Source organism: Quercus lobata, chromosome 7, assembly GCF_001633185.2.
Source record: "Quercus lobata isolate SW786 chromosome 7, ValleyOak3.0 Primary Assembly, whole genome shotgun sequence".
Lineage (NCBI taxonomy): Eukaryota > Viridiplantae > Streptophyta > Magnoliopsida > Fagales > Fagaceae > Quercus > Quercus lobata.
The window spans coordinates 40145661-40217749 of NC_044910.1; the positions used below are offsets into that span (position 1 = coordinate 40145661).

Below are 72089 nucleotides of genomic sequence, written 5' to 3' on the forward strand. Positions count from 1 at the left end.
TGGGTATTGGGGTATGGGTTCAACTGTAATTTGGTATAAGGTACTGGGATTCCTTTACTTGTAACTGCTTGTTTTGATAATAGTGGATTCTCAGGAGTCATGACCTTAAAATCACTTGGTGGAGTTTTTGCCGTGTAGGTTTTCCGCATTCGTAAACAAATCACCGTGTCAATTTAATTTCTGCTGCCGTGTCAATTTAATTTCTGCTGCATACTTTAGTTAATTGGTAATTTGTTTGTACTACCACGTACTTTGCATGTTAATTTGATTAATTAATAAAGTTGGCTTATTAATCAATTAATTTATCACAAGGGGTCAATACGTTTTTGGCCTATCAATTTGAATTGTCAAATGGCTAGGGATGGCAATGGGGCGGGGTGGGGCGGGGTGGGGTAGGGCCGAAGGATGGGGTCTTCGTCCCCACCTTGCATGGTTTTGTCTTGCCCTATCCCATAAAACTCTACTTTTTGTTAATTTTCCCTACAACTAGTAAATTTTTATAATGAAACCTATTTCATAAATAAAAGTATACTTGAAATTACAACCAAATTTATCCCATCAAATCAAATCAAATCAAATTTTAGAAAAAATTGAATAATATATCCAAGTGTTTAACAAAACAATCATAAAAAAAAAAAAAAAATCTCATAGTATAACACATAACAAAATAAAGGCAGAGAACCACTTTGGGTAGAATAAAATAAGTTAATATTAATATGTTTGTTTAAATAGTAAGGTTTTAGGATTTGAAAATTTTACAATTATAAACCTTAGCAACGTGAGGAGGGGCGGGGCGGGGACGGGTGGGTATAAAAAGTCTAAACCCATCCCCGCCTCGTCTCGTGGTGCGGGGCTAAAATCTTGCCCCATCCCCGCCCCACCACCTTTGCGGGGCAGGGAAAACCCGTGTGGGGCGAAGTAGGGAGGGGTGGGTTAAGCGAGGTGGGAAAAAATTGCCATCCCTATCAAATGCCTTTGAAATTTGTGTCCTTTTGATATTAAAAAAAATAGAAAAATCTATTTGAAATTTAAATTGTAGTGTCAGGGCACACTGTCACACCTAACAAAAGGTAAAGTTGCTTAAAGCATTATCATCAAGAATGCTAAATATTTTAGCATTTATCATTTCAAAATCTTACTTTATCAATTTTAACATACCACTTTACAATCCACCAAACATCAAACATTCTATTTTTTTTTTTACAACTTCATTTAAATAATATTATTTTTATTTTACCACTGTGTCTCTCTCTTTCCACCATTTTCTTCTCAGTCCAAGCAACCCCAGTCATAGCCATACCCACGGCTAGCCACCACCACCATAAAAAAAAAAAAAAAAACCACTAGCCAGGCAGCCACCACAATCCCCAACCACCAAAACCACAAACCCAAACCCACAACCTCATCACCACCCAAACCCACATCCTCATACCACCATCAGCCAGAAATCACCTCCAATTTTGATCTCTCTTTACTTTGGTTTTGACTTTGAACCTCTTCTTTGAGATTTTCAATTTCTTCCCTGCAACTTGAAGCGTCACGAAGCCCCAACTTGGAGAAAATCTCAGTGAGCTTAGATTGTTCTGGAACAATCTCGCTCTTGATTGAATCAAGCAAACCCAAAACACCGCGTTTAACCTCGTCGTCTCTAGGATCCATGTAAGGCTTATTGTTGGAGCACTATTTTTTGATCAAAACCACGAGCTCTTTGATGTCGTCGTTCAAATTGAACCACAAAACCCATCACCCACCCACCCCGATCTCAACCCCAACCAAAACCCACCACCACCCACTCACTTCATTCTTAACCCAACCAAAACCCACTACCTCGATCTCAACCCCATCAAAACCGTCGCCGAGCACCACTGATACCCACCAAATCAGACCCATGAAACTCACCAAATCATGACCACAATCGCCGACCACAAACCCTTGAAGCTTAACGGGGAGCAGATGAGTGAGGGAGAACCAGAGAACAAGAACAAGAGAGAGAACCAGCGAATGAGAGGGAGAGTGAGAAAGTAAACCGTGTCTGAGGAGAGAGAGAATTAGAAATCAATAAAATATTATACAATCTTGCTACAGTGCGCTCTAAAAAATGAGAGTGCACTGTAGCAAGATTGCAAATTTTATAGCATATACAAGTTTTGATGGAGGGGTTTTTTGGGTTTTTGATGCTAAAAAATAGCATTTATAGCATTTAGCATTCTTGATGAGAATGCTCTTATTTGACAAAAACAAAAAGCAAAGAAAGTTAAAAGAAACATTAGTTAGTAAGAAGAAAAATAGAAGTGGAGCAAGTTTGGACGAAAGATGAAGAAGAAGAAAAACCAAAGACAAAGAGGAGATGGAGAATGATTGTTGAAGTGGCCTTGCTGCCAGAAAAGTGGAAGTGACTGCAAGGTCTAGGTTTTCTTTTTTTTGGTATTTTTCCCGAAATGACCAGTACGTCTCAATATTTGGAGCGGAACGGAACAACTGTGTTTCTGTTTCGGTCTAAGCACTGGTATGGAAAATTCCGGCTGTACCGGTTGGTACGATATGGAATTGACTTCCTTGGTTTCAACACATAAGAAAATCATGTTCAATGTTTATTTTTTTTGTAAATTTTTGGGGCATGTGTTTGTATTTTTTAAACTTGAGTGATAGATTTATAAGGTTAATGTAAGAAAAGAAAATAAAATTGTTTTTTTTTTAAAAAAAAATTTTCTTAGTTCTTCATGTTCATCTTTTAAAAAAAAATTTGAAACCATTAATATTAATGCTTTCAAATTTCAAAAAATTAAACTTTCAATTTTAAAAAATAAAAAACTTTTGATTACCAAAAATTAATTTTTGGTAATTAATAATTTTTTTGTTGATGGTTATTGGCTATAGTGGCATTTTAAATGCTGCTATATCCATTTTTTTTTTTAAAAAAATATAAAGATCTATTGTAGCGTTTTTAAAACACCACTATAGGGTATGGATCTATAGTGGCATTTTAAAACACTGCTATAGCATTTTAAAAAAAATTAAAAAAATTGGTTGTAGGTATGTTTCGATTGGATTAATTTTTTGAGTGTGATCTTGATCCTTAACCTCTGTTGTCATGAATAATCTTAAGTGTCTTATTGTTGATGCTTGTGAAAATTTAAATAAAAAAGATATCGATGATGAGATTGATTCACTACTACAACTTTAACAAATTGCAAAAAAAGTTGTGTCTCTCTAAATTTATTCATAAATTAAATTCTATAATTTTGGGGCTTTTCAAATTAACCCTATACTTTCATAAGTGCAAATTAAATCCTAAAATTTTAAATCCATCTTAATTCAAGTACTCTATTATTTCTCATTTATATCACTCACGGCATGACTCAGAGTTTGAATTTAAATAGATTTAAGAGTTTAAGATTTAATTTGTAACGTATAAAGTTACTGGGTTTAATATGTAACTTCTGACATTAAAAATAATTTAAAGTATAATTTCTGGTATATAATTAGAAAAAAAAAAAAAAAATTCATCTATCCTTACTTGTTAAATTATCATTAATGACCTTTAGGTCCAATGAATTTTTTTGGTGGTATTTCCAACGGATAATCTAACCTAAGGGAAAGATTGAAGAATTATAAAATAGGGGTTGGAAGCTTCTGTGTGTGTGTGTTGATTTATGCTTTGTTTTTCTCTTGTGATTCACAGACAGGAGATTCGAGCTTGCGCATATATCTTTATTAGTGTTGAATTTGGAGTATTCATAGTCACCACCAAAGACCTTCTCATCAAGCTACGCATTTAGGACATTGTAAGTCCCAAGAAAGATAGCAATTATATATGTCCTTGCATTATTTATTAATTTGGAGTATTCATGTTGATTATTGGGTCATGTTAATGAGTGCCCTTAGGGCACTAGTCAAGAATCTAGTTAAAAAAAGTTTTGACATCACTTTTATGAGAAATGGAAAAAACTGTCAAAACATTAATTATTTTTTTTTCTTTTCCTATAAAAACTTTCTTTAATTGGATTCTTAATCAGTGTCTTAAGGGCACTTATTAATATTTTCCTTGATTATTTATTGATTTATGCTATATGCCCTTGCATGATTTATATCTATTTTCTATAATTATTTATAGCTATGAATCATTAGGATTAATTTTCTCGTGGTCGTCTTGCGCAATATATATAAATATATATATATATATATATATATATGTTTTTTTTTAGAAAGTGCAATATATTTATTAAGAAAAAAATTATTGATTTATCTCTCCAATGTAAAGAATTATATGCTACAAACTTCTTCAACCATTAAAATTGCTTTCACTTTTTTTTTTTTTTTTTTTTTGGAGAGAGTCTTAATCTATAGCGTCCACTCCTGATGATAACTCTTTATCATCAGACTAAGACACCAATCAGTTTTTGGTGTAGGTGGGAATTGAACCCCAGATCTCTTATACTACTATCAGAGATTTTACCAGTTGAACTAACTAGAACCCACTCACTTTTTCTTACTATTGAATCATATAACTTTTACGATTAGGATTATATAGTTTTCAAATGGACACAGTCAAACTTCGGCCCCCATGCATTTTTTTTTTTTGAAACCAAAGCAGCTAAATATCGTCAATGCTTCCAACTATATGATTGAATTAATCTCATATAATTATTTTTTGTTGTCAGGGATAAATTTGGTATAATTAAACACAGATTTCTACATCAGAATTTTTTAAAAAAATAATGGGAACAAAACCCAGCCTTAAGCAAGTGATGGTCTCTTAAAAAACATCCAAAAACCCTAATGTAGTGAGCATGCTACTCTTCCATCACCACTCCCATTCAACTTTCAAGTCTCTCTTCCTTCACTCTCTTCCCCACGATAGCATTAACCTTAACTTCTCTCCCTTGCTTGTACACCACTTCACTTTCCCTTCAAAATATGATATTCGGTTCACTTTGGTTCTATTCGGTCTTATTCGGTCCACTTTGGTTCTATTTGGTCAACTTTGGTCCTATTCTATCCACTTCTGTCCTACTCGGTCCATTTGGCCCTATGCGGTCCACTTCGGTCTTATATGGTCTAGTTTGGTCGTATTCAGTCCATTCTATCCAGCGGTCCTATTCAGTCCATTAGATCCAGTTCAGTCCAATCTGGTCCTATTTGGTCTATTCTGTCAACTTTGGTTCTATTCAGTCCCCTTTGGTCCTATTCGGTCCATTCTGTCTATTTTGGTTTTATTCGGTCCACTTTGGTTCTTTTTATCTACTTTGGTTTAATTTAGTCCACTTCGATCCGATGCATCATGAAGATTAGTGACTAGTAAGTATATATATAGATCCTACACATAGGGCTCAAAACTTTCGCTTGATCGATGGTTGAGCTTGTCAAAGTGGATCCTTTAAAGAGAGTTATGTAAGAAAGAAACTAATAAATGTGGTAGTTTGTTTGTTGATACACCGAAACAGCAAGATGAAAGAAAAAGACAGCAATATGAGGAGAGAGTTGTTGCTAGCACGTTCCCCAACTACCAAACAAATGCAAATAAAAAAAGAAAAATCACTTCCGCCAGCTTATATCCGCAATCAATATAAATTTGTTTCGATGAAATTATAATAAAGACTTCTCATTATTCATAAAAATAAAATAAAATAAAGACTTCTCATTTACTAGCAGAATTTGGTACGGAATTGGGCCCAAAAAACTTATGATTCACTTTTATAAAAAATATAAATAAAAAAATAATGCTTCACGGTTCAATATAAGATCCTATTATGAATTATTATTATTTATTAGTTCCACTTATATAAAAAATCAATTAATACCTTAGCTCAATGATAAATAATACATATCATAAAGTAAATACTATAAGATGAAATTCTATCATATCAATAATAATAAAAAAAAAACAATACTATAAATTACGTCAAAAAAGAAAAGAAAAAAGTGATCATTGTTTGTCTGCATGAAAAAGAAAATTATCAATTACAAATGTGAATTATATTCATCGATGATGTTTTCTACTAGAATGTACACACAAAAAATCACTAAAAGTGAAAAGAAATCTAATATCTTATATAAATGTTAAAGGCATTTTCTTTTAATATATATATATATATATATATATTAAAAGTTTCATCTATAAAAAATCTAATTTGAAATGGCTTGTGAAGGATCTTATAAATTATAATACAATGATATTACTTGGTTTCTTTATAAGAAAAATCAAGGTTTGCTCCTCCACTTGTTGTAGTTATTAAATTATTAGAACGAAAGTGATAAATGGATTAATAGGAGACTATTACTTTTTTTTTTATTTGAAAAAAAAAAAAAAGACAAATAAGACTTATTGAAATATATTTCTAGATCTGTCTATCTTAAAATGAATAGTTTGTCCAAGTTTCTAAGAGAATCATTAACTAAAATAATTTTCAAAGTTTTCTTGATCACATTTTTACTGTGATTGATCTTATCCCAAATTAATTGAACATTATATATATATATATATATGTATTTATTTATTTATTTTTTTGTCATTGTCTTGAGGATGCCAATCAAAACCACCATTCCATCCAAAGTGATAAAGTCTACAATCTATATAATCTTATAATAACTATCATCTATCATTCTGAAGAATACAAAAATCAAAAGCTAGCATAAATAATATATTTGTAACCTATCTCCCTAAGTATTACAAAAAACAAAGAGCATATACATAAATTTTGTATTATATCAAGGTTCGTATCAATGAGGATAGACCTTCTCAATTAAAGTTGCCCAAAATATCAAAACCAAAACCAAATGAAAGAGGAAAAGAAAACTTTTCCCCAGCTGATTTAAATTTTCATCCAACCATCCATTCCTCTCAATTTCTCCTAATACCTAACATGTACCTTTCAGCCACAGACTATTTCCCATCCTCTTCAATCTTCCACCACGCATAGCCAAACCAGTTTTATCTTCACAACCATAATCTTAAAAAACCAAAAATCCACAATGGGAACCAATTCTGTAGAAGGAGAAGCCAATCACATAGTGAGTATTTGGGAGATCAACAAGGATCACCTAGATTCGATGCACGAGAAGATCAGCCAAACCCCAAAGTTACTAAGCAAAGCCGCAGGTAAAAGAGCATGTTGCATTTTCAGAGTTCCCAAGAGCCTAATGGACATCAACGGCAAGTCATATCAACCCCAAATCGTTTCCATCGGCCCCTATCATCGTGGCGAGTCTCACCTACAAATGATTGAGGAGCACAAGTGGAGGTACCTAGGTTCTTTGCTCTCTAGGAACAAAACTATAGGTTTAACCTTGGAGGACTACTTGAAAAGCATACAACCACTTGAAAAAGAAGCTAGAGAGTGTTATTCAGAGACCATACACCTTAGCTCTGATGAGTTCCTTGAAATGATGGTTGTTGATGGTTGTTTTTTGTTAGAGTTGTTTCGAAAGGTTAACAATCTGAAACTTTTTGAGCCTGATGATCCTATCGTCACCATGGCTTGGATAATAGCTTTTTTCTATAGGGACTTTCTTCGACTTGAAAATCAGATTCCATTTTTTGTTTTGGAACGTTTATTTGAGGTTACAAAAATGCCTAACGAGGAGTCTGGTCCATCTTTGTCCTTGCTTGCTTTGCGATTCTTTAACAACATAATTCAGAGACGCGAAGATATCATAGAGAGTCACAAAGATCTCAAGGGCTTGCATTTGCTTGACTTGGTACGCTCAAGTTTTATCCCACCCCATCAAGAATTGCCAAAGAGGGGCAACATACCAACACATATCATCCACTGTGTCTCGAAGCTACGTCGTTCGGGGATTTGTCTCAATCCAGGCAAAGAAGACAGCTTCTTGGTTGTGAAATTCCATCATGGTGTGATCGAGATGCCTACTATAACCATCGACGATTTCATGACATCTTTCTTGGTAAACTGCGTGGCATTCGAACAATGTCACAATAGTTCCTCTAAGCACCTTACTACTTACGCTACATTTTTGGATAGCCTTGTCAACACAGCTAAGGACGTGGAGTACCTTAGTGATTGCAACATAATCGAGAATTTCTTTGGGACCGAGGCCGAGGTTGCTCGGTTCATCAACAATTTGGGTAAGGATGTGGCGTTTGATATTGATTTGTGTTATTTGTCGAAGTTGTTCAATGATGTTCACGACCATTACCAGAATAGTTGGCATGTACAGTGGGCAGGCTTCAAGTATAGGTATTTTGACACCCCTTGGTCGTTTATTTCTGCATTGGCTGCCTTTGTGCTCTTGCTCCTTACAGTTACACAGACTTTTTACACAGTGTTAGCTTATGTGAATCCTCCTAAGAAATAATAATGAGCCTCCTTTTCTCTCCACACATTGATTAAACCATGTTTAATTATAGTCGATCATGATCATACATTTAAGAGGATCATGGATTTGTAATTGTGTGAAAATTTTTGTAATTTGTTGTGTCACTTTTGAGTTCTTGTAATAGACCCATCTTGCCTCAAGGGTTAGCTCTGTGCTTGCGAGGCCAACATGAAGTGAGAATGTGAGACAGATCGTAGACAAAATGCTAATTTGTGTGTATATGTCATTTACTCATTCCTTAAGGATGTTATTGTTATTTCAAAAAATATAGAACGGTCGCTATTATAAAAAAGAAGTAACAAACAGTCAACGGTCCAGCATTGGCCCGTTTGAGGCTAGATCTGCATCGCGCCAAATCGCACTATGATCAATTCTATGATATCCCAATCCCACGCATGCATTAGAGAAAGTAGGTCTAATATATAGTTAAAAGATGTTATTTCTTATACTAGCATCGTGAATCTTAAATTAAAGATTAAATAAATGTTGTACACATTTGCAAAAGGTTGTGTGACTGGCTAAGTTGTGTGACCTGAAAGTCTCAAATAAGAAAACAAACCCTAAAATCGGAATTTATGCAAAAAATAAAATGGGAAAGCACTTTGTTTGAAGAAAAATAATGGCTGCTTATCAGCTGAACAATGACGATTAACAGTTGAACCGAGTGATACTTGACAATGGGCTACTTAAAATCTAGTGAAGGGCAACGGAAAAGTAGCTTAATACCATGTCAATAAATGAAAGATGTAGAGAGAGGAGAAATCGAGAGTTTAAGCAAGGAGATTTACATGATTCAATCTCATGGCATATGTCTAAAATAGAAAGCCCTTAATGACTATATCTTTGTGATTTTGTAATTGTACTCCATTCGTTTTGTTGGCCAGTTTAGAAAATTAAATTTTTTAAGGGAGCATCATGTAATATAATGTCTTTCAAATAAGAAGATACAAAGTTTCCAAAATTACCATACTTAATTTAAACTATAATATAAGAGAGGTATTGTGTTTTTTAGTAAATTAACAGGTAATAATAAAAGAGAGGTATTGTATTTTTTAATAAATTAAAAGGTAAAATAAAAGAGAGATATTGTATTTTTTTAATAAATTAAAAGGTAATAATAAAAGAGAGGTATTTTATTTTTTAATAAATTAAAAGGTAAGTTAGTAAATTTATAAATATTATAAATATTGACTTTTTAAAGAGAACCATAAGACCAAGTTTGGCAATAAACTTGGTTGTAGCTTAAAACTATAACGTCACTCAATATCTTTTTATTGGATGTGAATTTTGACAAATTCACTATTAAATTACATTTTTTTATTATATTCTCTATGTTTACAAAATTTCTAGAAAATAACAAAAATCAATAACTATATCATTAATCAAATATTTAAGTTTCAAGTTTTTATAGTATAAAATTATGCATAAAAAAATACAATAAATGACTAAGAATTTAGGACAAAGGAATATATTATTGCGGGGTAAAAATTAATTACACAATACTTTCGATGAAGTACATTAGATTTTTTTAATTAAATTTAAACATTTAGTTGCATTGACCAATAAAATAAGAATAATGATCACCATGTACCTTTAGCGTGATGGTCATTCAATAAGTATAAGTGCTTATAGGATGTGGAGGCAAGAGTCGTTTAAGTTTTCAAGAGGAAGCTTCACACATATATACATTTAAATTAGGTTAGAGTAGAGTTTCTATCATATATATATATATATATATAAAAGAATAATGTTATCATTTTCAAGGATAATTAAATTAAAAAAAAAAACTAAGATTATGTTTGGTAACAGTTTTTGTTTTCTATTTTCAAAAACTTGTTTTTGAGAATATAAATAAAAAACAATTTTCTTGTATTTTTTAAATTAAAAACATGTTTGATTAGTTGAAATTAAAAATATAATTTTTTGAAGGAAAAAAATAGAAAATACTAAAATATGTTGTTATTAAGATTTGAACTTTAATGCTAACTCATTAAATGAGTTAGATTCATTAAATTAAATACGTGTTTTCATTAATTTTTAAAAATTAGAAACTGAAAACAGTCATTTGCATGTTTTCAGTTTCCTTCACAAATTGAGTTTTGAAAACAGTTTTTGTTTTCTATCCATTTTGGATTATCAAACAAGTTTTTTAGTTTCAAAAATAGAAAATTGTTTTTGAAAACAGAAAATAAGAGGAAAAAATAGTTACCAAACATATCCTAAGTGTTTGAATTCAAATAGAAATAATGTACTGCACCTAAGTTTGACCTATTATTTTGAACCCAAAGTAGGATATGTATGGGTTGTTGATTCTAGAAAATCCCTCAATTGGACTGAAAATTTCAAGAACAATCAAAATTCCTGGATTTTCGTCAACTAAAAATATCAATGTATCTAATTGTGATATACTAACACTATTGTTCAACATTTTTCTTAATAAATAAATGTTTTGGGTGTTCTTCTTTTCCGTCGGTATTCATTTTAGCATCCCTTGTTCTCACTAGATGACACCCACCATTTGCGATAGGTTGCTTCTGAAATATATGCAGATCTTAAAATGATGATCAAATCGCATATATAGCATTAACTTTTTCACCAAATCCAGCAAATTAGGCTATCTAACATTCAAAATCAAACCTTTTCTTTACCAAACAAAAAATAACATTCTAACTTTTCCAACCAACCAAACAAACCTTGTTAATTTCCCAGCAATCCTGCGCTGGACAAACACTGCCGTATGGGACGCGCGCAGGTAAGGGTGATGGTTTCCTTGAATTCGGTGGAGATTTTCCCAGTCATTTCCATTGAATATTCAATGTTTGATCGATCCCTATATCATTCATTCAGGCTAGCTGACCGGCAGTTGTGACTACTTGTGTACAAAAAGGAAATAGAAAGCGTGCATGCATGTGATTATGCAGTTGAAAGGTCATTTATTGTGTTCATAAAAAAATAAAAGAAAGGTCATCCATTGCTTTTGCGAAAAAGAAAGGATTTATTATAGGATATGATTGGGGTGCTGCAGCGGTATTGAGATGGATAGAGTTGGGCCTTCGAGACTTTTTCCAAGAGTGTTGTGCATTAGTATTGGTGGAGGCAAATAGGTAAAATGTTAAATTTAGCAACTAAATATAATAAAAGTGGAACAAATGGCTAATGTATCAGTGGAGCAAAAGCCATATTTTTTTTTGCTGTTGAGCTACAATGCACAGCTAAAGATGGTTGTGCTTTGGCTGTGCACTGTAGATAATGATGGGATTAACGAACTCCTTTGGCCAGACGACCTCACCAAATACCTGCATCTACCCAGCCACGGCATGGACGAGGAAGAGCAAACCATTAATGAGAAGCTTCAATGCCTTGGACCATTACCAATTAGCTGTCAAACCATTGACAGCTTTTCAAAACCTGCATTAACAAGTCTTGAGGCGTTACGGAAGGGGCACTAAAGTCACAATTAAGGCCCTAACGGCTAGAAACTACAAAACTATATATACACCTAAAGTACACAAGTAGAGGTAATTCTAATACTCAAAACTCTCTTATTTTCTCATAAAGCTTTTGTACACTGACTTTGACATCGGAGGCGTTGTGGCAGGCACCACATTGGTGACCACCTAAGGAAAGCCTTTACGCTACATTTGTAGGTATAGTGACGAGGATTCAGCTCCATCTGGACAACAACTGATGATTTCCACCTCATCAGTTTGGTGTTGTCTGTGGGAATGACATTTTTGCACTTAGGTTCGAAAGTCAATTCCCAAATTCAGATGGAGTTCAACCAAGATTCTGCAGCATTAGCCCTGCAAATCCAGACATTTACAGCTAGTGTGGAAGAACTCACCAGACAAAACTAGGAGATGAGGTTGTGGCTTCAACAAGAGGAGAACTGGTCTAGGTCTAATCAGGAGGACGATGGAGACAATCACAGAAAGAGTGACCGTTGAAGACCAGCCACTCCAGATGGACCAAGTTCGGATCTTCTCCAAGAAATGAGAAAGGAGATGGATGAGCTAAGGAACACCATTAAAGGGAAAATGGATCGAAGCCTAGATAGAATGGTTAGGACGACGGATTCACCTTTCACGCATGGTTTTGAAACCCGGATCGTTCAAAGAACCGGACAAAGGGGAGGTTCAAGGTTTTTGAGGTTCGACTGAGGTCGAACCAAGGTTGAATCGCGATGATGTCATAATTAAATTAATAATTATTTAAAATATAAATAAATAATTAAATTAGTAAAACATTGAGAATATATATTATTTTAATTTATATAGATTTAATTATTTAATAAATTTTCCTATAAATTATCAAAAATTCCATATTTTTTTAATTCGCAATTATAAGTTATACATGATCCAATAGGTGGTTAGTTATTATTGGTTCAAATTTGAACCTAAGACTAAGATTACTTTTTTGCTCCAATAATAATAACCAGTAATAACCAGTAACAACCTGCCATTTAAAATTTGTTGCGAAAGTACTATGAAAATACTATGAACATCTCATTTCTCTTTTAAATTTCTTAAACTTTTCAAATTGCCTAAGTACAATCTGTTTTTCCTTTTTCTGTTTCTTTTTTTTTCTTCCCTTATTCTCCACCGTTTGATTGATTGATTTATCTCCTCCACCGTTTATAATTCTACATCTTTATCTCTTTCTTTTTTCTTTCCTTTTTTACTAGTATCTTAAATTTTTCTCATCCACCCATTTAAAAATTTTACCTTCCCAGTGCCTCTTTTACTTTCCCAATGCCTAGTTGCCTACACGTTTCTTCAGTCTTCCCTCTTTCTCTTTCTTGATGAACCCTCTTCTCTCTTTCTTCTTCACAAAATCTCCTCACAAAACTCTTCATCTACCTCCTTCTCAGTCTCACTCATGGAAACAATCATGGTTTTTTTTTTTTTTTGGGTCAAAAACTCTTGCAAAGCATTGTATTGTCACCGTGTAGTGCCTGCTCCTTTCTTCTTCTTCTTCTTCTTCTTTTTGTCAAAAAAAATTTCGCAGAAGCACTCATTGCCGAAAAGAAATTTTTGCTTGAAACTATCTAGAACATTGATGCAAGTTCAACATTTGACAGAATATTATGGTTGAAGCTTCAACAATGGTGATTTGGTGCTGTGAGTCTGTAATGTTTTTATTTTTATTTTTAAAATAAAAATAGCTCTAACTTGAACCGTAAAAACCGTTCATGGTTCTCAAACCGGGTGGTTTAACCATGGTTTGAATGGTTCCCTACTTTTCTTACTTAGAACGGTTTTGAGGGGTAAAAGAACCGTAATAGTGAGAGGTTCGCGGTTTTCCCAGTCAGACTGTATGTTTCGGTCCGGGTTTCAAAACCATGCTTTTATGGCGGTAGTCCTGGAATGCCTAGTGCCGTCAAAATTTCGCCTACCTCAAGTTGAACCGTTTGACAGGCTGAAGGACCCTTTGGACAACCTCAACACTTTCAAGACGACCTTAGGCCTTTAACAGCCTCCTGATGAAATACTATGCTGTTTATTCCCCACTACTCTCAAAGGAGTTGCAAGGGAGTGGTTTACAAAGTTACCAGAATCGTCCATTGATAGCTTTAAGCAGTTGGGCAGTTCCTTCTTACGCCACTTCGTCGGGGGACAACGCCCGAGGAGGCCAATAGACCACTTACTTACCATTAGGCAAGGAGAAAAGGAAACCCTGAGGTCATACGTGAAACATTTCACTCAAGAAATGTTAGAAGTCAACGAAGCTGATGACAAAGTGTAGCTAACAACCTTTAAAGCTAGATTGAAATCTAGGGAGTTCTTGGTCTCACTCTCAAAAAATCCCCCAAAAACGATGGTAGAGATGCTCCTGAAGGTGCAAAAGTACATGAATGCCGAAGACACCTTAGCAACGATAAAAGATGTAGAGAAGACCAATGAGAAAGGAAGGAAGGAAGAGAATCGAAGAGGACGAAAAAGGAAGCGTTTAGATCGTCAAAACAGCAACGGGGGAAAAAGAAAAGACGATAAAGCTCCTCAAACGGTAAAATTCACTCCTTTGGTTATGCCTGTTGACAAAATTTTGGCGCAGATTAAGGATGAGCCCCAATGTACGTGACAAGAAGAAACATTGCCGTTTCCACAAGGATCATGACCACTACACAGAGGATTGTAGGGACCTGAAGGAGCAGATAGAGGAACTCATATGAAAAGGGAAATTGTAGAGGTTTGTAAAGAAGGGAGAACCCAATAGGTCTAGGGATGACAATAAGGACAAGCGCGAAGCCTCACCAAGGGATGAAGACCTCACGTCCCAGTGTTCGCCAAGTGTGATTGGGGAGATAAAGACGATCGCAGGAGGGCCGTCTACAAGTGGGTCGTTCAAATCCCTCAAGAAATCATATCAGAGGTAGGTGAATAGCATTCACAGGATCCCACCCTTGAAGCAAAGATGGACGGACAAGGACATGTTTTTCTCAGAAGAGGACGCCAGAGGAGTGAAACAGCCCCATGACAACCCCTTGGTCATAATGCTTATGATAGAAGAATCCTTGTGGATAATGGCAATTTCGCAGACATCATCTACCTCTCCACTTTTCAACAGCTAAAGTTAGAACCAGGGAGGCTATGCCCTTTTGAGTTCCCTCTCGTCAGCTTCAGTAGGGACAGAGTGTATCCCAAAGGCGTAGTGATGTTAACGGTCACAGTAGGGTTTTATCCATGACAGCTGACTCGTTAGCTAGACTCGTTAGCTAGACTTCTTTGTGGTAAATTGTCCCTCTTCATATAATGTGATCATTAGGAGGCCCACACTTAACTGCTGGAAGGCAGCCACATCCACCTATTGCCTGAAGGTAAAATTTTCAACGAAAAATGGTGTAGGTGAAGTGAAAGGAGATCAAGTACTGGCTAGGGAGTGTTACCAAGTAGTATTGGTAGTAAAGGAAAACCATACATAGATGGTCGAGGAAAAAAAAGAGGAAAAGGTGGAAGCCCTAGAAACTGTAGAGCTGGTAGACGAAGAGCCAATGAAGACTACAAGAGTAGGGATGACCATAGGTACAGACATGAAGAGGAAACTAGTCCAACTCCTTAAAGAGAACCTGGACATCTTCGCTTGGAGCCACAAGGACATGCCAGACATATCCACAGAGATCATCCAACATAAATTAGAAATGAACCCCGAGAAAAAGCTCGTCTAGTAGAGACGACGAGTGTTTGCTTTGGAACAAAACCAGGCGATCATGGATGAAGTAAACAAGCTACTAGCAGTAGGCTTCATCCACGAGGTCTACTACTCGGACTAGTTGGCCAACGTCATCCTTGTAAAGAAGGCAAATGGGAAATGGAGGATGTGCGTGGACTTCATAGACTTAAACAAGGCTTGTCCAAAGGATAACTTCCCCCTGCCAAGGATAGATTAGCTGGTGGATTCCACAGGAAGACACAAGCTCTTGAATTTTATGGACACATTCTCGGGGTACAACTAGATAAAAATGGCAAAGGAAGACTAGAAGAAGACTGCCTTCATCACAAGCCAAAGACTCTACTGCTATAAAGTGATGCCCTTTGGGCTAAAAAATGTAGGAGCAACCTACCAAAAGTTGGTAAACAAAACGTTTAGTAAACAGATTGGGAGGAACATGGAAGTGTACGTAGACGACATACTCGTCAAGAGTAAAGAAGAGTCTGTTCACCTGGATGATCTCCAAGAGACATTCGCAACTCTCAGACAATATCAGATGAAGTTAAACCCCAGCAAGTGCGCCTTTGGGGTAGCGTCTCCGAAAGTTCTTCTAGAGAAGAACAGAAGCGAACCTAGAGAAGGTATGAGCCATACTAGAGATGGCGTCACCCAAGACAGTGAAAGAAGTCTAGAAGCTCACAGGAAGAATAGCAGCGCTTAACAGATTCGTCTTGAAAGCAATGGACAAATGCTTGCCTTTCTTCAAGACACTGAAGCATGCCTTCGTTTGGAAAGACAAGTGTGAGAAAGCCTTCTAGGAACTCAAGCGCTACTTGAGAAATTCACCCTTCTTGAGCCTGTCCAAGGAGGGAGAAAACCTGTATTTGTACTTGGCAGTGTCAGCTATTGCTATGAGTGCTGCCTTGATTTGAGAAGAGGACAAAAGGCAGCTCCTAGTTTATTATGTCAGTCAGGCCTTCCAAGGGGTAGAAGCTAAATACCCATGCATAAAGAAGATTGCATCCGCTTTGATTGTAGCTTCACGCAAGTTGCACCCCTACTTCCAGGTGAACACCATCTTGGTGATGACGCCAACCTATAAAGAAGTCGATGAACAAGCCCGAGGCTACAGGAAGGATAATCTAGTGGGTTATCGAGCTTAGCCAATTCGACATTAAGTACCACCCCAAGACAGCTATTAAGGCGCAGGCATTGGCAAATTTCATCTCCGAATTTATAATCCTCGACGAGGAGAGAGCTACAGACAAAGTGGAAAGATGGATGATTTAGACCGATAGTTCGTCAGTTCGAAAAAAGGGTGGAGTAAGGGTCATTATCATCACCACAGAAGGATAAACGCTCAAATACAGAGTTCAGCTAGCATTCCCGGCCACCAACAATGAAGCTGAATACAAAGGAGTACTGACTGGACTAAGGGTCAGGAAGGCACTAGGAGTCAAAAACTTACTCCTCCAGAGCAATTCAAAGCTCGTTGTTGGTCAGATAAAGGGGGAATTCGAAGCAAATGAGGAAAGGATGCAAAAAATACCTAAAGTTGACAAAAATTTTGACACAAGAGTTTGATCAGGTGGAGTTTACACAAATCCCCAGAAGCCAGAATATAGGGGTAGACGAGTTGGTGAAACAGTCGTCATCAAAAATAGGACCAACGAATATGGACCCAAAGATTGAAGTCCAGAAATGCCCCAGCATCGAAGAGGTCTTCACCTTCACAATCCAGAGCGAAAGCAGCTGGATGACCCCAATCCTATCCTTCCTTCAGGACGGACGGCTTCCACAGGGCGTCAAAGAGGCCAAGAAGGTTAGGAAGAGGGCAGCAAGGTTTATGATCCTGAATGACACCCTATACAAAAGAGGTTTCTCTATGCCTTACCTGAAGTGCGTCAATGAAAAGGAAGCCAAATATATTCTGGAGGAGATCCATAAAGGAATTTGCGGAGACCATGTGGGCCCGATATCCTTGATTAGCAAGGTTATTCGAACATGTTACTTTTGGCCTACCTTGCAGAAGGATGCAAAGGAGTTCGTCAAGAAGTGCGACAAATGCCAAAGGTTTGGGAACGTCTAGTGCATCCTATCTAAGAAATTGACCACAATAGCCTTCCTGTGGCCATTTGCCCGGTGGGGACTTGACATCGTTGGCTTGTTACCCCAAGGTAAAAGACAAGTAAAATTTTTGCTAGTTGTCATTGATTATTTCACAAAATGGGTTGAAGTAGAAGCTCTGTCAACCATAATGGAGGCAAAGGTCTAGAATTTCATGTTGAAGAATATAGTTTGCTGATTCGGGATACCACGAACGATCATATCAGACAACGGGCAGTTTGACAATTGAGGTTTCAGGGACTTCTGCTTAAGGTTAGAAATCAAGAACCAATTCACATCACCTGGTCACCCCTAAGCTAATGGCCAAACAGAAGTGACAAACCAGACTCTGCTCAAGATCATCAAGGCTCGGTTAGACGAGGCAAAGGGTGTATGGCCAAAAGAGTTGCCCAACGTTCTGTGGGCATACAGGACTACAGTGAGGATCTTGACAGGGGAGACCCCTTTCAGTCTCACTTATGGCATCGAATTAGTAATCCCAGTCGAAGTAGGGATCACTAGCATGGGGCGAGAAGTTTTCCACGAAGGCCGCAATGATGATCAACTAAAAATCAACTTGGATTGCTTGGAAGAATCTACAGACAGAGCATCCTGCAAAATGGCAGAGTACCAGTAGAAGATGGCCAAGTACTACAACAAAAGAGTGAAGCTCAAATGACTTAACATAGGAGATCTTGTCCTGCACAAAGTCACACTAGCTACCAAGGACCCAACCCAGGGGGGAAGCTTAGCCTAACCTGGGAAGGAACCTACAAAGTCACCCATTATTCTAGACAAGGCAGCTATCACTTGGAAACGCTAGACGAGAGGAAATTGCCACGACCATGGAATATTGAGCATTTGAAACAATACCATCAGTAAATGTAATTGACTATTGTATTCATGTTTGAAATAAAGCAATAAAAGAATTATTTAGCTAGCATGATGCATGTAAAGCTAAAAAAAAAAAGTCAAGAAAATTTGGCTAAGTAACAAGATTCCACCTCAACGGGTGTAAGTTACTGGCGAAACCAAAAATGACAAGATCCCTTCAATGGGTGTAAGTCAAAAAATTTGGCTAAGTAACAAGATTCCGCCTTGACGGATGTAAGTTATTGGTGAAGTCAAAAATGACAATATCCCTTCAATGGGTGTAAGTCGCAAAGAATTTGGCTAAGTAATGAGATTCCGCCTAGACGGATGTAAGTTACTGACGAAGTCAGAAATGACAAGATAGTCACAAAAGATTGGCTAAGTAAGAGATAAGTTACAAGAAAATTGACTAAGGAAAATCCGCCCAGACGAAAACAAACTACTGAAGATTGCAGATCATTTCCTAATCAAACAAACAATGAAGCAGACAGAGATCACATATAATCAAAAAAGTATCATGCACGACAATGCAGGAAAGTAAACAGGTAAACACAGAGTAGTCAATAGAATTAAAAGCCCAAAAACACTGGGCAAGAGACATTGTTCTTAAAATTAGAATATTAAAAAAAAAAATGCTGTTCTGAGAATAGAATCAAAAAGCCCAAAAAAACATACTGGGCACCCAAAAAAAAAAAAGTGTAGTAGGTAGACATAAAGCAGGAACATGAGCAGGTTCAAGCAGCGACTGCGTCATCACTATCAGGAGGAGACAGAGGAGCATTTCCGGGAGCATCACCAGCAGGAGCAGTAGGCTGAGAGGCCTCGTCTGCTGCCATCTCTTGATCTACCTCTTCCAAATCCAAGTTCTCAAGGTCCACTTCGGAGGGATGCTTGACCAAGTATTGACGAAGGAGCTTAAAGCCCTCGTAGTACTAGCTGAAGAACACAGTGTTGTACTCCTCAGTTTGTTGGAAAGCCTTGACCTTCTCCTTAATGGTGTTGGCCTCATCCATGGCAGAAATGAGATCCTTCTTTACTTTAGAATTCTCTACCTCCAAAGCCTCCACCCTGGATACCGTCGACTTGACCTTCGCTTCGTGAGTAAGGTACTCCAAGGTAATGTGAAGACTCTCCCCCAGTACTTGAAAAGAAAATCCAACATTTAGGACGATGCAAAAAGAAGAAAAAGAAAAGAGTGAAATTGCATAAGTACACTACCTGGACGAGCTTGTGGATGTGATAACCCACAATCTCATTAGAGGGCATGCTAGAGAAGACCTTCAGCTCCTCAACAGTGAAAGCCTCTTGTGCCCTCGCCAGTGCAAGGCCAGCGTCGTTAAAAAGGCTGGACGAATGGGAATCATCCTTATCTTTCCCCTTTTCGTCCATGCATTGCTTCTTCTAGAGGGGCGTAATTTCTTCCACCGACGTTGCCAGGGAAGTTGTCCTCGATGGCTCAGTGACAGGGGCAAGAGGAGTGACGGAGACCCCCTTCTCCACAACGTGCACCGTCCTCTTCCCGAGGCTGGAAAGGGGCTCATTCTTCTTAGCCCTCATCTTTGCGTACATCCATTGGTTAAATTTCATCGTCATCTCTACGAAAGAAATAAATTGTTAAAAAAAAAAAAGAGGAGAAGAGTAGCAGTGACGAACTTAGCAAACACTCATCCCCATAGACAAAGAAGAACCAGAACTTCCAGTATTGGAATGACGAGGGTAGGCCCCTGACGATCCTAGCTTCCCTGACCCAAGGCACTAGCTTGTAGTACCTGTATTCCTTGGATTCCTTTAGACGATACAGGTAAGTGAGCTCGTCTACCTTGATCATATCTCCCTTAGTGGTAGCCAGCCATATAGCTAATCACTATCATCCATGAGTTTGGCATAAGTTGCCAAAGAGCAATTTTGAAATGGTTTAAAAGCTCCATAATGAAGGGGTGGACGAGGAATCTAAGCCCACTTAGGAAGGCAGCCTCATAGAAGCACACCTCCTCGGGCAAAAAATGACAGGCTCGTTCCTTTTTATAAGGACAATGAACCCTAACCCTCACTGGAAACTGGAACCTATTGCTAAACCTAGAGAGGATCTCAACGTCTAAGCCACACTCTTTCTCAAGGGCAAAGAAAGCCCTAACCTCCCTTGGGCCAGAAGTCGCAGTGTCCTCCTCCACTTCCATAGGGTCGTCGCTAGACGACAACCCCGTCTCAAGTTCACTAGATCTCACCTCTGACATCCTTCTTCGCTCACCCACCAAATCTTTGAACCAATCAACGGATTGACGAAGCAAAGGGACAAGATTAGCTAACACTACACCCAAACCACTACCCTCAAACACAAAACCTTCAACTGAGGGGCAGAAAGTATGAGAAGCACTTAGAGGCGCACCCAAACATGCAAAAAGAAATGAAATAGAGGGGCAAAGTGTCCTAGTTTCATAACTACCAACCATGGAACCCAGAAAATGAAAAAGGGGGGAAAAATCCTAAAAACTCAAAAACGAAAATCATAAATTTTTATAAATTGCCTATGCTACGAAGAATAAAGAGGCGAAAAGGAACCGTACCTTCGGGAAAAAAAGGAACCCATAAGAAGGAAGAACACAAGAAATTGCAGGAGAGAACAACTCGGAGAAGGAAAGGCACAGAGCAACAATGGCGGAGGAATAGAAAAAGTGAAGAAAGGAAAGTGAGAGAGGGGAAGTTTAAAAACCAAACACAAAAAAACTGAAAACCAGTAGGAAACCCAAAGAGCCACACAAGTGGAGCATTAACTCCACCAACCATTACATGCCATGTGGCCATGATGTGTACAGCACCGCCACTTCGCATCAAACGCGGAACGAAACCCCAAGAGTCATATCTGGGTAAACAACCTTTCACCTTCTAGTGGTCATCACGACACGCAATGACGACCATAGAACCTTGGGGGGGGGGGGGCAGCTGATGGGATCAACGAACTCCTTTGCCCAGACTACCTCACCAAATACCTCTGTCTACCCAGCCACGACATAGACGAGGAAGAGCAAACCATTAATGAGAAGCTTCAATGCCTCAAACTATTACCAATTAGCTGTCAAGCCGTTGATAGCTCTTCAAAACCCACATTAACAAGTCCTGAGGCGTTATGGAACGGGCACTAAAGCCACAATTAAGGCCCCAACGGCTAGAAACTACAAAACTATATATTCACTCAAAGTACACAAGTAGAGGTAATTCTGATAATCAAAACTCTCTTATTTCCCCAAAAAGCTTCTGTATATTGACTTTGACATTGGAGACGTTGTGGCAGGCACTACACTGGTGACCACCTAAGAAAAGCCTTTACACTACATTTGCAGGTATAGTGACAAGGATTTAGCTCCATCTAGACGACAACTGATGATTTCCACCTCATCAGATAAGATGGTAAATATATATATATATATATATATATTTATTTATTATTATTAAACTATATATTATTTTATTGTGTTGAATGTTAAAATAAAACCACTGATGTTGGGTATTTTGTAAAGTGAGGTGCTAAAATAAATAAAATAGCTTTTTGTGGTGTCAAATTGCTAAATTTTTGACATCACCAATGCTGACACTCTAAGATCGATTAAATTCTATAATACTGAATGTTGGGTTAAAAAATAACATATTTATAAAAGGTATGTAGTTGAAATAAGAATATTAGGATGGATTAATAAAAAATATACGGAATGACAGGATTTAAAATAAGGAAATAGTTTAAATATTAGGGTGATTGCTCTATTTGATGCAAAGATGAAAAAGAACCGATTGAAATGGTTTGATAATATTTGGAGGAGAACCATTAATTAACGTTTGCTAAAAAAGTGTGAGTAGAGGAAAATAAAAAATAACTTTAGTAGAAGTAGTAAAAAAAAAAATAACATGTCAGTTAAGTAAGTAATAGAGAGTAGAATGGTAGAAAAATATTACAATGTGCCTGGTCTTGCCCAATTATTTAAGGATTCATAGCTGAACTTAAAAATTTAGGACGATTAATTGTTGTTTTTGTTGTAGTAGAGCGTGTCAGAAGGTTTCTAATTAATAGAGTGAATTGAAACCTGTTATGGGTCTGTTTGGATTGAACTTATTGTTACTGAAATTGAAAACTGAAAACTGAAAGTACTGTAGCAAAATAATTTTTAAATGTGTGAATAGTATCGTGAGACCTATTTTTAATATTTTTTAGTACGTGAACAGTGATAAACAGTGCTGCTACAGTAATGCTACAGTGCGCTACAGTGCTTATTGTCCCTGGAACATGTGAAGTGAGGAAAAAAAAAGAAAAAAAAGAAAAAAAAAAGGAAAAACGCAGCTTGGATTCAGCGGAAAACGCTGAATCCAAACGGTTCCGCTGAATCCAAACGGCACCTATATATCCTTTATCCTATCTGGTATTGTGCCTTGTAAAATTAGACTGATCCATTACAAAAATTAATTTAAATAATAGATAGTAGGTAAATTACAAAAAAGAAATAATAATAATAAATATAGATGGTGAAATTAATTATTAGTTCAACTATTACAATATTAAACTTATTATAACTTCCTGTATATATAATCCGAGTTCACTTCCTTAATATGACCACAAAAGTTTTGCCTGCCTCGTCTTCCATTTACCTTCAACACACAAAGTTCACCTTCATCAACTCCTGCGTAGGAAAAGAATCCACCAAACCACTTAACCACATCTTTGAAATCCAGAGAGTTGTTACAATCTTCTCAACCATCAGCTACGTAGCCAAGCAAAGTCACAAAATGAATTCTGGGGTGGTTCAATTTCCTCAACCCATAAGACCAATAGGTAGCTACAATATTAGCTCCACTAAATATTCATGACTCGCAGTCTTTGCAAATGCCTCAACCCTCAGTACCTATTACCACATACAATATGAGCAACGAGTACCACATGGCTATGCCGCAATATTTTGATCACAGTCACGTTCCTATTGCACCGCCATCAACAGCCACAGAAGAAAAGATACAAGAAGCTGTAGAGGAGCTATGTAGAGGCATCTTAGAAATTTATGAAAGACTTCCTGTGAATCTACAAAGACAATTGAATTTGGATGATATCAAAGCTCCAACCAGTTTCGCAAAAGGTTTGAAGTCTAATTCAGGTGCAATGAGAGGTTGTCAGCAAGGATCAATGGAAGAATTAAGACACAAGCTTGAGCGCTTCAAAGTTAAGACTATACAATTGGCTGAAATCGTGAAGGAGGAACAGAAGCGATAGTGTGAACCTCCTCATCAACACACGCTAGAGTCTAGCGAGACTATACATATAGGATGACTTTTTTTTTTTTTTTGGTTTCGACTTTCGAAGTTCATTTATTCTTTTGGCAGAGAAATAAGAACATTAAGCTCCCAACAGCGAATTACAGTTAACGGCTACTCTAAGGAGCATTTGGTTCTCCGTGATGTATCGACCAGTATCAGGTGTACCGGCCGGTATAAAAAAAAAAGCTTTTTTTTTTTTTTTTTGTTTTTTAATTTTTTTGTAAGGGCAGAATAGTAACTTATTTTCATTAACTTATTAATATTATTTATTTTCTTAACATGCAATGAACAATTAAGCTTTCTATTATATATATATATATATATATATTTTTTTTTTTTTTCTTTTAATTGATACTAAAGTCTAAAACCATGAATAATTTGTTTTGAATTGAGGTAATGTTTTATGGTAAACTTTTATATTTATTATAATACACACACACACATATATATATATATATATATTTATATTTATAAATATAAAAAATAATGGTAAACTTGAAACGGTACACAGGTATTGACTAGTACCGAAATATATCGTTCATTAAGCAAATCAGGAGTGAAGAGGGGAAATTTCAACCCTACTTATCCTTGAAAATGATGCTACCCTGTTAAAAACTTTTGAGAACAATTTTATTAGTGTCCCAAACATTTTTCCAATTCATACAATCTTAATTATTTCTCCAATGTGCTAACTGTTTGTTTTGATTTTTTTAATTGTCTCATTTCTAGAAAACATATTCTGTACAACTTATTCGTTTTCCTATTTTTGGTTGTGATCCATAAAAAGAGTCAAATTCCCTTTTTTTTTTTTTTTTTTTTTTTGTTTACTTTACTTCACAGTATAAAATCTCTAATATTTCTTATAACTCCCAATAATTATAGAATAAAAACTTTCATTTATGAAAATGGACACATATGGGATAACAATTTTTTTTCTTGTTGCCATTTAGGAGCCTCAAATGCGAAAATATCCCTTTATTAATAGTCTAGTAAGCAAAAAATTAAGGTTCCATTTATTTCCGAGTAAAATATTTTAAAATTTCAAGGAAAACTTGTATTTTCGTTGCTTGGTTTGTTCTTTAAGAATTAGACTTTAGATTAAACCAATTACACATAGGTGACAATAACACCTAAAGAAATTTGGCGACACCATATACTTTATTCCCTCTCAATATGCGATCACAACCCCGCCCCCTGCCCCAGTACGGTTAGCATAAATGAATTAGGTAGCACTCTCTATAGAGAGAAACCAAATAGAGAAAAATCAAGACTTTGTCATCAGACAGATTGGACCCAATGTGGACAACAGTAATGAAGGTGGGGATCTTCTCATTTATGCCTAACTATCAAACCAAAATGCCGGAGAAGAAACCTCACCTGCCAAATGAATTTCCTCCATCCATATCTTATAATTCTATTTCTAAGACCTCCACGACTAATTCTATATTTATTTTTACAACTATCTTATAAATTGTACTTACACATAAACTAATTACCTCTTTTTTTTTTTTCATTACTTACAATCAGCCACATTAATAGTTGTGAAAATAGACTCTTTCTTTTTTTCTTTTTTTCTTTTTTCATTACTTACAATCAGCCATATTAATAGTTGTGAAAATAAATGTAGAATTTGTTGTAGTCCAAGAATTTTCCTTAAATCAAAAAGTCTAACATCCACAATGATGGGAAGCAATTCTCAGGCATAAGCGCCATGCCCGTAGTGACAATTTGAGGATCGCTTAGACACAATGTACGACAAGATCTCCCAGAACCCACCGTTACTATGCAAAGGCGCCGCAGGCAAAAGAACATGGAGCATATTCAGAGTCCCCAAGAGACTAGTTGATATCAATGACCACTTTTATGAACCCAACTCCGTCTCCATTGGTCCCTACCATCGTGGCAAGCCTCACTTCCAGATGATCGAGGAGCACAAGTGGCGGTACCTCGTTTCCTTGCTCAATAGGACACAAACCATAGACAAACTTAAAACCATAGACCACTACGTGAAAAGCATACGCCCATTTGAAACAGAAGCCAGAGAGTGTTATTCTGAGACCATCAACCTCAGCTCCAATTAATGAGTTCGTAGAAATAATTGTTGTTGATGGATGTTTTATACTGGAGTTGTTCTGCAAGGTTGACGATCCCAAAAAGGCGTGATCCCAATGACCTTATCTTCAAGGTGGCCTGGATTTTACCGTTTATCTTCAGAGACTTTCTCCGACTTGAAAATCAAATTCCATATTTCATTTTGGAAAAATTGTTTAGGTAACAAGATTGCCTGACGAGGAGTCTGGTCCATCCTTGTCCTTGCTCGCTTTGCGATTCTTTAAATATATAATGCAAAGACGCGACGATATCATACAGAGTCACCATGATCTCAAAGGCCTGCATTTGCTTGACATGGTTCGCTCGAGCTTTTTCCCACCCGATCAGCAAGAATGTCCAAAACGAGTCAACAATGCACCAACCCATATAATCCACAGCGTCTCGAACCTACGCCGTTTGGGGATTAGGCTAAATCCAATCGAGGCGGACAGTTTCTTGGTTGTGAAATTCAAGCACGGTGTGATTGAGATCCCAAATATTGCAATTGACGATTACACCACATCCTTCTTGGTTAATTGTGTGGCATTCGAGCAATGCCACAATAGTTGCTCTAAGCACATTACGACTTACGCTACATTTTTGGACTGTCTTGTCAAAACGGCTAAGGATGTGGAGTATCTATATAACCGCAATATAATTGAAGTACGCCATCTGTACATGGGCCGAGGTTGCGCGATTCCTTAACAATTTGGGGAGGGACATTGAGTTTGACATTGATATGTGTTATTTGTCGAAGTTGTTCAATTATGTGCACCACTATTATCAGAATAGTTGGCATGCAAAGTGGGAGAGGTTTAAGTATACGTATTTTGATGCCCCCTGGTCTTTTATTGCTGCACTGGCTGTCCTTGTGTTCTTACTCCTTAAGTCTACGCAGACTTATTTCGAAGTCTCAACTTATTATGTGAAACTTTCTAAGGTGTAACAGTCTCCTTTTCTCTCTACACGTTAAACCATATATAGTTATCACTTTTTTTTTTAGAGGATAACTGATTTGTAGAAGCATAAAAGTTTTGTAATTCTGCCAAGAGTAAACTCTACGCTTGCGCTGAGAGGCAAGCATGAAGTGGGAATGTTAAGACAGTCTATATAAAATGCTAGTGTGTGTATGGGATTTTATTTATTACTTCGGAATGTTCTGGTTGGTTTGAATGTGTAAATTATAAACATTAGAAAGTGTTAACAAGCAATTCATTTAACTATAGTTTCAGCTCAAAAAGTAATTTCATTATAAATTTACCCCATAATAAATATTCTAAGAAATCAATTCCACAAAAACAATAATTTTAATCCATAAAAAAACTATGGAACGCAAACCCTAAACTACAAAACCACCCCTTGCATATATATATATATATATATATATATATATATATAAAAGCAAACAATAAATTAAAACTAAGTTGTCGATAAATAATTTTATGATTTGATTAATTATAAAAATTACCTTATTTTAATGTTATTTTATTGTATGCAATTAGTAATTAGTACCCAAAATTTTGCTAATATTTTGAATTAATTTTAATTTTTTTTAAAGTTCAGTCAGAGCATTCACATCAAAGATCTTAAAATTTTTAGCATTTAGTAACTCAAAACACTATTTTATCTATTTTAACATCCCACTGTACCATTCATCCAACAAGACTCTATTTTTTCTTTTTCTCTCTATGTTTTTTCTTTTTCTCTCTCTTCCTATTAGTGTCTCTCTCCTTTGAAGCAGTCCAAACAGTTCACATTCTTCTCAACCCTCAACTAAGCAAACCCACGGCCACACCCACCACTAGCCACCGCCAACCACCACCACCTAAAAAAAAAAAAAAAACCAGCCACTAGAGCAAAACAAACCCAGACCAATAAAGAAAACCCACACCGATCAACCAACCAAGCAAACCCACACCAAAAAAAAAAAAAATACCACAAACGCAACAAACCCACACCGATCAAAGCAAAACAAACCCACATTGAAAAAAAAAAAAAAAAACAAACCCACATCGATCAAACCTACACCGGGAAGAAAAAAAAATCCACAAACCCACACCAAAAAAACAAAACCCACAAATTGGAATCATTGAGATCCACAAACCAAAAACACTATAACCCACAACACAATTGAGAGAATGAAAGAAGAGTGAAAATCTGAGAGTGAGAGAATAGAGAAAATATGAGAGTGAGAGAAGAGAGAAAATCTGAAAATCTGAAAGTGAGAGATGGATTAGGTGCTTCATGGAGGCTTGATTCAGTGGTTCAAGACAATGGGCAAGATGGCTGGGGTGAAAGGGCTGGCGGTGTAGGTGATTGGCGTGGGTGATAGCAGGGGAGAAGAAACAGAAGAGAGAAACAGAGGATACATGTGTGAGAAGAAAGAGAGAAAAAGGAGAGGAACACACTTGAGAGGGATTAAAAAACAATATTTTGCTTGTAACTAGAGATAGTAGCTCACTGTAGCTGAGTGTCAAATTTTTTTTTTTTGCATTCGAGAGCTTTGATGTAGAGGGTTTTTTTTGGGGGTTTTGGTACTAAAATAACAATATAGAACTTTTCACACCTTTAGTGCGAATGCTCTCAGTGGGGGCAATAGTTATATATCCCCACTTAAATGTATGTGGCTTGGCCCCTTAATGCGATCATAGGGAAAGGTAATGGAATCAATATTGCATGGAATGTGCTTAGTACACTAAAAAAATGTTGGGTTAAGATAGCTTGACCCCAGTTAATTATTCAATTACCCAAGTTGATTAAATAAGTTTAATTGCATGCAAAATGTGAAGGCACTAACAAATCATCAAAAATACTAAGTGCAGTGGAAAATAAATTAAACACGGTGATTTGTTGACAAATGGGGAAAATCTCGCAAGGCAAAAACCCCACTGGGTGATTTTAAGGTCACTACTCCCAAGAATCCACTAATCAACAATCAAGCGGTTACAAGTATAAGGAATCTTACCAACTACCCTGGCCTATCCCTAAATACTAACCTACAATTGAACCTTTGCTCCAATATCCAATTGGACTTGATCTTGTTGTAACCTTCTTTCCTTTGATGCACAAATCTTCAATTTGTGACTAACGCTTTGCACAGATCCCAGTACATAATTAACTCCAGCAACTTAAACAAATGTTGTTGGCTGCAAAATTTTTCACTTCATCATCAACAATAAAAATCAGGAAGCACTTGGTTACAAAACCCTATGGTATATAAACACAGTAGCTTCACACAGAGAAAATAAATATCTTGGTCTTTGTGTCTGTATATGACGGTTTTTTAAAATAAGCCTTATATATGTTTAGGGTTATGAGAAAAGAAACCCTAAACAAATACTTAAGCGTGGGCTGAATTTCAAATTTGGAAAATTGAAAATCGTAAATCTCGATAGATCGAGTTGCTTTCAAGCTACCTATTGAGCTTCACATTAAGTCTCGATAACAAACATCTGTCGAGCTATCTGTCGAGATTTAATGAACAACTTTTCTTCACTTGTTTTGTGGAGCAATCTTCATGTCTTTAATACTTGACTTGAACAACATGTTTCTTAAAGTACTAAACCCATCTTAGATCTATCAAATTACAAGTAAAGTGCATTTTGTCAAAGAATTAGCCAATTACAATAAAATATGACCCTAATAAAAAAGGTTTTCAATTTTTGGCTTTTTACAGTGGAGTGTTGGACCATCAAACCCAGTTTTGACGGTCAAAATATTTGTATTGAAAGATTCTCATAATGATTTTTAAAATGCACTAACAGACCAGTGTGAAATGATTACAAGGGGAGAGGGGGAGGGTGTTTGAATCAACAAGCATGTGGTTGATGCAGTCAAGCACTCGTGCACCCAGCTACATTGTTAGTAAAAAAAAAAAAAAAACTATGTACACAACGTTCTTTATATAATTTGGTGAGTTGATAAATCATGATTAGTGAATGAAAAAGTGCAAATATATATATATATATATATAATCTAAACTTGTGAAGTTAACAAATTGTGATAGATGAATAAAAAAGTGATAGTAGTAATCGGTCCATATTGTTATCTATCACTACAATCACAGTTTATTGCTGAAAAGATAATGCAACGTGTTGCATTACTCTACAAAATATGTTGGAAGCTTTAAAAAAAAATTTTAATATTTTCAAACGAAATCCATTTCGTTGTAAAATGTTTTCAGGAAAATGAAAAAGTGCAAATATATATAATCTAAACTTGTGAAGTTAACAAATTGTGATAGATGAATAAAAAAGTGATAGTAGTAATCGGTCCATATTGTTATCTATCACTACAATCACAGTTTATTGCTGAAAAGATAATGCAACGTGTTGCATTACTCTACAAAATATGTGGGAAGCTTTAACAAAATATTTTAATATTTTCAAACGAAATCCATTTCGTTGTAAAATGTTTTCAGGAAAATATTATCAGTAATTTTTTTTTTTATGTTTATTTCATTGTAAAATTTTGTTAAACATTTAAAAAAAATTTATAGTAAATTATTTTACAAAAATACGTCATGGCATTTCCCCTCATTTGGTGGTTGAACCGCCAATACAGTGGCTAGAGCCGCCAATGGTGGCTGGAAACACCGGTTTTGGTGGTTTATGTTTAAATTATTTTTCTAATAGACCAAACGCCTGAAAAAGTTTTGATAAAAAATGTTTTCAAAACAGGCGAAACAAACTAAGTTGTGGTATTGTTATCCATCAAATAAGATCTGACTTCGTCCACACTTTATACAGGTAGTTATTTGTCAAATGTCTGACATTTGAACTTTGAAATATATAGCAAAGCAAGGCTGGCCACCGAAACAAAAAACGAACTTCCTGATTCTTTTTTCAACGCAAACTCAAAGCTGATTTCCAAATATTACTTCAACTTTATGCACTCTTAAACCAAAAAAAACTCCTCGAGAAATCATTGTTCTAAGCTTCAACAATTTTCTCAACCCTACTAGATCAATGTAAATGGTTTGGAATATCAACTCAACCTCTGCTTATGGTCGATCTGGTCGGGCATCGAGGAAGCTAGAGCGTTTTAAAGTTCGGACAGTATATGTAGGAGGGGTTGTCAAGGAGGAACCCAATTAAGTGAAAATGTATATGGATTGAGGCTAACAATTATTTTAACTTGTACAGAGAGATTCTTTGATTCTTTCGAAAATTGACCTAATTTTCTTAGTCACGAATACTCTAGTTAGTATTGATGATACAAAACTTGTAGCATGTAGATGTAGTTAATGATGCTGCCAGAATCAAAAGATGGTGCAAATTCAATGTATAATGCATAAGGATCAATTTCCACTACAAAAAAAAGGGTCTATAGCTGTGTTTAAAAAACGCGGCTATAGACCCCAAAAACGCGACTATAGGGTAGAGCCGCGTTTCCTATAGCCGCGTTTACAAACGTGGCCTAAGCAGTGCAGCAATAGGCTTATAGCCGCATTTTTGTAACTGCGGCTAAAGGTCTGCCCTGTAGCCGCATTTCTTAACCGTGCCTATAGGCTGAGACCTATAGCCATGTTTTAAAATAAGAAAAACGCAGCTACTGGTTACTTATAGTTGCGTTTTTGAAAAACGCAGCTATAAGTCCACCTTAAAAAATTATTCGATCGGACCTATAGCTGCGTTTTTTAAAACGCGGCTATAGCTTATCTTTAGCTGCGTTTTAAGTTAGCTATGGTGGCGTTTTTTCAAAACGCGGCTATAGGTCAGCCTCAAATTCAAAATTATTCAATTGGACCTATAGCTGCGTTTTTATAACCGCGTTTTTTGTAGTGTTCATATTATACCATTGGCCATTTGGTCAATTTCTTATTTGTTACAATGATACCTCTCGTAGTTAACTGCGGCCTGTTAAACCCACTTGAAATTCGAAAATGAATCACCGAAGATGTTACAACTCTTGGCATATCCATGTTTTTGTGAGATAGAATTTTAACTTATGGACTGACTATTTATTATTAGACCAAGATTCTAATTAATTTTCGATGTATATTGGTTTCGAACCCTATATCTCTTATTTTCAAGAAGGAATTTTACTAATTGAGCTTACTGTAGTCTCAGGTGAATGATTATTGTTTGGTTTATTAGGAACTTGTTAGATTCATATTTTTATATAATTGGCATATCCTATGACAAAGTGCACTTTATTTGTATTTGGGTAAATCTAAATAGGTTTAAGATGATCATTACAAGTGGTTACATTGAAGACATGACAATTACTCAAGAACTGCTCAAGAAAAACTGAACCTGCAGGCCTCAATACTTCCTCGATACCTGTTGATCTATCGAGATTTATTGAAGCTTGATACTTGTCTTAATACCTTTCGATCTATCAAACTTACGAGATTTTTGATATAGCTTGCAACATTCTAATCTTAAAAGGCTATTTGTTTATGGGTTTGTATAATCCTTATAGGACTAGGAAAGCCCAAAGTTTGTGTAAACCTAATTGAAATAGGAGAGCCTATTTAAAAGACCCATTAAACTCCTATTTAAATAAGGAGGTGGAGAAAGAAAACCCTAACCCTAGAGAGCTTCATAAGGTTTTCTTTTTGAAACCCTAGCCTCCTCCTACAAAAGAAATAATTCTTGCAGCGTTTCTTGTACGACTTCGGGTTCTGTAACCAAGCAAATTCTATAGCATCAACATTGAAGATCTTATTGGTGTTTCCATGTGAAGCTGTTGTAAATCAACTACAACAATCAAAGAGTTGCTATGGAGTTAGTTACATATTGGGATTTGTGCAAAATGGTTAGTCATAGATTGGAGATTTGTGCATCAAGGGAAAGAACTCTACTACAAGATCAAGTCCAATTGAGTATTGAAGCAAATGTTCAACTATAGGTTGGTATTTTGGGATAGTTCACAGCAGTAGTAAGATTTCTTATACTTGTAACCGCTAAATTGTTGATTAGTGAGTTCTTGGGAGAGGTTTTCCCCATTTGTTAACAAATCACCGTGTCTAATTTATTTTCTGCTGCATATAGTATTTTTGGTGTTTTGTTGGTGCGTCTACGATTTGCATGCAATTTAATCTAATTAATCAACTTGGGTAATTGAATTAATTAACCAGGGTTAAGCTATCTTAACCTAACAAGTGGTATCAGAGTCGGTACACTCTTATTAGGTTTTAATCTTTGTCATGTGATCCATTGACCCTTGTTGTTATGAATTGTGGGCAATCCCTTATTATTCCTCATTTATTTGATCGTATTAACTATGCATACTGGAAAGTACGCATGTGAGCCTTTTTGCAGTCTTTAGATGAGAAAGTCTGGGATGATGAGAAAGTAGGTTGAACTAAACCTGAAGATCCACCAACATTGTGGGATGATGCCAAGATCAAAGCTGCAAACTTTAACAGCAAAGCTCTAAATGTCCTGTTTAGAGTTGTGACCAACTAGGAATTCAAGAAGATCTCCTCCACTAACAATGCAAATGAAGTATGGACTATTCTTCAGAATACCTATGAAGGCACAAAAGTTATTAAAAACTCCAAAATCCAAAGGCTTACTACCAGCTTTGAGGATAAGGATGGATGATGATGAGTCATTCGATGAATTCTATGTCAAGCTCAAGGACATAGTGAATTTAGCTTTTAATCTTGGAGAACAGATTCCAGAGCTCAAGATTGTTAGAAAGATTCTTAGATCTCTTCCAAAAAGATTTCATGCCAAGATCATTGCCATAGAAGAATCAAACGATCTTGACTCTATACCTTTGATAGAACTGATTGGGAATTTGCAAATCTATGAACTAGGTTTAGTAAGGGTTGGCAAGGGTAGCAAAAGCAAGAACATGGCTTTGAAGGTCAAGAATGACGATAATGATGAATCGTTTGAAAATAAGGACACCAAGTTCAAATCATATATCACCAGACAATTCAAGAAGTTCATCAAGAATGCGAATGTCAAGGAAAGTGACAAGGATTGTAAACAATCTGGATTTTCTCATTTCAAGTCCCATGATAAAGGCAAGAGAGAATTCAAGGATGCTGGTCAAAGCAACAATGTTCCTACTGGGCCAAAGTGCTACTGATGTCAAGGATATGGACGCATGAAGCAAGAATGTCCTACATATCTCAAATCCATTGGCAAGAGCAAAGCCCTAACTGCCACCTTGAGCGATACAGAACAAGAGGCAGACTTTGATGACAGTGATCAAGAGGGAATAGTGAGTGCCTTCACAGCTATCGTTGAGTTTCCTAAGGAAATAGTAGAACTAATTGATGAGGAAGAAGAGCCGATGGAATCAAAATTTAAGAAGATGGATGAACAAGATGACATTCACATTTCCTACTCTAAGTTGTACAAAGTCTCCGAGAAGCATGAGAAGCTTTACAGGTTAGCTACAAGGAAGCATGAGATGCTTTACAGGTTAGGTTCATATTTTTATGTAATTGGCATATCCTATGACAAAATGCACTTTACATATATTTGAGTAAATCTAAGTAGTTTCAAGATGATCATTACAAGTGATTACATTGAAAACATGAAGATTACTCAAGAACTGCTCAAGAAAAGCTGAATATGTAAGTCTCGATACCACATCAATACCTATCCAGATTTATTAAAGCTCGATACTTGTCTCGATACCACTTGATCTATCGAGCTTACGGGATTTTTGATATAGCCTGCAACAATTTAGTTCTAAAAGGCTATTTGTTTATGGATTTGTATAATCCTTAAAGGACTAGGAAAACCCAAGGTTTGTGTAAACTTAATTGGAACAGGAGAGCCTATTTAAAAGGCCTATTAAGCTCCTATTAAAATAAGGAGGTGGAGAAAGAAAACCATAACCCTAGAAAGCTTCATAAGGTTTTCTTTTTGAAACTCTAGCCTCCTCCTATAGAAGAAAGAGTTTTTACTGCGTTTTTTATACGCCTTTGGGTTCTGTAACCAAGCAAATTCTCTAGCACCAATATTGAAGATCTTATTGGTGTTTCTATGTGAAGTGGTTGCAAATCAACTACAACAATCAAAGGGTTGCTGTGGAGTTAGTCACGTATTGGGATTCGTACAAAAGGTTTAGTCACAGATTGGAGATTTGTGCATCAAGGGAAAGAAGGCTATTACAAGATCAAGTACAATTGGATATTGGAGCAAAGGTTCAACTATAGGTTGATATTTCGAGATAGGCCAGGGTAGTGGTAAGATTCCTTATACTTGTAACCGCTTGATTGTTGATTAGTAGATTCTTGGGAGTGGTGATCTTAAAATCACCCGGTGGGGTTTTTTTATTGCGAGAGATTTTCTCCATTTATTAACAAATCACCATGTCTAATTTATTTTTCGCTACATTTATTATTTTTGGTGAATATCGGAGCTACATTTAGAACTAAACCATAATTTGAATATTAGAGCTACCCGTCAGTGTGTATGAATACCTCAGAACATAGGATCCTATTTAGACCCTGAACTTCGACAAGGTTGATGTTCAGCCTAGTGTGCTTAGAAACTGCAATAACAAGCCAAGAAACAACAGTTAGAGAAACCCATCATAAAATTTGGCAAGTTAAAAAAAATAAAAATAAAAATAAAAATAATAAAAAAAGAGTGGGGGTGGGGGGGAATTGCAAAGATAAAGCTTTGGGGTTACCAACCTGCCCTCCGAGGGGAAGTTGGGCAAGTGAGCTCGTCGGCAAGCTAATTCCTACTCACCTTTATGAATTCCCTTTGGGAATTCTTGTTAGAGTCCGGTAGGCATGAAATTAGCCTTATTTAGGGGTCCCAGACTTTGAGGTAGTAGCTGTTCTTGAGGCCACAACAACTATAGAGGAAATTTATGTCATGGTGGGTGAGTCTTAGGTTGTAGAGCCTATTTGATCGGCTAACACAGCCGACCACCCTATAAAAGTCGGAAAGACACTGGTCGAGGCTGAGCCCGTAAAACCTAAGAGTTCCTAATAACAATGGATCTAATAGGAACCTAACCCCACCTTCTAGGATGGCCATTAAGGGGACGAAAATCACCCTCGGCATTCTCTCGTCCTCTATATCCCCCTACAGACAGTACTTAACGAACATGTCTTGGGGAATATTGTATTTGACCTTAAAGGCCTCTATAACGGCCACAGTATTAACTAAATGGGCAAACCCCATTAATGGAAAAGAAAGGGAATGGAGAAAAAAAAAAGGGGAGGGTTAGAAGAGTTACAAAGAATGGGGGGTGTTCTCAAGAAAGAGGACACTCTCGGGAAGAAGGAGGCTTAGGACTTGGGAGACTCTAGAATGAAAGTTGAGAGTGAGAAATGAAACAGAAAAAATGAACCAGAGAAACCCATGCACTATTTATAGGAAAGGAGTAATTAATGCTTTGGGCATGAAATTACCAACCGTTCCTACCTTTTGATCCACGCGCACCTCGGTAATTGAATGGTCTGGTGATCCTAACCGTTGATCCTGATAGCTGGCCCAGTGCATGCAAGAATGGCAGGCTATCAAATTCGACGTATTTATTACTTGACATTTGGCATCCTCGAGAGGCAACGGTTACATCAAGCACGATCTCCTACGTACCGAGGATACGACCACAATCTCATTCCCATTATATGGAAATGGGATCGTGGGGGGCTATTATGCGGATCGAGAACAGAAAACTGGCCCTGAACTGCAGCTCCACTCATTGGATAGTCTCGGCCTATCTGAGCAGATAGCCTCGGTGCATCTTAGCCCACTAGTCGAACTGAGTGGAGTTGGCCGAACACATGAGCCAAGCACCCCAGGACATGCCATGATCAAGAGATAAAGCCTTGGGGGAATTTTCCCTCCAAGAAATAACTAGCGTCAGGCACGAGTTACTGGAGGGTCATATCAACAGTAGAAAGTAGGTCCCCTCTGACTAGTGATATGATACGGAGGGATCCACTGACATAGAGAATATCCTCTCATCATGATGACCCCATTGAGGGATGGGTATAAATAGAGAAGGAGATGTAAGAAAAAGGGGTTGGAAGATCTGGGAAGGGAGAGAGACACGAGGGTAGTGAGGAGAAATACATTCTGGGAAAAAGGCAATTATGTTTGGATTTCAGGGAGGGAGCTCGGCTGCCTAGTAGTCATCTCGACTGAGCCAAAAACCAAAGAGTTAGATGCCAAAGTAACATCTAAACTCCATAAGTAACCTGAATAAACACTTGTTGGACCTCCCATTATGGAATAAGCCTAACCTAGAGTACATGCAAATTGGGGGTTCTGGCCCAAAAGCTCAAGGTTGTTGGGAAAGGACTACCACAATCATCATTTTAAAATTTGCATGTATTCCAAAAGCAAGCTATAGCAAATGATAGGTGTCATTAAGTGAGAGTAGGGGATGCTAAAATGAATACCAAAACAAAAGAAGAAGAACTAAAACATTAATTTTCTAAGAAAGATGTTGAACAATAGTATTAGTGTATCACATTTAGATATATTGATATCTTCGATCAATAATTGTTCTTGAATTTTTTAGTCCAATTAAGGGATTTTCTAGAATCAACAACCCATACATATCCTGCTTTGGGTTCACAATAATAGGTCAAACTTAGGTACAGTACATTATCTCTATTTGAATTCAGACACTTAGGTTTTTTTTTTTTTTAAATTTAATTATTTCTGGAAATGATAAATTATTCTTATTTTATTGGTCAATGCAACTAAGTGTTTAAATTTAATTAAGAAATTTAATGTACAAGATTTAAAATACTGTACCTAAGTTTTAGCCCACAATAATATATTCCTTTGTCCTAAATTCTTAGTCATCTATTGTATTTATTTTTTATGCATAATTTATTGATAACATATTTATTAGTTTTTTATTTTATAAAAAATTTTGCAAGCATAGAGGATATAAGAAGAAAATGTAATCTAATGTTAAATTTATCAAAATTCACATTCAATAAAAATATATTAAATGAAATTATAGTTTTAGACTACAACCAAGTTTGTTACTCTTTCTATAAAATGGTTCTCTTTAAAAGTCAATTATATGATATTTATAAATTTACTAACTTACCTCATTATAATTTATTAAAAAATACAATACCTCTCTTTTATTATAGTTTAAATTAAGTATGGTAATTTTAGAAACTTGTACCCCCTTATTTGAAAGACAATATATTATATGCTCTCTTAAAAAGTTCACTTTTCTAAACTGGCCAACGAAACGAAAGAAAGTACAATTATAAAATCGTAAAAATATAATCACTGAGGGCTTTCCGTTTGAGAAATAAGCTGTGAAACTGAATCATGTAATTCTCCTTGCTTAAACTCACTCTCTCTCTCATTTATTTTTTTATTTTTTATTTTTTTATTTTTTGCTGGATAATTGTTTATTCAGGGGATCGAACCCCCAAGCTCCCCCCAAGCTTGTGGTTACTTGAGGAACCGGGTACCACTTGGGCAACTAGGCCCGGTGGTCTCTCTCATTTATTTTGACATGGTATTAAAGCTACTTTTCTATCGCCCTAGCTTCACTACAGATTCTTAAGTAACCCATCGCCAAGTATCGCTTAGCTCAACCATTGATTGCCATTGTCTAGCCAATAATTGCCATTGGCAGCGACTATTTTTCTTCAAACAAGGCACTTTCCCATGTTGAGGAGGTTCACACTACCGCTTCTGTTCCTCCTTCACGATTTCAGCCAATTGTATGGTCTTAACCTTGAAGCGCTCAAGCTTGTGTCTTAATTCTTCCATTGATCCTTGCTGACAACCTCTCATTGCACCTGAATTAGTCTTCAAATCTTTTGCGAAACTGGTTGGAGCTTTGATATGATCCAAATTCAATTGGCTTTGTAGACTCACAGGAAGTCTATCATAAATCTCTAAGATGCCTCTACATAGCTCCTCTACAGCTTCTTGTATCTTTCCTTCATGTTGATCTTTTTCTTCTGCTGTTGTTGATGGCGGTGCCACAGGAACTTGACTATGATCAAAATATTGCGGCATAGCCATGTGGTCCTCGTTGCTCATATTGTATGTGGTAATAGGTTCTGAGGGTTGAGGCATTTGCAAAGACTGCGAGTCATGAATATTTTGTGGAGAGCTAATATTGTAGCTACCTATTGGTCTTGTGGGTTGAGGAAATTGAACCACCCCAGAATTCATTTTGTGACTTTGCACGGCTACGTAGCCTATGGTTGAGAAGATACTGTAACAACTCTCTGGATTTCAAAGATGTGGTTTGGTGGATTCTTTTGCTAAGTAGGAGTTAATGAAGGTGAACTTTGTGTGTTGAAGGAAAATGGAAGACGAGTCAGGCAAAATTTTTCTGGTCATAATAAGGAAGTGGCCTCGGATTATATATGCAGGAAAGATAGCCCAGTATGGAAAAAACAAAAATGTGAAGCAAAAGCTAAAGCTGATGGTGTATTGTTATGGTATTCATTCAGAAGACCCACTTCATTTTCCAAAATTCTCTAGCAAACAAAAGTATAGTCCAATTTTCAACGCTTACTCATCAAAAAAAAAAAAAAAAAAAATTCAACGCTTACAAGACAGTTTTGACTTTTAAATTAGTACACCTGTACACGCATTGAAGAAACTGTCATAGGTCTGCAACTTGCTTTCAACTTTAATTTGATATGATCTTGTCTGTTTTTATCCATGAATGTGCCGATGAAACTTCGTAATATTGTTAAATATTAAATTCGTTAACAATCTTATAAAATAGATAAAAAGTTAAAAATATAAACTTTTAAATACTTTTTATTTTTTGCCCACATTATTTTATTTATATCTATACACACAAAGATTTTCATAGTCCAATTCCAATATTTGAAAACAAAACATTTTAGTATTGTAATAGTTGAACTAATAATAAAATTCACCATCTATATTTATTTATATATATATATACTTTTTTTTTTTTTGTAATTGACCTATTATCTATTATTTAAACTAATTTTTGTAAAGGATCAGTCTAATTTTATGAGGCACAATATGAGATAGTATAAAGGATATAACAGGTTTTAATTCACTGTACTAATTAGAATTTGAAAACATTCTGGCACGTTCTACTACAACAAAAACAACAATTAATCTTAATCCCAATTTTTTAAGTTGAACTATGAATCCTAAACAATTTGAGCAAGGCCGAGCACATATAATATTTTTTTTTACTATTCTACTCTATTTGAAGTAGTATTCTCTATTACTTCCTTAATTGAATGATTTTTTTTTTTTTTTACTACTACTAATATTACTTTTTGGTCTTCTTCTATATATATATATATACATATATATATATATATATATTACATTTCCTAACTTTAATCAACTTACCTTTTTGAATATATATTACTATAAGTTTTTTTTTTTTTTTAACTTTCTCCCCTCTTCTTGTGTGTGTTAAAAATATTTATGGCACGTTTGGTATATTGTAATAATTATTACATGGAAATAGGAATAAGTATTACAAGGAATACATTAAGTTAAAATGTAATAAGTATTACCATTCATTAGTTTAGTGACCATTTAGGAATAAAATTCTGAATATACATCCACAATTTAGTAGAGTATAAAAAAAATGTGTAATTAAATCATTTTTAAGTCAAATTTCCTAAAATACACTTATTTTAGGGTGTTCAAAATAGAGCTAATAATTAACAACAAAGAAAATTTATTTTCTTTCCTTTTGAAGATGTGACAACTAATGGCTTTTTAGGAAATTTTTTTAAAAAGTTATTACATAAAGTGAAGGAATAGATTCAGTATTTTTGATAAAGAATAGTTATTCCTCATTTTGAAGAATAACTATTCATAAGGAATAATAAAACATAACCAAATAACCAAATAGTTATGCTATAAGAATATTTATTACATTACAGTGTCTATTATAGTTGTGCCTTAATATTCTCGAAAAAAAATTACACTTTTTTTAGTGATGCATTAATTAATGGCTTTCCTGTAAATATCACTAAACCATTTCAATCAACTCTTTTTCATCTTTTTATTTTTTATTTTTTTATTTTTTGGGTAAATATTACTTAACCACGTTCAAGGCACACTCTTTTTCATCTTTGCGTCAAATAGGATAGTGACCCTAATCTTTAAACTAATTTTCTCATTTTAAATCCTATCATTTTGTATATTTTTTATTAATCCATCATAATATTCTTATTTCAACTACATATTTTATTTATTTATAAATATGTTATTTTTTAACCATCCAATATTCAATAATATAGAATTTAAACAGTCTTACAGCACTCTTGTAAAATGGCTCGAAGGCCCCACTCTATCCATATCCTATAATAAATCCTTTCTTTTCACACAAGCATTGGATGACCTTTCTTTTGTTTTTTTTTTAACACAATAGATGACCTTTCTACTGCATAATCACATGCACGCTTTCTATTTCCTTTTTGTACACAAATAGTCACAACTGCCAGTTTCTCACAACTGCCAGTTTCTATTTCCTTTTTGTACACAAATAGTCACAACTGCCAGTCTAAAAGTCGAGCTAGCCTGAATGAATAATATATGGATGGATCAAACATTGAATATTCAACGGAAATGACTGGAAAATCTCCACCTAATTCAAGGAAACCATCACCCTTACGGTAAGCCGCCAGTGGCATTGATGTGAGTCTGTGGTCATCTATCGGCTTCAAGCTCCTGGTATATATCTCTCTCTTTTCTCTCTTTGTTTAAATGCTGTGAATGATTCAGTCAAAGTAGTGTATATGGTATATACTGCTAGCTTTACTGTACGTTTTTGTTGTATTTTAATAATTTGAAATTGCTTGTGTTTCAAATCGTGGAGAAAAGCTGTAAAAAATTGTGACTGTCAAGTTTTTTTTTTTTTGTTTTTTATATTTTTATATTTTTTGGGGACTGTCAATTTCTTTACCATTTTTTTTTTATTATAACTTTATATAATAATATATTAGTATTAGTATATTACAGTGTTGTTGAGTACCCTTTACTATGCTGTTGCGTGAATGAATAACAATGATGTCAGTTCAAAGTGAATGTATATATATAGCAGTGTTTTGAGATTTTTATTTTTATTTTTTATTGTTTGGTTTTATCTCATTGCATTTAGTAGTTTATACTTAATTATTCATAATTTTTTTTCTTTTTAAATTAGCTAAAATTTGAGTAATTTGTGAAAAAAAATCCACAATCTATTCTTAATGCTGAAACTTTAGATATTGTACACCTTAGAAAGGCTCCAAAATGTGAACTTAAACAATTAGATATTGTTTCTTTAAATGTGATCCTAGATTTCGAAAATATAAAACATGAGATTTTAAGTAATTGTTTAATTGTGAATTTAGAAAAAAAACACTGCTAAAAAATTTCATTTAGAATCAATTATAAATGATTTTAGTACCATGGAAGAACATTAGATACAACTATTTGATCATAAAAGTTTTTTTTTTCTTAAGAATTTTTTTATGTTTAGCTTGGCCCCCTCTAGGAAACAATCCTGGCTCCACCGCTGAGCAAAAAAAAAATAAAATAAAATAAAAGAGGACAAAAAACTCTCTTGTTGTGGGAATGACAATTTGTCAAAAACACATCTTTCCCTTTTCACTTCCATTTTTTCTCAAATTTGAAGAGAACAAGTTTGGTAGGATAAGAGAGAAAATTGCTAAGCCTTACTATTTTTCCTTCTCCCTCCTCTCCCAACCAAACACACTTATTTTTAGTTTTTTCTCGTATTTTCTCTCATTTCTTTTCTATTCTTCTTATTTCATCTCCAACCAAATGACCTTAAGAATTGGCATAAAATCTCATCTAGGACCCCTGAAGGAGCATGATGGTTGAAAGGATCTCGAAAATTGAGTCTAGTATTTTATTTTTCTTGCATTGCATAGCTTTGTGAAAGGATAATCAAAATTAGACTTTGACTACAATCGGGTGTTGTCAGAATACCTTATACATTCTCCACACGTAATTGAATTTCAAAATTCGTGTTTATGGTGTGAGCCATGGTTTGATCTAATCTTGGTTAGCTAGAGGACATTGGAACCTAGGAGCTAGACTTTGATTTAAATCAATTACACATAGGTAACCAAATTCACATCTTAAGAAATCTTAATAATTGTTAAGGGTAATCACTCTATAAGAGAGACAGAGACAGAGAAAGAGAGCAAAAACCAGTTGGACCCAATGTTGACAATACTAATGAAGGTGGGACCTTTTCATCCATCCATACTCTACAATTTCTACTAACATTTATGGTACATGATGTACACCCCCCCCCCCCCCCTTATATTCCCAAAACTTCCAGAAAGTAGAGCCACAACAATTTGAGCTTCACAACCATAATCTAAAAAAACTAAAATCCACGATGGGAAGCAATTCTGTAGATAAAAATTCAAGTCACATAGTGAACATTTGGGAGGTCAACAAGGATCGCCTAGACAAGATGCACGAGAAGATCTCCCAAAACCCAAGGTTACTAAGCAAAGCCGCAGGTAAAAGAACATGTTGCATCTTCAGAGTCCCCAAGAGCTTAATCGACATCAATGGCAACTTGTATCAACCACACATCGTCTCCATCGGCCCCTATCACCGTGGCGAGCCTCACCTACAAATGATCGAGGAGCACAAGTGGAGGTACCTAGGTTCTTTGCTCTCTAAGACCAAAATTATAGGTTTAACCTTAGAGGACTACTTGAAAAGCATACACCCACTTGAAAAAGAAGCTAGAGAGTGTTATTCTGAGACCATTCACCTCAGCTCCAATGAGTTCCTAGAAATGATGGTTGTTGATGGTTGTTTTATATTGGAGTTGTTCCGCAAGGTTGACAATCACATAAGGTGCGATCCCGATGACCCTCTCATCACTATGGCCTGGATATTACCTTTTATCTTCAGAGACTTTCTCAGGCTTGAAAATCAAATTCCATATTTCATTTTGGAACGTTTATTTGAGGTTACAAAATTGCCTCGAGAGGAGTCTGGTCCATCCTTGTCCTTACTCGCTTTGCGATTCTTCAACTACGTAATGCAAAGACAAGACGATATCATAGAGAGTCACCACGATCTTAAAGGCTTGCATTTGCTTGACATGGTTCGCTCAAGTTTTTTCCCACCCGATCAGCTAGAATGTGCAGAACGAGTCAAAACTCCAACCCATATCATCCACTGTGTCTCGAAGCTACGCCGTTCGGGGATTAGGCTGAATCCAATCAAGGCAGACAGTTTCTTGGTTGTGAAATTCAGGCACGGTGTGATTGAGATGCCCACTATAACAATCGATGATTTCATGACTTCTTTCTTGATGAACTGTGTGGCATTCGAGCAATGCCACAATAGTTGCTCTAAGCACATTACGACTTACGCTACATTTTTGGACTGCCTTGTCAACACTTCTAGAGACGTGGAGTACCTTTCTGACCAGAACATAATCGATAATCACTTTGGTAACGAGGCCGAGGTTGCTCGATTCATCAACAATCTGGGCAAGGATGTGGCTTTTGATATTGATATGTGTTATTTGTCGAAGTTGTTCGAGGATGTGCACCACTATTATCGGAATAGTAGGCATGTACAATGGGCGAGCTTCAAGTATACATATTTTGACACCCCATGGTCTTTTATTTCTGCATTGGCTGCCTTTGTGCTCTTAATCCTTACGCTTGCGCAGACTTTCTACACAGTCATAGGTTATGTGAAACCTAATAAGGACTGATAATCAGCCACCTTAATTTTCTCTCCGCAGTTTTAAGAGGATCACGAAGAATTGTAGGAGTGTCAAATTTTTGAAGTTTGTTGTGTAAGTTTTTTTTTTTTTTGATGAGTTGTTGTGTAAGTTTTGAGTTCTTGTAATTGATCCATTTTGCCAGGGGTATGTAAAATGCTAATCTCTGTGTGTATTATTACTAGATTTATTATTATTATCTATATATATATATATATATATATATATATAAAACCAAAGCTTTTGAAGCTCCCACAATTTTCCACATCAGCACAATATTAAAAAATAATAATAATAATAAAACCTTTTTAAAACTGGAACCCAATTCTACCACTATTTTATTTTCCTTTTTTATTTTAGGTTTTATAAACCGGAACCCAATTCTACCACTATTTTCTTTTTCTTTTTTATTTTAGGTTTTATACCCTTTCTCTCTTTTGCCGTTCTCTCTAGCCTCTGCCTCTCTCAATTCTCAAAACCCCTAAACCATATCCTATGGGCATTCTCTCACTCCTTCAGTGGCAAAAAGTGCCAGCCTCCCACCACCGTCATATACCGCCAAAGCCGCTACCAGTGCAGGTATTTTAATTTTTGTTATCTTAGATTTAGGTATTTGGATTTGGTTTGATTTTCTTTAATTTAGGTATTTGGATAGTTGGTTTTGATTAATGTTGAACTCGTGCAAAATCGAAGATATCTGCTTCTTCTTCAACTCTCTCTCAACCTCTCCGTCTTTTCCCTAAAAAACACAACACGAACTGACCTCTGACCTCTGGCCTCTAGGTTATTGGTGTTATATACCATAATTTTATTGGTCTTTATTTGTTTAGGTTGATTGAAATAAATAAAATTTACTGGTAATATGTTATTATGCTATAAATTGTTGTTAATTTTAGTTTTTGCAGTAGGGTTAAAGGTATGGTATTCGTTTAGTTTGGATTTCTTAGCTTTTAGTTTAGCTTTTTTTCTTAGCCTTTCTGAGATTTTTTACCCCAGCTTCATTGATTTCTGTTTTGTATTCTAGAGTTGATTAAATTGTAGTTTTAGCTGCGTTTCTCTTTGTATCTGTAATTGATTGAGTTTGGGTTTGGAACTCTATAACTGAGTTTAGTACTGTGTTTTGACGATAATCAATTTTATTTTTTTTGTGTGGAAACTGAGCTATGGGTTTGAATTTGTTTAGTGGTAGTCTATGGTTGGTCTGCATTTATGCTTGCTTTCAACCAATTTGATGTCAGAATTATGACTTAGGATTTGATCTGCTTTTGTTTACTTCAAATTAATTTACTTTGAAGTTGATTAAATTGTAGTTTTAGAATGGTCTCACCACCCTGTTACCTTGCGATTCAGAAAACCTGTTAAGCAGTCTTCTTTTCGTCTTTCCTTTTTCACTGATTTTTTTTTTTTTTTTTTGCCATTGATTTCAGGATCAGGTACTAAGTTTTTGCCCTTCTGATTGATTTGTCATAGTTCCAAAAATCCCCCTACAAAATTCTCTAAGCAGAAACCAATGGCTGTCTAAGTGGGTATGTATTTCTTATTTGAATTGTGATTGTGGGAATTATTGTTGATTGAAGAGACTGGCAGTAAAGATTGGGTTTCTAGGGTCGTTTTTGAGAAAATTCAAATAAATTTTTTGGTGTGTTTTGTTTGATTTGTTTCATGTGTTTTGACGATAATCAAATTTTTTTTTTTTTAATATGCTTGAAATAGCTGGTCTTCTTTCACTCTCAATAGAATAAATGTATACATATATATATATATATATATATATATATATATTTATAGATGACCCCAACAATCCAGCTTTATGGATCTCCCTTCATTTCTTCTGATGTTTCCAATTCAAGTCTAAAATTCATTGTTCCATGGGTGGTTTGAAGAGCCATGAGAATTAGTAATTAGAGAATATCCTATTCCATGAAGCAGAGTGCTTCTAAGTGGACTCACCTTCTTAGCCATCTATGTGTCAATACCTGGTATTTTCTAAAGCACTTTGTGTTCTGCCACTTTCATTATAAATATGATTACGCTAATGGAATTCTTTGTCATAATAGTTGCTCCACTTCTTTTCAATCCTTAAAAAAAACACCATTATACATATACTTGGGAATTTTCTTTTGTGAATGCATTATTGATTTGAGTAGGTGGTTTTGGGTCAATTTACTATTTTTTGCAAAATGTTTTTGAGTATATGTTGATAAAATTTTCTGTATTGAGCTTTGTTTTCTTTTCTGTATCATAAATTGAAAGATGTATCTTGGAATTAAGTGGTGTGATACGTTATAACCAATAGTAGAATGTCGGGCTTCGTTGTCTTGGGCTACCCCAAAGATGGAACTCTGTGAATTGCATTTGCAACGGATGGTGAAGTCAGCTGTTTTGTAATTCTAGAGGGATTTATTTAGCTTTTTATGTGACAGTTGTTAGTTTCTGTAACTTCAATAGTTTACTGTTGGCTTATTATTTTAATATGTGCTGTTTTAGCTGTGTTTCTTTTGTATCTGTAATTGAGTTTGTGCACACGCTTAGATAAGTCTTAGGTTTGGAACTTTGTAATTGAGTTTAGTAGTGTGTTTTGACAATAATATTTTTTGAAGTGAGTCACATCTTCAATATTTTAAATAGATATTAAAATGGTGATAATCAATTTGAATTTTTTTGTGTGGAAACTGAGCTATGGGTTTGAATTTGTTTGGTGGAAACTGAGAGAGGTGGAGTTATCAACTTGCTTTCATTACACAACACTCCTGATAATCTTAGCGAAATTGGTGTGGAGTACATTGAGGTTAGTTTTTCAGTGTTGTTTAGTTTTCCAAAATTGAATATTATATTGCTCAACAACATTATTTTTGTCTTCAAACACATGAACATATGGATATGCAAGGTATGATGCAGCTGACACATTGATTAGCTAAGATACATTATTAGATAAGATACATTCAAATACTTGCAAGGCTACATGACTATAACTGAAAGTAACTGCATAAAACAAAATGGAATTCTTAAATCAATTAGAGGATTTAGTTTAGGCTTTTGCTTTTAATATCTGGGTTCCTTTGCCTCTATAAATTACTGGTCACTATGGAAAAAATGAGTTAAAGTTAGCTAACAGCAGCAACTATGGTGATGCAGGTGATTGTTTTTTCATTGGATAGAATCATAAAAAAATTTATGCTAATCTATTTAATTCTTGAAGAAAATAACATATATAGGAAGAGTTCTCATTTTTTTTTTTTTTTATGAGGGTAAGCTGCCTGCTCTTACAATCAAATTGTTTGATGATATGAAGGAGATTAAAAAAGAAAAATTTGCACTACACTGCACTGTTTCATTAAAATCTGCACTATACTATACTGTTTCAAACTTTCTGTACTGCACTATTTCTCTTTTATTAATGTTTCTTGGCTGAAAATTGGATTCTTACTGTTTTGCAGGTAGGATTTAGCATTTTGATATTTGGCTTATTTGGTAATACAACTACAAGACAAGGAAAGTCAGGTGTTTACCAATCTTTCCTTTATTCTGTACTATTTATTGGTAATATGTTTGTAGAAAGAATTTGAAATTGGAATATGATTGCATATTTAAGTTTCTTGGTTATCTCAAACTTGGTTTTATGTTTGGGTTAATTGTTTCATCTCAAGATTTCCATTGTTTTAATTACTTCTATGTACAATTTGTATTTTATCAAATAATCATGTTTTTATTTTTATTTTTTTATTTTTTTTAATTCTGAAGTTAGTATGTGAATGCTATATTTTTCTTCAATTAAGAAGAAAAATACAACTAAATGACTATAATCTCAAGTAAGGATGGGAATTCTACTCCATTAAGAAACTTTTTGACTCTTTTGAAGAAATTGACAAAGCAATTTAGCTTGATAAAATGACAGAAGTACGTATTCTTTAATTTAGCAAAATTACAAATATGATATTTAAGATGTATATGTTGTAATACATTCCTCAACCTGTTCTATTGCTAGGCTTACATCAGTGAAACTCGATGTTCAAAGCAATGTGCAACTCACACCAACATCTGTACCCAAGGAAAACAAAAGGGCATATTCAGGGACTGCTACAAAGTAACAAAGGAAGAAGATGCAAAAAACACTTTAAAGTTGTCTTTCAATCTCTAAGATTTTCTATGCACAAGTTGGTTTTAATGGATTTGTGATTTTGGTACTAAAGACATAGTGGAACAAAGGAAATTTTTTTGCTTTTATGCACAATTTGGTTTTAAATTGAAACAGAGAGGAATTAAACTCCTTTATTTAGTTATTTGAGGATACAACTCTACTTCAACGTTTTTTTAAATATTATGAATACAATGAATATTTAGTGGAAGTCATGAAATAAATGAAATTGAAAAAAAAAAAAAAAATCATAGCAAAAATACATGGTATTGGGACTTATGTGCAAATTAAAAACTATTGGGAGGAGCTTCAGCTTAAAACTGTGATCTATGTGTCATCTTTTGGGACAGTAATGATATTTTATGTCCTTCTATTATGGATACAATTTTTATTTATTTTTAATTAAAAAAATTAGTAGCGTTCCCGTGCGATGTTCTTTTGTAATACTTATTAAACCAAATGTAAAAGCATATTATGATTATTGTAATATATTACTTCATAATATCTGTATTTATCTCATTTTTAATATTACTTCATAATATTACATGTTTCATCTTATATTAGAGTCAATTTAGCTTTCAATAATTAAAATTAAAGAGATGTTTAAATCTAAATGTGTTAACATTTGATTTAAAATTATCCCGTGCATCGCACGGGTTTACGACTAGTTATTATTATTGACAAATCCAACTAATTAGGCTATCTTACGTTCAAACATTATTTTCCAACAAATAAAAATTCAAACTTTCCCATATAGACAAACCTTCGTTATTATTTCCCAGCAATCCTGGTGGACAAATTGCCGTATCAAATGCGTGCAAGTAAGAGTGATTGTTACGCAGTCAATTGGAATTGAGTGGAAATTTTCGAGTGACTTCCATGGAATATTCAATATTTGATCCAAATATTATCCTTTGTCCCATCCACGCTAGCTAGACTTCGACGTGTAACTGTGCGTCTGTGTCTACTTGCTCCATGACCAAAGAAGTGTACGTCTCTTAGAGCATTCACATTCATGGTTGTAAAACCACTTAAAAGTTATTTTAACATTCCAAATCATAAAAAAAAAAATGTGCTAATGGTGCTATATTTAAAATAATTTAACAATTAATTACCATAAGAGCATTCTCATCAAAGGTTGTAAAAATTTTAGCATTTAACATATCACTTTACAATACAACCTACATCAAAACTTCTATTTTTTTTACCACTTCATTTAAATATTCTTTCTTTATTATTTTTTATTCTTCCTCTCTCTCCTTTTGTCTCTCTCTCTCTTTCTCAACCCAACAGATCTAGAACTTCTCCCTCTCTCTAATCTTCTGCTCTCAAACCTTCTCCCTCTCCATAGTAATCCAACAAAGAAATAAAAAAAAGAAACAAAACCCAAACTGATTACCGGAGTCCAGTGAATGCCAAGCTGGAGCTTAACGAAACCCATTGACGGCTCGGAATGCCGCTTCATCATCTCGGCCTGGATTTCTGCCTTCGACATCTTTGACAAATTAGAAGGTCGGAGATTGGAGTCACCAGAGGGCGTGGATTTCTTGCTCCATTCCTTCCAAGCCTCGTCCTCCTCGTCATCAACAACATCGTCAAGATCGTCCGTTATGTGAGATGCAAAGAGAAAGAGAGAAAAGATAGAGAGAGTGAGAGTGAGAAAGATGACAGAGTGAGTCTGAGGAGAGAGAATTAAAAATATTAAAAAAATTATAACATCTTGCTACAGTGCGCTCTCAAAAATGAGAACTCACCGTAGCAAGATGTCAAATTTTTTAGCATATGGCATCCTTGATGGAATAGGTTTTTGTGGTTATAAATGCTAAAAATAGCATTTTAGCACTTATATCTCCCTTGATAAGAATGCTCTAAGCTGCTACTAGTGTGTTGCTATTAATTTTTTATTAGAGTTTATCTTCTCTCTCTCTCTCTCTCTCTCTCTCTCTCTCTCTCTCTCTCTCTCTCTCTCTCTCTCTCTCTCTCTCTCTCTCTCGTCGTTAGTTTTTGCCTTGCTCTTCAACTCTTTCACTCACTCTCCTCTCTCTTATCGTCAAACTCACTGTCAGTCTCATGGGTCTCCGTTGTGGGTCGATTTGTGGTTTGTGGGGCCATCCATTTCGTCAATCTTTGTTGTTTGTGGATCTATATTGTTTATCTTCGAGTTCGCTGATCTATCAGTGGGGTTTATTGGGTTCATGGTCGATGGCTTTGTGATATGATTTTCAATTTTGGTGGTTTTGGGTTTCAATTGATGTTGTGGTGGGTTTCTATTGTGGCGCCAATGATGGTTATTTGTATGAGTTGCGGCGATTTTGTGGCTTTTGTGGAGATTGGTGATATAGGTTTGTGGTGGTTTTTTTTTTAAAAAAAAAAAAGAAAATTAGAATTGCGGTGGTTATTGGTGGGTTGATGTGGAATTTTTTTGGGACAGCGAGTTTACGACCATGGGTTATGGCGACTAGCTGTGCTAGTGATGGTTTGTGCGTGGTGGTTGTGGGTGGTTGTTCTTACTTCAGATAAGAGAGAGAGAAAGAGACATAGATGAAGAATAAAGAAAGAATATTTAAATGAAGTGGTAAAAAAAATATAACTTTTAATGTTGAGTGTATTGTAAAGTGCATGGGGGTGATAAAATAGCTTTTTGAGTTGCTTAAAACTAAACTTTTTAGCACCACCAAAGTAAATACTCTTAAAGATGTTTTGTAGTTTTTCTTAAGTTTAGTTCTTCTAGACCTACTATCAAACAATCAAAAAAGGAAATTTCTTCAACACCTAAACTAGAAAAAAATAGTGCATGAAAGTAGAAAACAACTTTGGGGATTTAGTTAGATGTAGAGAATGCATTATGCACTCCACAAAGCACATCAATAATCAGTATTTAATTTTGATTATTTCTTCAAAATTTTGTGCAATGCAATATAAACAAAGGGAAACAAATTATCTCTAGTGCATTGGAACTAATACAATACAGACATGTGTCTAATTTTTATCACGTGTCTAAATCGTGTCACTCTAATGCACTAGAGCTAACACTTACCCTAAACAAAGTACTTGCCTAGTTTTTAGATCATATGTTCTATGATAACATGCATGCATCAAAAGTGATACATGAGACTTGGTATCAATGGTTGTGATTTAAAGGAAAAATAAAATAGTTTTAGATTAAAAACCATTTTGATAAAATTATGACTGACAAGGAGTTGATGTGGAGATAAACTTGAAATCTCAACAGTGAATCATAGTAGTCACATTATGGGAGGTCCTGTCAATCATCAAGATCTCATAATTTTATGGTGAATGAGGTAGTCTGTTTGTTGATAAGGTTTGAATTAGGGGATCAATCGAAGAAATCCTTCATGATCTCATTTACCAATGAAGTTTTTGATGTGGAAAACCTTAAAATCATATTTGAGAAAGAAAATTCGGATTTTGAAATGGGAGAAATGAGAATCAGGCAAGGATGGACTTACATGGGGGCCCAAAGGGGCCGAGCCCCCCCTGATATTCCTAAAAGAATTATATATATATATATATATATATATATATAATGTAATATAATATAATATAATTAAGACCCAAGACAAAATAGAGTTGGGCCCCCTTACTTCAAAAAGCTTGCCCCTCCTCCAAAACTAAAATCTTAACCCAGCCCAAAAAACAATCTTCAACCCTTTTTACTAGAGGTGGTAAAATTGGACACGACCTGCGAACCCGACACGACACAACACGAAAATAGTAAATTATGGGTTAAGGCTTAACGAGTTTGTGTCATATTTAGGTTGACATGGCTGACCCGTTTAATAAACGGGTTTGGTTAGTGTTGAACACATAAAACACGTTTGACCCATCTGACCCGTTTAATTAAATGACATTTTATCAATATAAACTTATTAGTTGTTGTGATTTATTTTCTTTGACATATTGTGATTAATTATTTGTGATATTTGGATATGCTTTAATTTTGAATGATTATTTGTGATGCACTTACTCGTTAGTTCTAAATTTTATATTAAAAATATTTATTTGTATGTTTTTTCATTTTTATAAAATCTGATAAACAGGTCGACACAACTGACCCATTTAATAAACGGATCGTGTTAGGGTTGAGGAATCTTGACCCGTTTAATAAACATATCGGGTTAATGTTGACCTATTTAGTCGAATACTCATGAGTTAACAAGACATGAACCCGACACGCAAACACGAATTTTCACCCCTACTTTTTACAAATAAAAACCCAGCCCAATAAAGTCGGAATCTACCCATTAATTAAAAAAAAATTAGAATATCAAATTGAGAGAGAGAGAGAGAGAGAGAGAGAGAGAGAAATGCATACAAACAATACCCAAACCCCCAATACTCACACAATGCTGACACAGGAGTCACAGAGGGCCAGCTGGCCAGATAGTAGAGAATTAATAGTAGTATTATTAAGTGTTTGAGTGTTTATTGGTAGTGGGGCAACAAAAGTGGTAAAGTGGGCTTGCAGAGTAGTGAGTCAAGAAAAAAATGGTAAAGCTAGGAAATTGGTATGTTGGCATATCATAATAAATTGACAGTGTTGTAGTGGGCGACAATCTATATAGAGTTGAATATTTAATACACTATTGTCCCACAAATTGAAGAACATAACAAAGACAAATACATCATAGAATAAAAATGTCGCACAAATTGAACAAAATAAAATTGTCACACTTGTTCGCGTTGTTAACTCATAAGTCATAATGCTTTAATTAATATTTTAAAATTATATAAATTTATGAAACTAATAAATCTATCAATTGAGAAGTATAAATTTATATTTGATGCATTATGTATATCAACCACATTCTAAGATTTGTCTTTACTTAGTAACAACAATTAGTCATTTTGTAAAATTTAAAGAGTGTCGAGTTCACTTTTTATAGATGATTGCATTATAATATATTAAGAAATAATGATGTTTTGTGTCTTTTGTTTTTGTTGGTAAATGGTTGCATTTGAATATATTTTTTTGACAAACATTTTAATATATTAAAAAACAATGATTTTGTGTATTTTTCTTGGTTTATAGTTTATTAATAATATATGGATGCTCATTTGGATTTTTTTTTTCTTATACTCCGGCTCCCCTAACTTAAAATCCTAGGTCCATCCCTGAAATCAAGGTTTAATGTTTGAAAGGAATGGTTTTTTTTAAAGGGCAAAACCATAACTAGGGATTAATCTTGAAAGAGAGGTTTTTTGAAAAACAGTAATGTTGCAAAGTTAATTCAACTCAAATATGATTTGTATGACCTAAAGCATCTTGATCAATCAAGTAAAGTCTATACTTTTTTTTTTCGAAAGAGTAAAGTCTATTTTCAAAAAAAAAAGTAATTAGAAAAAAAAATTAAATAAGTTATGTAATTTAACAATAATTTCAGCACAAAAAAGTTAATTTAACTAGAAAAAGGCCACCTAATAGATATTCTAGGAGATCAATTCCACTTTATCGTACCAAAAAAATGATTTTAATCCACAAAAAAATATAGAACATAAACCCTAAAGTACAAAACCAACCCCCTTGGCCCTTCATATAAATGCCACGCAATTGGTTCAATTAAAGTACAAAATTTAGCTATATTATTTATTTGATAAAAAATTTTTAAAAGAAAATTGGAGGATTCTTCAATTAATTATGAGGTCATCTTTTATTCGAATAAAAAATTATTAACTTGTGACCTTCTTTGACTTGATGCATTTAGACAATTATTAGAGCATCCATAATGGTGAATGCTATTCTATTCTATTTTACCATTTCAAAAAGTTACTTTATCAATTATATCATATCATTTTATAATACTTCTGTAGGGGTAAAGTCCCCAGATCATACAATGGGCCTTGGGACCTATATAGAATTCGATCACGTCCGAGGAGAAGGTGTGGGCACCAAAAGGGCTTCCGGCCCAATTCTTATGGGCCCAAACTTGTTTAAAAGGCGGTCCGAGGAGGAATGTCTCCTCGGACATACCAAGTATGGCTCAAACATGCACCCTGGCAGCAATAAAGATTCGCTCCAACGAGTATTAGTAGCAGGGATGAGTCCCACAAGCCTGTAAGAGGGAAGAAAGTATAGGATGTCAATGGAGAAACTACAGCTGCCATATTAAATGCATGGCAGCTACTTTTCTGGCCGCATTAATGTGGAGAGGACTTTCGAACAGTGTTACCTTGGCTACTACAACTCACAGAAAGATGGGGGAGATGTTCGATGGGACGGGCACTCAAGTGAAGATCCAGATGATCAACAAGTGTAAGGTTCTGATGACTTCAAGGGGGCTATATAAGAGAGGGGAGTCCCCATGAAGAGGGGGACCAAAAAATAAAGGAGGAACTTAGAACAGAAGAAGAAGAAGAGAAGAACTATAGCCTTTGATAAGAGACAGAGATACACCCCATATGTCTCCTCGGATCGTATATCTAATGGACATGAAGGAGATTTTTCTTATTTTCGATTGTTGTATGGCCCAAAGTTAACTAGCACGCACTTCGTTAGGGCCTAGTTCTGTAACCCACTCTCTACAAATTCATTGTATAGGGCTCCTTCGGCCAAAACCCTATAACTGTTGGGCCTGGGCCCCAAACCGTGACCCTATAATTGGCACCGTCTGTGGGGAGAGCTCATGCCTCAACAAGTGAAACCGTTAGAAATGGAAGGATCAGGTCCGTGCCAAACGAGACACGCAAACTCCCAACGGCAAAACAACTTCTTGAACCTCGAACGGGAGAGAGATCAAGACAAGTAACGAGAGGGTAGTGTAAACACCTCCCACACGAGCAGAAGTCGCTCAAAAGGGAAAGGTCATGCATCCCATAAGCGAAACGATCATAGGGCTCTACAGCAAGAAATCGACGACTTGAAGAAGAAGTTACGCCAAGCGTAGCAAAATCGTCCTTCCCCCAGCTCAGACACTAGCAATGAGGAGGACAATGAGTATAGGTGGAGATCGAGAACCCCACCAAGTGAAACCTTTTCCTATGAGGAAGAACAACCTCGCAAACGCGGCCACAAAAGCCCATCTTACCAGGGCCTAGCAAACGACGCCATGAGTAAGGCCCTGGACTGCATCTCCCAGTCGCCTTTCATGCGTAGGATAGAGGGGACTGAGCTTCCTCGGTGGTTCCACCAACTAGCTTTTGCTATATATAACGGTCGGTCGGACCCAGTAGAGTACATAAGCCAGTTTAACCAGAGGATGGCCGTCCATTCCAATGACGAGGCGTTGATGTGCAAAGTGTTTCCGTCCAGCTTGGGACCCATGGCGATGAGATGGTTCGATGGCCTCAAGCCAAACTCCATAAACTCTTTTAAGCAGCTGACACAGGCTTTCGGTTCTCGCTTCATAACTAGCAGCAGAGTCTCTCAACCCCTAGATTCCCTCATGTCCTTGTCTATGCGAGAAGGAGAAACCTTGAAGGCCTACTCAGACAAATATTGGGAAATGTATAATGAGATAGAGGGAAATTACGATGACATCGCCATTAACACATTCAAGAGGGGCCTGCCGACAGAGCATGGTTTAAGAAAGTCCCTGACTAGGAAACCGGTCACTAGCGTGCGCCAACTCATGGACAGAATCGACAAGTACAAGAGAGTCGAAGAAGACCAACAGATGGTAAAGGGCAAAGTGAAGGTTGTCCCTCAGGAGAGGAGGGACTTCAGGTCGGACCGCTTTAACAATAGTAACCGGCCGAGAAGGGATTGCTCGGAGCAGTCTGGATCCACAGGGGCACAAGCAGTCCATGCTGTGTTCTAAGAACCATTACATAAGATCATAGAGAAAGGGAAGAATGAACCATTCTTTCAATAGCCGAGCAGGATGGCAGGCGACCTCGTGAAACGTAACCAGAATCTATATTGCGAGTATCACCAAGAGCAGGGCCACACCACCGATGATTGCAAGAATCTGAAAAATCACTTGGACCGGCTGGTTTGAGAGGGGAAGTTGAGACATCTGTTGCATCACCCTGTTGGATGGCAGGAGCAGTCGAACATCGAAATAAGGCAAAGCACATTGAAACCACCCATTGGCACGATAAATGTCATTCTCACCGCATCAGGAAGGACCGGCTCCCATCCTTTCAGAGTAATGTCGGTAGATCGGCTCCCCGCCAAAGCTGACGACCGGGAGTCCAAGAGGGCTAGAGGGATGGCCATGCCCCTAATCGGATTCTCGGATGAGGACAAACCAGGAACCCTCCAACCCTACGACGATGCCCTGGTCGTCATGCTCAAGATTGGGGGATATGACGTGAAGAGGGTGCTAGTCGATTAGGGCAGCGTTGTGGAAGTAATGTATCCCGACTTGTACAAGGGGCTGAAGCTGAAACTAGAGGACCTGACAGCATACGACTCCCCTTTAGTGAGTTTCGAGGGAAAAACCGTCACTCCGAAAGGCATGATTAGGCTGCCTATACAAACAGGCTCGGATGTAGTGGAGGTGGACTTCATAGTGGTAGACGCATACTCCCCCTACACCGCCATCGTAGCCAGACCGTGGCTTCACGCCCTAAGGGCTGTGTCATCAACCTTACACCAAAAGGTGAAGTATCTGTCGGAGGGTCGAGTGAAAGAAGTAATAGAGAACCAGGCCATGGCCCGGCAATGTATGGTGTCAGCCATCTCGCGACGACCGAGTACTGAGCCCTCCACCTCAGCCGAGAATGGCTTATAGCAATTAACGACCCTGGCCCTAGCCTCGGGTAGTGAGGGACCTACCAAGGAAGCGAGTTGTGAGGATTTGGAGAAAGTTCTTATAGGCTCCGACCCGGAAAGATTTTTTTAGGTCGGCTCAGAACTACGGCCCCAAGAGAAGGAAACACTAATTGACTTTCTCAGACAGAATGTGGACGTGTTTGCATGGGACGCCTACGAGGCTCCGGGGGTCGATCTGGATTTCATTTGCCACCACCTTAATGTTAGCCCGGCCGTAACACCTAAGAAGCAACCTCCTCGGCGACCGTCGAAAGAGCATACAGATGCGGTGAGAGAGGAGGTTATAAAATTGAAGAAAGTAGGGGCTATCAAGGAGGTATTCTACCCCGAATGGCTAGCCAACACAGTCGTGGTGAAGAAGAAGAGTGGGAAATGGTAGGTCTGCATGGACTTCACAGACCTAAATAAGGCCTGCCCGAAGGATCCTTTCCCTATGCCGCGGATAGACTGATTGGTGGATTCGACCGTGGGATACCCTCGAATGAGTTTTTTGGACTCCTTTCAAGGCTACCATTAGATACCCCTGGCTACCGAGGACCAAGAAAAAACGGTTTTTGTCACCCCTGTTGGAAACTACCATTACAAGGTAATGCCCTTTGACTTGAAGAATGCCGGGTCGACCTACCAGAGGATAATGACCAGGATGTTTGAACTACAGATGGGTAAGAGCATCGAAGTCTATATAGACGACATGGTGGTGAAGAGCAAGTTAGTGCCCAATCACGTCAAAGACCTCGACGATGTCTTTGGAATTCTGAGAAAGTACAGGCTGCGCCTGAACGCGTCCAAGTGTTCATTCGGAGTGGGGTCAGGAAAATATTTAGGTTACATGGTGACCCATAGAGGCATTGAAGTCAGCCCCGACCAAATTAGAGCTATCCATAGCTTGCAGCCTCCTCGGAACCCTAAAGAGGTCCAAAAACTCACTGGCATGCCTGCCACCTTAAACCGTTTCATCTCCCACTCGGCAGACAGGTACAGGCCTTTCTTCCTCTTATTAAACAAGTGGAAAGACTTCAAGTGGACTGAAGAGTGCGCCTTAGCCTTCCAGCAGCTTAAGGAATACCCGACTCGGCCATCAATCATGTCTAGTCCTGAAACCGACGAGGTACTATTCGCCTATATTGCGGTAACCCCTCACGCAGTGAGTTTACTGCTGATCCGAGAAGACAACGACACACAACAGCCCGTCTACTACGTAATCAAATCGTTGCACGAGGCAGAGATCCGTTACCTCCCCTTCGAAAAGGCCGTCCTGGCAATCGTGCAAGCCACGCGAAAGCTCCCCCACTATTTCCAGGCACATACCGTTGTTGTACTAACCCAACTTCCGCTCAGATCAATACTCCGGAGTGCCAACTACACGGGTAGAATAGCAAAGTGTGGGACGATTCTGGGCGCCTTCGACATTAGGTACATGCCTCGCACCGCTGTGAAGGGTCAGGTTCTTGCAGATCTGGTAGCTGAGTTTGCAGAACCCACACTAGAAGGAGGAGGAGGGCCACTAAATCCAGACGGGAAATTGATCGGTACAGTCTCTCAGCAAGAACCCACTTGTTGGAAAGTACACGTTGACGGCGCGGCCAACCAAAGGGGCTCAGGGGTGGGGCTCATCCTAGTTTCCCCTGAGGGGATTACCATCAAAAAATCGTTAAGGCTGGACTTCTCCGCCACGAATAACGAAGCAGAGTATGGGGCATTATTGGAAGGAATGTCAATGATCCAGAAACTGGATGGGAAATCCATAAACATGTTCTCAAACTCAAGACTTGTCGTGGGACAAGTAAATGGGGAATTGGAGGCGAGGGATGAAAGAATGCAAGAGTACCTAGTCCAAGTCAAGCGCTTGCGGGCGCATTTCGATCACTTCAATCTAGTGCACGTGTCTAGGAGCGAGAACACCCACGCTGACTCTCTTGCAACGCTCGCCACCTCTTCGGCTCAACCACTTCCTCGGGTCATACTCGTAGAAGATCTATACAGCCCAACGATGGCGAGAACCGACTTAGTACGGGTTCACAGCGTCAGGGCAGGCCTTGCTAGATGGATCCTTTAGTACTATTCTTAAAGAACGACACCTTACCAGAAGATAAGAATGAAGCCGACAAGATTAGAAGAAAGGCTTCTCGATTCTGGCTGTCCGAGAACTCCAAACTGTATAAGCGCTCATTCTCAGGACCGTACTTGCTATGCGTGCACCCAAATGCCACTGAACTTTGCACGAAGGAATTTGTAGAAGTCATACGGGGGGTAGGTCCCTATCCCATAGGGCCATAACGCAAGGTTATTGGTCGCCGAGCATGCAAAAAGAGGCACAGGAATATGTGAAGAAGTGCGACCAATGCCAAAGGTTTGCCCCGAATATACATCAACCAGGCGGAACCCTTAATCCGTTGTCCAGCCCTTGGCCATTCGCGTAGTGGGGCCTGGACATCCTAGGACCATTTCCTAAAGCAGTGGGGAACAAAAGGTTTCTTCTTGTCGACACAGATTATTTCACAAAATGGGTCGAAGCTGAGCCACTGGCAAACATTAAAGACGTTGATGCCAAGAAATTTGTTTGGAAAAATATCGTCACCAGGTTCGGAATCCCTCACACCCTAATCTCGAACAACGGTTTCCAATGTGATAGTAAAGCTTTCAGAAGATATTGTAGCGAGTTGGGAATTGCCAATAGGTACTCCACACCGGCTTACCCACAGGGGAATGGGCAGGCTGAAGCCATCAATAAAACCATAGTAAATGGGTTGAAAAAGATGTTAGATGACGCGAAAGGAAGGTGGGTAGAAGAACTGTCCCATGTCTTGTGGACGTACCGCACCACGCCATGCAGGTCCACAGGGGAAACCCCCTTTTCGATGACCTATGGAGCTGAGGCTGTTATTCCTCTAGAGACAAATTTCCTAACACTGAAGACCAGCTCATTCTGCGCCAATGCTAACAACGGACTGCTGGAAAAAAGCTTAGACTTTATCGAGGAAATAAGGGAGAGTGCAATGATCTAACTTGCCTACTACCAGCAGAAGCTCAAGCAAGGTTACGATGCCAAGGTGAAGCTAAGGCCCCTAGCACCCGGGGATCTGGTATTGAGGAAGGTCCTAGGCAATGCAAGAAATCCCGTGTGGGGAAAACTCGGACCAAATTGGGAAGACCCATATCGTATCACCTCAGTGGCCGGCATAGGGGCCTATTTTTTAGAAGATTTGGACGAACATGTAGTGCCACGCCCTTGGAATGTAAATAACCTGAAAATGTACTACTATTAATGAAAGTTTGTAATTCTTGGCGCCACATTATTGTGCAATTTCATCTAAGTGTTAAACAGAACCCAAGTCCTGCCTGGCTCCTCGGACCACTGGCTTGGGGGAAATTAACTACTTTGTGCAATTTCATCTAAATGTTAAACAGAACTCAAGTCCTGCCTGGCTCCTCGGACCACAGGCTTGGGGGAAATTAACTATTGTATACAATTTCATCTAAGTGTTAAACAGAACCTAAGTCCTGCCTGGCTCCTCGGACCACAGGCTTGGGAGAAATTAACTAGTGTGCAATTTCATCAAAGTGTTAAACAGAACCCAAGTCCTGCTTGGCTCCTTAGACCACAGGCTTGGGGGAAATTAACCAGTGTGCAATTTCATCTAAGTGTTAAACAGAACTCAAGTCCTGCCTGGCTCCTCGGACCACAGGCTTGGGGGAAATTAGCCTCGATGCAGTTTTATCTAAGTGTTAACTATCATTTTTTCTCATGCATTCATTCACGCTTAACCATATTGCTTAAATTTCGAATGACATTTGGCTCTTAGCAGTTAGTAGCATAACAGAAATTCATTCATAACAAAGTCAGAAAAGGAAGCAATGAAACAAGATTCAAAGGAGAAATAATATCATTCATTGGGCTCCAAAATGCGTTCTTTTACAAACATTAGCAAAATAAAGAGATAAAAGATTAAAAAAAAAAAAAAAACAACTACAAGTAAACTCCTACACTAATGTCCTAAACTTTATCTTGGGCAGAACTCTTTGCAGGGACCTCTGCCTCAGGGTAATCACCTCCTGCCTTGGGCTCAGGTACGGCCTCCTTAGCTTGCGCGACAACGTCCCTTATTGTGAGGGTGTCCTCAGGCGACTTGTCCTTTTGCAAGTGGCTGCATCTCCTCGACTTCAGGTATGAGGGAATCCGAAGTAGTGACCTTAGCAGAGAGGGACTCTTCAGGAGGAACTGAGCCCGGAATCTCACGAATATCTTCAGGAAAGAAGATATTCTCAATCTTCCTTAGGTCAGAGTCCATAGGAACTGCCGCTCGGTCCAAGGCAACCCCCCAAGACATGGTAATGTAGTCCTTACATACCGTAGCCACCTCCTCGGTCAGCCTGGCCTCGGTATCTGCCACTCCACGCTCGTAGGAGGCCACCACCACAGCCTCAACCGCCTCCCTGGCCAAGCAAGCCACCTCTTTTGTCTTTGATAGCTTGGCCTTAAGGTCCAGGACCATCTGCTTCTCGGTCGCAAGGTTTATTTCGGACAGATGAAGCTGTTGGTGCATGTCCTCAGCCTGCTTGGTGGTGGTCCTAAGTCCGACCTCAGCACTGTCACGGGCCTTCAGCGCCTCCTTTATTTCCGTATTCAGGCAATCCTTTTCCAGCCTGAGGACACCAGTAGCCTCCTCTGCGGCGAGGTGGGACTGAACCTCAGTATTCAGATCTTCACGAGACTTCTTAGCCCACTCCTCAGCTACAAAAATTTGTTGAGTGACCTGCGTGGGAGTAATGGAAGATTGATTAAAAGAAAAATAACAGATAGACAGGTGCGGAATAAAGAAACTGAATAAGGAAGAGTCTTCGTTTACCATGGCCATATCATTCTTCAGCGACATAAAGAGATCTGGTTACCGAGTAGCTCGGAGCCCCTCCATGTCACGAGGCAGGAGAAGGGGCTACTGCAAGGCCTTAGCCAGATAAGACGCCTGTCCTCGTTGGGACTCCCACAGAGTCGCGTCCCACGAGATAGGGGCGTTGTCCAACTCTAGGCGTGGGGACCAGGTCCGCTACTCCCTCCTCATAGCCGTTTCATCTCGACTATCAATAGATCTTGTTCTTTTTTCCTTGGGCTCTTTGCCCTTCTTCTGTTGTTTAGCCTTTTCAGGGCCGACCTCGCCCTCTTCCAACTCTTCCACTGGTCTCTTCCGCCTCAAGTTGGGAAAAGGTTGCAGTGCTGGGTCAGTTGTGGGGGGAAGAGGAGGAGGAAGCTTAGATGTAGCATGTTCCTTGGGGGCATCCCTGGAAGACTGCCCCTTGTTTCTATTGGACAGGAGGCCTCTGAGACCAGACCTTGGCTTCAAATCCATGTCCTCTTCTTCAACCTCTTGGCTAGTGTCAACCTGAGCAATTACCAAGCCAAGGGTGGGAGCCACCGAGGAATGGTCTATGTCCGAGTCGGAGTCCGAGAGCTCTACAGGCCTGGTTGGTACCTCTCCCTCCTCGGCGAAGCGGAATTGGTCAATTTGAGCCTCGAGATATGAGTGCGAGGAATCAGCTCCTTCTCTTGGGAAAACTGCCTCTGGAAGAACGCACTGAACAGGCAATTGGACGGGAGGTAGGTCTCTCCAAGTAAGAAAGCCTGGTATAGAAACGTCGATGCAAGCTAATCAGGACTTCCAGCCCTGATGGCTTGATCGGCATCCACTAAAGCACGTGAAAGGGGCTCATAGTCCAAGATAAGAGGAGCGGCACGTAGTTGCCCGTCCTCACTCACAAAGATTTCAGACCTTAGGAGGAAGTTGAGGGCCTAGACGTTGACCAAACTTAGCCACAGAGTTGTTTGTTCTTTGTCTGCAAAAACCCAAAGGAAGAGTTACGTTAGTCCGAGGAGGCAAATAATTAAAGCTAAAACTGAAATAAGGAAGAGAAAACTCGAGACTAAGATCCCCTCCAAGGGATCTGACCCTACAGTGCCTCACCTGGTGTTCCCGCCCTAACTGGGCAGTGAAGACTGTCGTGCCATGCTCCGGAGACAATCAAAAGGTCGTCCTTCAAGCCTTTGTTGGACTTGGGAAGGCAGGATATCAACCTCACCTCGTCGGACCTAGATTTCAGGTAATACGACTCGTTGAGGCAATGACATTCATATAGGTGAACTACATCGTGCCATGAGAGGCCGAGGTTCATCTGTTCGTTCAGAGCGTTTACGCACCCTAGGATTCGGAACATGTTCGCGGCGCACTGGTGGAGGGCCAGCCTATGACCACGCAAATAATCCCTAGTTATTCTCCCCATAGGGATCGTCATTCCTCCCTCTATGAAGGCTATCATTGGAATGGCAACCTGCCCCGTCTTTCTCTTGGTTAAGACCTCGTCCAAAGAGCAATATTCTAGACCTACTCCCGGCAAGATACGATATTTGGCCTTGAAGCCTTCCATACTAGCCGGAGAGTCTACCAGTTTCTTAAGCTTACCCATCCCACTAACCTTAGGCAACGCGAAGAAGGTTTACTTAAGGAAGAAAGCCGGGAAAGGCAACGGAAGGGAAATGAGCACTTACGGGAGCGAAGATCCTAAACCTCTCGAACTTGTGAAGAGCTCGCCGGGAATCTTCAAGGGAGTGTCTGTGGAGTTTTGAATGCTTTACAGAAGAAAGTGTTGGAGTGCTCTAGGACGCTTGGGTGCTTTTTCAAAAATGGAAGTAAGTTCCCTTGGAAATCTTATATAGCGGGGAGAAACTGAATGGGTCTACTCCCGCCCAGAGAATTGGGAAAGTATCAACCGTTGATCAGGTGCCCCACTGTTGGATTCAAAGGACATAAAGCCGCCTAGCACAATAATTAGTGCCTTGTGAGTTACGAAATGCCATTAACAGTAATGAGGCACGTGGGGTTGTACCTCCACGCGTGTAAAACAAGGATTTACAATAAGTGACCCCATAAGTGTCAAAATCCCACCTTTTCTTCTCGGATAAGAGGGAAAGAGCCGGAATTTTGAGGGGTTATTGTAGAGGTAAAGTCCCCAGATCATACAATGGGCCTTGGGCCCCATATAGAATTCGACCACGTCCGAGGAGAAGGTGTGGGCACCAAAAGGGCTCCCGGCCCAATTCTTATGGGCCCAAACTTGTTTAAAAGGCAGCCCGAGGAGGAATGTCTCCTCGGTTGTACTAAGTATGACTCAAACATTCCTCCTCGGACGTACCAAGTATGGCTCAAACATGCACCCTACCAGCAATAAAGATTCGCTCCAACGAATATTAGTAGCAGGGATGAGTCCCACAAGCTCGTAAGAGGGAAGAAAGTATAGGATATCAATGGAGAGACTACAGCTGCCACATTAAATGCATGGCAGCTACTTTTCTGGCCGCATTAATGTGGAGAGGACTTGCGAACAGTGTTACCTTGGCTACTACAACTCACAGAAAGATGGGGGAGATGTCCGCTGGGACGAGCACTCAAGTGAAGATCCAGATGATCAACAAGTGTAAGGTTCTGATGACTTCAAGGGGGCTATATAAGAGAGGGGAGTCCCCATGAAGAGGGGGACCAAAAAAAAAGGAGGAACTTAGAACAAAAGAAGAAGAGAAGAACCATAGCCTTTGATCAGAGACAGAGATACACCCCATATGTTTCCTCGAACCGTATATCTAATGGACATGAAGGAGATTTTTCTTATTTTCGATTGTTGTATGGCCCAAAATTAACTAGCACGCACTTCGTTAGGGCTTAGTTCTGTAACCCACTCTTTACAAATTCATTGTATAGGGCTCCTTGGGCCAAAACCCCATAACTGTTGGGCCTGGGCCCCGAACTGTGACCCTACAACTTCCAACGTCCCAACTTTTATTTTACAATACAACACATTAAAATTATATATTTACACAATAAAATAATATATTTCAAAACATAAATAAAAGCCAGCACGGAGAGAGAGACAGAGATTGAGACGTGAAAGAGAGTGGGAGGAGAGAGGATTGAATAAAAAAAATATTACTTCTTTTTACAATTATGTTACAGTACCATCACAAAGAGGCCCTCTCGATAGACGAAACTGATGATAAGATACCTATTGTTGCATTCACTAATGGTCTGAGGAAGGGGAAGTTTTTGTTCTCCTTATACAAAACGACCCAAAGACCATGTCAGATATACTTTATCAGGCTACTAAGTATATAAAAGTAGAAGACGCACTACTAGCCCGAGAGGAGAAACCTAAGAAGAGGGAAAGGCAAGAAGATGCGTGGTTGGACAGGGGATAGAAGATGACTAGAACCAAAGATCAACGGGAGGATAGGCACTCCAAGCCCCCCACTGGAAGGTTCATCAACTTCACCCCGCTGACTGCCCCAATTGATTAGGTATTATACAGATCAAGGACGATACGACCTTGGCATGGCCTAGCAAGTTGAAGGGAGATCCTAGCAAGAGGTCCAGAGACAAGTATTGTCATTTTCATCGGGATCATGATCACGACACATCTGAGTGCTATAACTTAAAGCAGCAGATTGAAACCCTTAGGAAACTACAACGATTTGTCAGCAAAGAAAAGGTGGACCCACCATAGGAGCAGGCTGCAAAGAGGGATAACGAGCGCCCCAAGCCACCACTAAGAAACATAAGGATGATTGTAGGGAGCACCACAGCTTTCGGTTCGTCCAGAAAGGCACGTAAGACTTACCTAAGGATGGTTCAGAGCATCCAGCTGATGGATTTCATTCCCAAGATGGCACAGGTCGACAACCCCATAATTGGGTTCTCAGAGGAAAATGCTCGATGTCTCCACCACCCATATGATGATACACTCTTTGTTAGCATATAGGTAGGGGATTACAACACACACCGGGTCCTAGTTAATAATGGAAGCTCTACTGATATCCTTTATTACCCAGCATTCCAACAGATGAGGATTGAGAGAGAACAGCTCGTATCGACCAATACACCACTTGTAGGGTTTGGAGGAATGAAAGTATACCCCTTTGGTGCGGTCACATTACCCGTGACGGTTGGTGATTACCCTCAACAAATTACTAAAGATGTTACATTCCTTGTCGTCAATTGTTCCTCTACTTACAATGCAATACTGGGTCGTCCTACCCTCAATTCATGGAAAGCTGTAACTTTGACCTATCACCTAATAATCAAGTTCCCCACCGAGTACGGAGTAGGGGAGGTATGTGGAGACCAAGTGGTAGCACGTGAGTGCTACATAGCGATGTTAGAAATGGACGACCATTTGTAGACTATGAACATAGAAAAGCAACGAGCAGTTGTAGAGCCCGTTGAGGGATTAGAAGAGATACTTCTTGATAACTCCAGACCAAAGCGAACAACCAGGAACGGCACCCTCGCCAGTCCCCCAATCCATCAAGCACTCATGACATTCCTGAGAGAGAACCAAGATGTCTTTGCCTGGAGCCACAAAGACATGCCCGGGATTGACCATTCAGTCATGGTTCACAAGTTAAATGTATCACCCTCTTTTCCCCCTATCCGACAAAAGAAACGAGTGTTCACCCAAGAGCGAGACAAGGCTATTGTGAAAGAAGTTCGCAAATTGCAGGAAGTCGAGTTCTTAAGAGAAGTATACTACCACGACTGGCTGGCCAACGTGGTAATGGTCAAGAAAGCCAATGGAAAGTGGAGGATGTGTGTAGATTTCACGGATTTAAATAAGGTGTGCCCCAAAGATAGCTACCCACTCCCATAGATCGACGTTCTGGTGGACTCAACAGCAAGACACCAGTTGTTGAGCTTTATGGATGCATTTTCTGGTTATAACCAGATCAAGTTGGACAAGGCTGATGAGGAGAAGACTTCGTTCGTCACCATCCAAGGCCTCTTCTACTATAAAGTGATGCCATTTGGTCTCAAGAAAGCGGGCAAAACGTATCAGAGACTCATGAACAAAATGTTTGCACATCAGATTGGGAGGAAAGTCCAAGTCTACATGGAAGACATGCTAGTGAAAAGTCGACGGGAAGATGACCATTTAGACAACCTCAAGGAGACTTTCGATACCCTCCGCTCTTACAACATGAAGCTCAATCCAAGTAAATGCGCATTTGGAGTAACGGCTGGAAAATTCCTAAGATTCATAGTGTCTCAGAGGGGCATTGAAATCAACCCAAACAAGATCCAGGCCATAATGGAGATAGCACCACCTAGGAACATAAAAGAAGTGCAAAGTCTCAACGGCAAGGTAGTGACACTGAATAGGTTTGTGTTAAGGGCAACAAACAGATGCCTGCCTTTCTTCTGCACAATGAAGAAATCCTTTGAGTGTATGGCCAAGTGTCAACAAGCATTCAAGGACCTAAAGGCATATCTCTCCTCCCTGCCATTGCTAAGTCCTTCTAAAAATGAAGAAGAGTTACTTCTTTACCTGGCCGTCTCCCTAGCTGCCGTCAACATAGCCTTGGTCAGAGAAGAAGACCGAGTGTAGAAGCTCATATACTACACTAGCAGAGCACTCTGAGGCACAAAAGAGAGGTACTCATGGAGAAGCTAGCTTTCGCCTTAGTAACCGCAGCTTGCAAGCTCAAACCATATTTCCAGGCACATACGGTGATTGTTCTGACAGACAAGCCTCTACGGAGAGCAATGAGTAGTCCTGAAGCCATTGGACAGATGGCACTATGGGCAATTGAGTTAAGCGAATTCAACATACAATACCGCCCATACACTGCTATAAAGGGACAGGTGGTCACTAACTTCATTGCAAAATTTGACAATAGGGAAGGCCAAAGGGCAGAAGAGCATCCTTAGTGGAGTATCCATACGAACGGATCATCCAACAAGCAGGCTAGCGGAGCAAGCATAGTACTCCACTCTCCAGAAGGGGACAAGATCGAATGCATGGTTTGTCTCGACTTTCCTACGATTAACAATGAGGCAGAGTACGAAACTCTAGTGGTAAGACTAGATCTCGCCAAAATAGCAGGGGCCATAAGTGTGGTTGTTTATTGTGACTCCCAAGTAGTCACAAGTCAGGTAAATAGAGATTATGAATGCAAAAGTGAAAGGGTGAAGAAGTACCTAAAGCAAGTAAGGAAACGTGTGGATGACCTTCAAGCCAAGTTTGTTCAAATCCTAAGGGAAGAGAACGAACATGTTGACCGTCTTGCTAAGGTCGCATCAGCAGAACACATGCTCATCCTCAGTAAGGTACTTTCTTTTGTACAGCTTTCACCATTAATAGATGGCATCGATAAGCAGGAGATAGGTTCTAAAGGCAACTGGACCACACCGTTAGTCTCCTACTTGAAAGATGGCACATTACCTGACGGTAAGGAGGCCACAAGGAAGATGAAGGTTCAGGTGGCATGATTCATCCTGATAAAGGATGTCTTGTACAAAAGAGGCTTCTCCCGACCGTACCTAAGATACTTAAGCCCCAAGGAAGCAGACTATGTCATGAGAGAAGTCTATAAGGGGATCTGCGGGCACCATTTAAGGTCATGGTCCTTAGTACACAAGCTAATTCGGGTAGGATACTATTGGCTTACCATGCAAAAGGATGCCTAAGCCTATGTTAAAGCTTGCGACAAGTGTCAAAAGTTCAGCAACATCATCAGATAGTTAACGGAAGAGCTCACTCCAATGACAACCCCGTGACATTTTGCTCAATGGGGATTGGACATCATAGGCCCATTCCCAACAGTGATAAGACAGCTGAAGTTTTTAGTGGTTAGCATAGATTACTTTATCAAATAGGTAGAAGCTGAAACCTTAGCCACCATCACGGAGAAAAATGTGTGAAGTTTCGTTTAGAGAAACATCATCTGCAAGTACGAGATCCCTAGAGTCTTGATCTCAAATAACGGAAAGTAGTTCAACAAGAGATTTTTGCTCACAGTTGGGGATTAAGAATCACTACACCTCACCTGCCCACCCTCAGGCTAACGAGCAAGTTGAGGTCACGAATTAATCCTTGCTTAAAATCATCAAGACTCAACTCGAGGGGGCAAAGGGTATATGGCCTGAAGAGTTGCCAAGCGTACTATGGGCATACAGTACGACAGCCAAGACACGTATAGGAGAGACACCGTTTCGACTAGCATACGGGAGCGAAGCCGTTATCCCAATTGAGGTAAAACTCACAAGCTACAGAGTGGAGAACCATGATGAGAATATGAACGATGAAGCCATGTGCCTATAACTTAACTTAGTGGATGAAGTCAGAGCAACCACTAAACAAAGGTTAGCACGATACCAAGACCTCATGGCCAAGCACTATAACTCCAAAGTAAGGCACAGGAACTTCCAAGTTATAGACCTTGTCTTGAGGAAGGTGACAAGCACCACAAGAGATCCCTCCAAGAGAAAGCTAGGACCTAATTGGAAAGGACCCTATAGAATCACTTCATGGCAGAAGAAAGGCACCTACCACCTGGAGACGCTAGATGGGCAGAAGTTGCACCACCCATGGAACACCGAGCACCCAAGAAATACTACCAGTAGATGAAAGCATGTAGAGCATCAATCCTCATTTCTGGTTTATTTATTTTCATTTAATTTTTACTTTTTAAGCCCAAATGGCAGGCTTTTATTATTTCAAGAACAATTTTTACTTATGCATGCATTTATCACAATAAGAGGAGTTATTCAGATATTACCTGTGTATGTATATGTCTCTACGAAACTACATCTGTGATTAAGTTCACAAGTGGATGAGTTCATCCCATGGGGATACCTTGAAATCAGTAAAAGTCCATAAGCGGACGAGTTCATTATTTAGTCCACAAGTGAACAAGTTCATCTCATAGGGATGCCTTGAAATTATTAAGTCCACAAGTGGACGAGTTCATTATTAAGTCCGCAAGTGAATGATGCCTTGAAATTATTAAGTCCACAAGGAGTAGTGGTACACTACTCCTTCGCTTCAAAGCTTATAAGGTAGAAAGTGGGGGGATTTCTATTCGATGTAGGACGACTAGGACTTTGCATGCATGCCGAGATCGGCCAAAAACATTGCCAAGCATGCCGAGGACGTTGCAAAGCATGCCGAGGATGGCCAAGGACGTTGCATGCATGCCTAGGACATTGCCAAGCATGCCTTAGGTACCCACATTATTAATTTCATTCTATTCCGGTCGAAACGGCCGGAAAATACTGTGCCGTTGAACAAACTGGAACAGTAACCCACCCTATTCCACTTTAAAAAAATTTCAGGTCATTACAGTCTATTTCGGGTGTTTCAGGACGTTTCAGTAAATACCGACCGAAATTCAAGATTTGACCGACATGAAGTTTGTGCTTAAAAAAAAAAAAAAATTGTTCTTAAAACCAAAACAAATTTGCATTATGTATATCAAAAAACCTCAAAAAGAAAAAAAAATGAAAAGAAAAAGAAATGAACAAAGGTACTTGTATGGCTAAAAAAAATCGTATTGAGATATTTGAAACTCAAAACTTGAGAAGAGACACTAACGCACTGGTATTGGTAGAAGACACAGAAGTTACGAATAAGGAGGAAGGCAAAACGTAGATGTAAAAGTGTAGATGAAGATGTAATAAAATTTAAAACGTAGATGTAAAAGTGTTTAGGAACCGCTTATTTTGCCAAAACTGAAAATTTTTTGCAGAAAATACTGTAAATAAAGGTAAAGATTAGCTAAAATAGTACAGTGGGTCCATAAATAGTACTAAAAAGTGCAGTAGGACCCATGAATAGTAGCAAAAATAAGTTAAATAGTAAAATAAGCTGGCTAAAAATAATTTATCCAAACACACACGAAGACGTGTGTGGTTAAGAATAAACAAGAGAAAAAAATTTAAAAAAATGAGAAGTAATATATGTCTAATGAGGAAAATTAATAATAAATAATAATAAAATGTTGAAAATTGTGTTATATTGGACTGTGTGCTTAGTTAAGGAATCAAACCACTGTCCAACCTTTAGTAGTTTTATTATATATTTTTTTTTCCATATTTTAGTTCCGATTTTTTTTTTTTTTTGAGTTTTTCCTTTTTGCTTGAAAAACCCCAATATATTGTTAAGTTACTCAAATTATAGACCAAAATTTAATTTTATTGGCATAAAAAAACTCAAGATAGTCTCAAAAAATTTTTTTAAAGTAAATAAATAAATAATAAAAAATTTTATATATAATTTTCTTTTTCCAAGACCACCTTGATGCCAGGACCACCCTAGCGATAAGGTGGCGCCTGTCATTGACCACATCATCTACGTACACGTTACGCCCATATAAATTGCGTGTTTCACATTTGAAATTTGAATTTTGATTTAGTCAACCAGTTGCAAATTCGCATGTACTATTCATATATATAAATAGCAAAGCCAGGGCCTTTAAGCCACCTCATTCTCAGAAAAAAAAAAAAAAAAAATGGAAAAGCCCTTTAAGCCACCCATACAAACGTACGTACTTTGTGCCTCTTATTTCATTTTCTTTCAAAGCTATTATCAATTTCTTCAACTTCTACTCTCTTCAAAACCTAAAAACTCCTCAAGAAATCATCGTTCTGAGCTTCAAAAATTTTCTCCACCCCACAAGATCAATGCAAATGGATTGGAATATCAACTCAACCTCTGCTTACGGTCGTTCTGGATGGGCATCAAGGAAGCTAGAGCGTTTCAAAGTTCGAACAGTAAATGTAAGAGGAGGCGTTGTGAAGGAGGAACCCAATAAGTGAAAATGTATATGGATTGAAAGCTATCGATTTTTTTTTTTCTAACTTGTAGTGCGTACAGAGAGAATTGTTTGATTCTTTTGAAAATGGA

At 37.7% G+C, this 72089-nt stretch overlaps 4 protein-coding genes, 1 long non-coding RNA gene and 1 pseudogene across 5 annotated transcripts; all 6 read left to right on the forward strand.

Moving 5' to 3' along the window:
- Window positions 1-6647: 6647 nt before the first annotated feature.
- On the forward strand, window positions 6648-8554 carry LOC115952520 (UPF0481 protein At3g47200-like). Its single transcript, XM_031069690.1, has one exon. It carries the CDS (start codon window positions 6973-6975, stop codon window positions 8314-8316), a length of 1344 nt encoding a protein of 447 aa, XP_030925550.1. The 5' UTR covers window positions 6648-6972; the 3' UTR covers window positions 8317-8554.
- A 16951-nt stretch (window positions 8555-25505) lies between these two features.
- Window positions 25506-26794, forward strand: LOC115952041 (annotated as a pseudogene).
- Window positions 26795-42317: 15523 nt separating this feature from the next.
- LOC115952290 (UPF0481 protein At3g47200-like) lies at window positions 42318-44696 on the forward strand. The gene has a single exon (XM_031069391.1). It carries the CDS (start codon window positions 43141-43143, stop codon window positions 44485-44487), a length of 1347 nt encoding a protein of 448 aa, XP_030925251.1. The 5' UTR covers window positions 42318-43140; the 3' UTR covers window positions 44488-44696.
- A 2484-nt stretch (window positions 44697-47180) lies between these two features.
- On the forward strand, window positions 47181-48685 carry LOC115951248. Its single transcript, XR_004083258.1, has 3 exons — window positions 47181-47284; window positions 47934-47997; window positions 48482-48685. It is a non-coding gene; the product is annotated as an uncharacterized LOC115951248 (long non-coding RNA).
- Window positions 48686-56946: 8261 nt separating this feature from the next.
- Window positions 56947-57327, forward strand: LOC115952043. The gene has a single exon (XM_031069135.1). The coding sequence runs from the start codon at window positions 56947-56949 to the stop codon at window positions 57325-57327; it is 381 nt and encodes a 126-aa protein (XP_030924995.1).
- A 630-nt stretch (window positions 57328-57957) lies between these two features.
- LOC115952044 lies at window positions 57958-60373 on the forward strand. The gene is made up of 2 exons (XM_031069136.1): window positions 57958-59382; window positions 59789-60373. The coding sequence occupies exons 1-2, from the start codon at window positions 57958-57960 to the stop codon at window positions 60371-60373; spliced, it is 2010 nt and encodes a 669-aa protein (XP_030924996.1).
- The last annotated feature ends 11716 nt before the right edge of the window (window positions 60374-72089 follow it).

Bases quoted from the DNA above. Each gene is read 5' to 3' on its own strand.
- LOC115952044 (XM_031069136.1), top strand. From the start codon at position 57,958: ATGCCCTTTGACTTGAAGAATGCCGGGTCGACCTACCAGAGGATAATG. The intron at 59,383-59,788 runs GTTCACAGCGTC...CCATTCGCGTAG, and splicing joins CGAGAACCGACTTAGTACGG to TGGGGCCTGGACATCCTAGG.
- LOC115952520 (XM_031069690.1), top strand. From the start codon at position 6,973: ATGGGAACCAATTCTGTAGAAGGAGAAGCCAATCACATAGTGAGTATT.
- LOC115952290 (XM_031069391.1), top strand. From the start codon at position 43,141: ATGGGAAGCAATTCTGTAGATAAAAATTCAAGTCACATAGTGAACATT.
- LOC115952043 (XM_031069135.1), top strand. From the start codon at position 56,947: ATGTATCCCGACTTGTACAAGGGGCTGAAGCTGAAACTAGAGGACCTG.